Source organism: Dermochelys coriacea, chromosome 19 (genome assembly GCF_009764565.3).
Source record: "Dermochelys coriacea isolate rDerCor1 chromosome 19, rDerCor1.pri.v4, whole genome shotgun sequence".
NCBI lineage: Eukaryota > Metazoa > Chordata > Testudines > Dermochelyidae > Dermochelys > Dermochelys coriacea.
The window spans coordinates 17,030,751-17,102,839 of NC_050086.2; the positions used below are offsets into that span (position 1 = coordinate 17,030,751).

Consider the following 72,089-nt stretch of genomic DNA (forward strand, 5'->3'; position numbering starts at 1 on the left):
AGCTACACTGGGAGTATTGCTACTCGGCTTCTATTCCCCTGTTTGAGATTCACTGGACGGCCAGTCTCTGGGCCTGTTTCTCCATCTGTACAATGGGAGAGCAGCATATTTCCCTGCCAGACATGGTCTTTGGTTTAATTCAGAGGCATTGCACAATGCATTGAGGTACTCAGATGACAGGCATCGAAAAGCTCAAAGTAGCATTATTCTAACATGACTGTAAAGGATTTGGCCTCCCACCCCCTGCAAGCTGGCCAGAGGCACCACTCAAGGTCTCAAGAAATGGGGTTGAAGTGTAAAAAATGTTTCCTGAATTTTTACTGAATAGTATCAGCTTTTTGAGCTAACTAAAACATCAATTCTGAAATCTATGGAGAAGTGACAAATAAAGCAAGTAATAATTACTTTAAATGTATTGATTGATAAACTGTTAATCGAGGGGAAATTTCCGTGATTCGATTGCACTCCACGTTTCAGCGATTTTCTCAGTGTCCAGGGAGTCGACTATGTTCATTTCACAAGGAAGAAGGAGCAAACAGTCCAACTAGTCATTACCCAGGGTAGCACCATTTTGACCAGTTTCATCCTGTTAAAGATTCATTCTCCTTTTGTAGAAGTTACAGAGATTGTCTTTGTCAATTTAAATACAGTCCACAAGTTCAGGAGCCCCTTTTTGATCCCAGATGAATGTCTGATTAGTACATCCAAATCAATATGTAAAGTTGTTCCAAAATTCTTTTCAACAACAGCTTTGAACAAAGTCAGTTCTATCGTCAACTGGTCAGGTTGCAAAAAGGAAATGCCTCAGAGAAGCTTTTGCATTTTGTTGCATCAAGGTCAAGATAACTGGGAGGATCTTTTATTTCATCTCCAGATATATCTCCTGCACCATAACTGCAAGCATTTTCTGGACTTCAGATCTGTAGAACTCTTCAAATGATGGCTGTCTATAGAGTGCATTGCTAGGGTCTCGAAACCGATCAAGGGCCTGTCATACTCCATGCCTCACTTAGAACTCTTGCTCAGGGTCATATTCCTCAGAGCCATCGTCTTCCAAATAATCAATAACACTGCTGTCTTTACAGACTCAGTTATCTCGTTCCAAGTTATCTGGTTCAGATGAAATGTGATGTACATCAGTCAAGAAGCTGTAACAATGTCAAAATCCTCAGTGAAGATATTAAAGCATTTGATTTTTTGAGCCAAGATCTCATGAATCTCAGAACAAAAATGAAATTGAAACAATGAATGGAGGCAAAGAGGCTTCCAACTTTACATCTAAATTCTGAGTTATGCTGTAGAATCATGAGAAATATCATGGAGAAGCTTCACCACTTCTGGTTGAGTGCTCCAGGTAGTCTGCAGAAATTCTAGCCTAGCACACCAGCGAGTTTCCAAAAACCTTTTAACATGACTTTTGCCCTCTACAACTCCACTGCACCTTTGTAAAGTACATAACACTTTGTTCCACTGGTAAAGAAGTTGTAAATGCTTGTAAAGTCCCAAACACATTTCTTATGAGGGCATTAGCTTTGCAAGTGTGCTCTACTACATTATTTTCTCAATGGCCTAAGCATTGGAAATACAGAATCTTCCACCCTAGCTTTGAGCTCATAGAAGTTTGCACTCCTTCAAACCGCCCAGAATATGACCCTGAGCAAAATCATATCATAGAAAGACAATGTAGTTTACATCCAGTCTTAAGGCATAGATGTATTTCACAATTTCGGCTGCTAAGTTTTTACACGTCATTGACTCTGCTTCAACGACAGCTATTGTTCTTTCTTTAGCAATGCCTTTACTGTTGACATATCTCATGCAAACAACTAACTGTTCAGCATGGCTGATATCAGGTGTCGTGTTGGCAAAGATGCCAAGGAACTTGCATTTGTTCAAATCTTCCCGGATTGTGTTCTCGGCACCATCTGCAAGAATCTTGATGAATTCATTCTGACACTTCTGCTTTATGAGAGCATCTATGATGATTTTCCAGCCATGCCCTGAGATGGAGATTCTATTTGGAGATCAGCTTGGCTAGTTGATAAACATTCCCCTTTGTCTCACACTGGAACTCCAAAAAGCAAGCCGTTGATGAGCTAGAACTTTTGTTACATCAAGGAACATTGATAGATTACATTTTTTCTCAGAAAGAAAAGGAGGACTTGTGGCACCTTAGAGACTAACAAATTTATTTGAGCATAAGCTTTTGTGACTAGAGGCACCTTAGAATAAATAAATTTGTTAGTTTCTAAGGTGCCACAAGTCCTCCTTTTCTTTTTGCGAATACAGACTAACATGGCTGCTACTCTGAAACCTGTCATTTTTTCTCAGCTTCAACTTCTCTTGATATTGACAAGTTCCTGTCTTGGCATTTCAATAGCAGAAGCCCTGACATTCATGAATTTTACGTAGACCACGAGCACTGCCTTGTGTGTTTCACTGTTAAAATGTTTTACCAAAAACCTGGGAGCATCTTTTCCCCAGCTTTTCATCCGGTCTCAGACTCTGGATCCTGGTACAAAAGCATCACTGGCTTTCATTCTTCCTGGTCTGACAGGTAACTGAACACACAAAGCAAAATGTGGCATCTTTCTCTAAGCTATACTCATCAAACCAGCTCTTCACAAACATGCAAGTGTGTCTTATACCCCTCTTCAAAATCTGTGGGTCCTGAGGGTAGTTTTGAAGTCGGTGCTGGCACAGACCTAAGTTTCTCAGGTAAATTTCTAGGCCACCTGTCAGGATCATGTTCCTGAACTCACAAATCAATGAAACAGAAATATCACTAGTGGATGTGATTTGTGATGTGAATTTCTTCACACTGCCAAGCAACATAGACACTTTGTTACTAGTTTCTTTGGCTATATCTAAGATTTTGTGAGATACAGATCTAGGATATAAAACGTTTGCTTTCTTTGCAGCAATTAAGCTATGTTCACAAGGTTTCAAGCTGTTAAACCAGAAAAGAATGCAAACAGAGTGAAGATGGAAATTGGCTCCTCATTGGATTCCTCAAGCAATACTTTTTGGTCAATTTCACTTGGCAGAATATCATCAGCCAATAATTTGGTATTTTTGTCATCCTGAACTAAAAGCATCATGTCAGATTCAGATTGGGTTATCACTACAAAAGGTTCCCCCCCCCCACTCTCCTGCTGGTATTATCTCACCTTAAGTGATCACTCTCATTACAGTGTGTATTAAGACCCATTGTTTCATGTTCTCTATGTATATAAATCTCCCCGCTGTATATTCCACTGAATGCATCCGATGAAGTGAGCTGTAGCTCACGAAAGCTTATGCTCAAATAAATTTGTTAGTCTCTAAGGTGCCACAAGTACTCCTTTTCTTTTTGCAAATACAGACTAACACGGCTGCTACTCTGAAACCTAGTATTAGAAACTGCATTTTTTCAATATTGAATAAGTTATTGGCCTATCTTGTTTTTACAGACAGGAAGCATTTTTAACATTTTAGATTAATAATTTGGCTCTATGTAAGGACAGACAGATTTATTCAGAGGGTTGCGCAAATGTTGCATCTACTTCCTTTTTAAGATCAGAAGAAACTTCATGAGGAGTTGGTGTATCTACAGGCAAAGGGTATGCGTTGGGTCTAGGCTGAACATGACATTACTGGTATTGATAGGTTTGGAAACTTCACTTAACTTCTGTCTTTTCCCACTTGTTGTGGCTTTAGCTGCTGCAAACAGATTGGCAAACCGAGGCACATCTTTTAGAATTTGAAACTTCTGAGATTCTTCAAGATCAGCATGGCATCTTCTCACAAAATAGTCTTTCTGAAAAGTATGTCTGCACTCGGAACAGCGCACTAGCACTCCATTGCTTCTTGATGCAGATTTTTTATTTTTCACTCCAGAAATGCTCTGATAAAGTCAAATAAACATTTGGGAATCCAGAATTAACAAGATTGTCAGATTTTATTACAGTAGCAGCTATTAATCCATGAGAAAACCAGTGTGACCCTGTCAAAGACAATAGGCCTGATTCCATATAGACTCATAGACTTTAATGCCAGAAGGGACCATCCTGATCATCTAGTCTGACCTGCTGCACAATGAAGGCCCCAGAACCTCACCCATCCACTCTTGTAACAGACCCCTAACCTCTGGCTGAGTTACTGAAGTCCTCAAATATGTCACATGTCTATATTAACCAAAAATTCCTGTTAAGTATCACACAATGAACAGCAGATAAACTAATTTAATGGACAAATATGAAAATACCTATGAACATTGCTTAAAGTTTAAGCAAGATTATGAGAAAACTATTTTCCACTAAGAATTACTGGAGAATTTTCAAATGTGTTGACTTATCTTGTTCACTGAGTGATTGTTGAGGATTTTTAAAACCATCTATCTCCTTAAAAAAACAAGAAGATCTTAATTAAAATAGAATCTATGTTGTCATATGGCTTTGTTCATAATTACATTTACTACTTCACTTCTTGTTGATCATTCATCTGTTACCTACCTTGGGAAAAACAACATTGCTTGCTATTTTTATTGATTGCTATTGTTACTTGTCACTCACACCAATGTAATTCACAGAAATAAATGTGAGAAGGTACCAAGATCATTCCAATTAATGTGTGTCTTGATGAATGAAACACACAGAGCATTGTTATGTACCTCACCTAATATTAATTTCTCATCAGCATTGTTTTTCTATTTCAGAACTACACTTGCTAGTTACAGGGTATTTCACAAAAATGAAAGCAGGTATTTAATTTCTTAGAGAGATCAAAACTTTTAAAGAGTTTTACACAGTATAAGACTTAACAGGCAGAGCTATAGCCTATAGCTATAACAGCTATAGCCAGAGATGGGAGAGGAAGGATGGGAATAGAAACATTGCAGCTCCATATGTAGTAGGCAGTTGAGATAAATCATAAATATTTCTCATACAAACACGGAGTTGGGGATAGGTGGGGAAGTGGAATTAGTGATGGAAATGAGTACTGGGCTAGGGAAGGACCTGGGATGGGGGTCCTGAGGATGGGCATGGAGAAGCAAGGGGCAAGTGGTGGAATGTGCTTGAAGAGGCAGAAGGGGAGGAGTGGGTACCAGAGTTGTATCTGCAGGCTTGGGTCCATGATCTCTATCTATGTGGGACTGGGGTGAGCAATGGGGTGGGGGTTGTGTGTGTGAGCGGGGTTGTTATAAGATTGGGGTGTCGGGATAGGGATTTTCTGTTCTGTGGAATGGAGGTGTGACTAGAATCAGAGAGTGGTATGGAGGCCATGGGGGTTAGGAGGTGGAGTTCTGGGGCTGGGTATCTAAGGGTGCGGATGGGGTTTGTGCTTTTCTGCGCCATCCCCCCACTGTGCACTAGCACCTCCTGGCTGGGCTCTTTGATCCAGTCAGACAGCTGGGACTGAGCCAGCCCTGCTCTGCCCTGAGCTGCCTCAGGCATTACCAGGAGACGGGAGCAAAGTTCGGGCTCCTGGGTGGGGCCAGCACCAGCCGTACTGTAAAACGGGTCTGCCACGGGTAATGGGTAATGCTGTTCCCCAGGGCATCACGGTCCCCTTCCACAAGGTACCCCCACAGCTGGCTCCTCCTCATCACCCCTCTCCCATGGCACTCCACAGCCAGCTCCTCAGCAACCTCCCTCCCCCACAACACCCCAACACCTGGCTCGTTGGCATGCCCTCTCCCTCACTGCATCTCCACAGCTCACTCCTCGGCATGTCCCCTCCCCTATGGCACCCCCAGAATCCACTTCTCAGCACTCTCCTTCCCCCATGGCACCTCCAGAGCCAGGTCCTCAGCATGCCCCCCAGGGAGTATCCCCCCACCAGACAGTGGCAGCAGCACCCAAGCTCCCACACTGCTGCCCATTCTCTATGGGCAGGAGGTGACCCGCTGGCTGGGCACTGTGCTGTCTCTGAGGCACAGCTGCCCTACCAGCCACGGGACAACATTTTACTGAAAGTGTCGGGAGCAGGGCCAGACCTTCACCTCTCTCCCCCCGCCTTTTTGTGATGCCCCTGAAGGTGGCTAAGTGCCTCTTTACACTGGGGTCTCAGCCAGGGTTGCCTGGCAGGCCTTAGGCAGAGCCAGGAGTCTCCTGAACTCAACCTGCTGCCTCAGGTCTGAGCAGTAATAGAAATCATAGAATATGAGGGTTGGAAGGGACCTCAGTCCAACCCCCTGCTCAAAGCAGGACCAAGCCCCAGTCTTTGCCCCAGACCCCTAAATGCCCCCCCCCAAGGATTGAACTCACAACCCTGGATTTAGCAGGCCAATGGTCAAACCACTGAGCTGTCCCTCCCCCCATTTTCTAAGTGACAAAAAGGTAGATAATGTGGCCCCCTGTGTGCAGAATGGGCCACACACCCACACTGGGGGCAATAAAGAGTGGTGCTGGCACAGGGGGGCACTAGGAGCTATTGTGCCTCAGGAAACCTTGGGGTGAATCTGCCTTTGCTGCCCCTGAGGAGGGTGCAGGTTGTGATCTTGCCAGTGTGGATGAGGTGGGCTCCCTTCTCATCTCCACCCCTTTGGGGGATGCTTGCACCTGGAGCGGGGGGAGATTCTAGCATCCACCGCACACAGGGATGGCACTTTGGCTCTGTGTGCACTCACACACCCACATGCAGGTCTGGTGAGCAGCTGACTCTGGATGGGGCTGACGGGCTTGTGTCTCCACTTTACACAGCTAGCATGGGGTCTCCCTACTGGCTTGGAAGATATTTCTTCTTGAGAACAACACTGTGTGACAAAGCTAGTCCCAGGGCTGTGTCACAGAGAGGTTAGGAACAGTTAACAGCAGGGCAAGGGCAGGTGAATCACACTCTCCTGGACTGACAAGGGCCAAGCAGTCGAGGAGGAAAACAACAGGCGCTCCTCCCGCACTGTCCCCCGGCCTAAACCACTTCTTCCAAAACTCTTACATCAGAGCAGGTGCCCTTGGCCTTATGGTCACTGGGCCCAGCTGGCAACATGCACTTTCCTCAAGTGCATCCACCTATAAATGTTCTGCTTCGCTAGACTGTGCCCCCTCGTCACCAGCCACTCACTGTCCCTGCCCTATCAGTCTCAGCCTGCCCAGCCTTTCGCAGGCCTGGGGGGTTAGGGAAAGGGGGCTACATATTTGAACAGCACCGCTGGCCTCTGTTCAATCCAGGACACAATGAGAATTAATCACAGCCTGTCAGGAGGCCGCCGTATTTTTCCTTCATTCTTATTTGCGTGCTATCGCCTCGAAAACAGGATGGCGATGTTTTCCTGCTGCTTATTGACTGAGACTAAACAAGGAAGGTCATGTTTCCAGCCTCCCTCCCTCGGCTCTCTGATAACTCCAGGACTTTCAGGAATGGCTTTGGGGAAGGCGGTGGGGGGTGGATTTCAAAGCTCTGGCCTGCTGGCTGTCCTAGGAGGGGTGTCCAGCAATCTTAGCAGGCATTCACCAGCACCACCACCAAGGTCAAGCTTTCCTGACACTTCTTGACAGTATGACAAACTCCCCAAACAAAAGGGACACTCAAAGCCCAACACCCTCTTCTGCATGGTGGATTCCCAGCCTTGTTTTTCACATGCTGTGCTGGATTACTAGCATTAGTGCTTATTATTTGTGGTATTGCAGTGGCCAGAGGCTCCAGTGAGCTTCAGAGCTGCATTGCGCGAGGCACTGTACAAATATAAGAGACAGAAGACTCATTGTGGGAGGGGAGCAAGGAAGACAAGGGTGATAATAGCAACACAAGGATGCATGGGTCAAAATGTTCAGATGAGCCAGCTCCTGTATGGGTACCAAAATAAGCTCTTTTGAAAATGTGATCATCACTGTCACAGTGGGAGCTGTTTGGTGCTAGACTGTTTGGAGAATCTTGCTTATTTAGGTGCCAAAACTTGGAGCCAAGCCCTCTTGAAAATCCAGACCTGCTCATGGGTGTTTTGAAAATTTGGCCCTATATTCTACCTACCAAAATTCCCTCCTGCAGTTTCAGTTAAATGCTATGTTCTTCTTCCCCTTCTGCTCTACATTCTTGTACACTGTTGTTATATGGAGTTAAATAGCTGCCTTCTTCCACCCAAACCAGATCTGTGGTTTGTATAGGGCTTTGGGATTTGCCTGAAAATCTGGTCCCAATTGTGGATGCTGAGCTCTTGAAAATCTGGTTCTGAACTCAGTTGAAAATCAAGCCTCAAGTGCACAATGGGCAGCCATCAATGTTTTAAAAAAAATATTTAAAACGAGATACATGGGGAAGAGGTATTGCTGCATCACTAACACCCACTTGACCACCGACCCGAGGCTTCCTCTGTAGCATGGGGCATGGTTGACTTGAGGGAGGCTTCTCTGCTCCTTGAAGTCTTTGAACCATGATTTAAGGACTTCAATAGCTCAGACATGGGTGAGGTTTTTCATAGGAGTGGGTGGGTGAGATTCTGTGGCCTGCGCTGTGCAGGAGGTCGGACTAGATGATCAGAATGGTCCCTTCTGACCTTAGTATCTATGAATCTATGAATCTATGAATTTGCCGTGGGTGTGACAATCGGATGCTTGTGGGAGAAATGGAGACGTGGCTGAAAGAGTCTGGAAGCAAGGGAAGGGGATGAGTCACAGTGCGGGGAGATAAGAGACTGGATAAATAGGGGGAAGCTAAACTGTGAAGGGCCTTGAAGGTGAGAGCCAGACGATTGTGTTTGATGCGCTGGAGAAGGGGGAGCCAGAGGAGAGACTCAGGGAGTTACAGGGCTGGGCTGGTGAGTGGAAAAGGTTATTTGTAAACCCCCCCCCCCCCCCCCCGCTATTGCTTTTGACATACTTGCATGTGTGTGGTGGAGACTGAACTGTGTTTCTTTGTGTTTGCCTGATGCACAACAGGAGTGGAGCAAGGATGAAGAAGGGCAGTTTGACTCCAGCTGGACTGCGGGACGGGGGAGGCCAGATGAACAAAACACAAGGCGATTCAATCTGTTTTGCACTGTAGTTTAGTTTTCATCACCTCATTATATCTCTGGGTTTGGTCCTGAATGTTCTGTCCCTAGGATTCTTTAATGCTGAAGAAATCCCCAAACACAGTCACACCAGGTTAAAGCGTGCAACTGTATTTTAGCTTACAAGATAAGAGCTTATTAAGCAGCATGGAAGTAACCTTGAAGAAAGGGAATTTCAAAAACTACAGTGCAACCATGTGGGCTTTTAAACTCAAATAGAGCAACCCAGTTAGGGTGCTTCATAAATACACTAGGGAAATGCGGTCTAGATGAAATTACTATAAAGTTGGTGCAAGAACTGGTTGAAAAACTGTACTCAAAGAGTAGTTATCAATGATTTGCTATCAAACTGGTCCTGCTTTGAGCAAGGGGTTGGACTAGATGACCTCCTGAGGTCCCTTCCAAACCTGATATTCTATGATTCTATGACATATCTAGTGGGATCCTGAATAGGTCTGTCCTGGGTCTGGTGCTATTTAATATTTTCATTAATGACTGAGCTAATGAAGTAGAAGGTATGTTTATAAAATTTTGGCTGACACCAAACTGGGAGGAATTGCAAGAACTTTGGAGGACAAGATTAGAATTCAAAATGACCTTGATAAATTGAAGAATTGATCTGAAATCAAGAAGATGAAATTCAGTAAAGACAAGTGAAAAGAACTGAACTTAGGAAGGAAAAAATCAACTGCAAAATCAGGACGAACTGGCTAGGTGGGTAGTACTGCAGAAGAGGATCTGGGGGTTATAGTGGATCACAAATTGAATGTCAGGCAACTATGCAAGACAGTTGTGAAAAAGGCTAATATATTCTGGGGTGTATTAACATGCATGTTGTATGTAAGACATGGGAGGTAACTGTCCTGCTCTGCTTGGCACTCAGTTGGAACATTGTGTCCAGTTTTGGGTGACACACTTTAAGAAAGATGTGGACAAATTGGAGAGAGCAAAGAGGAGAGCAACAAAAAAAGATAAAAGGTTTAGAAAATGAAACCTATGAGGAAAGGTTCAAACATCTGGGCATGTGTGGTACTGAGAAAAGAAGAGTAAGGGTCACCACAGTTGTCAAATATGTTAAAGGCTGTTGTAAAGAGGATGGCGATTAGTTGTTCTCCAAATCCACTGAAAGCAGGACAAGAAGTAATCAGCTATAGCAAGGGAGATTTAGGTTAGATATTAGGAAAAACTTCCTAACTATAAGGATAGTTAAGTACTGCAATAGATTACCAAGAGAGGTTGTAGACTTCCCATCACTGTAGGTTTTTCAGAACAGGTTACGGAGATGCAGATACAGAACGGCTGTCAGAGATGCTCTAGGTGTACTTGGTCCTGCCCCACCATGGGGGGGGCTGGTCTAGATGACCTATCAAGGTCCTTTCCAGCCCCAAATTTCTATGATTCTGTGATTCTGTATTAAGATTCCCATGTGCCATGTATGGGTGGTGGATGAACCATCCCCTTCGGGGAGGCTAACCTGCCGGCCCCACCCCTTCCTCCCACAGCCCTCCCCTGAGGCTTGTGGCTCCCCCCACTGCCAGAGGAGCTCTGGCCAGCCCGCCTCAGCTGCCCTGAGCCACCGGCCATCCAGCTGACCCCAGCACCCAGTCAAGCCTCTGACCTGACCCCCAGGCCAGCCCGAGCCTCCCACGGTGGCCCTGTATGCTGGCGGGCCTGAGCTTCAGGCTGCTGGCTGGAGCTGAGTCTGCCTGAGCCGCTGATCCAACCACAGTGCATGGGGCCAAGTCGCTGGCCCGAGCCCAGCGCTACCCCGGGCCACTGGTTCAATACACGGGCTGGCCCGAGGCTCCCAGGGAGGCCTTGGCCATTGATGGGCCTGAGCTGCAGGCCACTGGCTGCAGCTGAGCCCCCACCAGGGGGAGGCAGGCGGGGTCACGGGGCAGAAGATGGGCAGGGCCATGGCCTGGGTTAGGTCTGTTCTCATCATTGGTTGGCACATGGGAATTTCTAAACATCAAAGATCTTCTAAAGAGTAAACGTCCCCAGCAAAAACTGGAAGGCTTAGGAGAAGTGGTTCACACACAATTTCTTTATAAAGGGATAACATCCCCACCTGTGAGACCTTCGGGGGAGCGATGTTATCGCAAGTGAACTGTTGGTGCTCAGTGAAAGAATATTTACTGCACATGTACTGAACCCCAGAGCCACACACAATGCAATTCTAGTCAGCAGCAAAGCCACAGAGAGACTGGTAGAGGAGAAACGAAGGCAGGCTCGGCTTTTGTCCCAGCTACCCCTGGAAAGTGGAAGGGGTTTATACTAGCAGATAACTGAATCCCCATTCCCCCTGCCAACCACCTCTCTCCCCACTCCAGTACTTATCTGCAAAATTTGTGACTTGTGAATTACAAATTTTGAATCTGAGGCAAATTAATGCAAACTCCCAATGCGACCTGAGGCGTGACAGGAGATTGCATCAAATGCAGCAGTGGATGGCAGCCATCCATCTTGGAAGATGATGGTGTAAGAGCCCAGGCAGTGCCATTACCGTGTGTCATGCTGCAGCACCACGAGTGGCTAAAAAATCCAATTCTTGAGCGACCATCTTTGCCACAGCTAATGCAGGTTTAAGGTGCAGAGCCAGAGGATGAAGCCAGTGCACCACTAGCACGTCAGTTCTGCTGCACTCAACTCAGTTCCTCTCTCTCAACCATCACTCTCCAGCCTCTTCGACTCGCTCGTGCAGCGCAGCCCTCCCATATGGCCTGTGGCTAGCTGTGTCTTCCCAGCTTGCCTTGTCAATATTGAAAATTTTCAAGTCCCTCTTGCAAATGTTCTTGAACCTGAGCCTAGGTCAACTCAGAGGACTTGGAGCACCTGCAGTTCTCCATACGGGAGCTACTACTGCCGTAACGCTGTAAATGCCTGATACACATAGAATCTGGAGGAAATTATATTAAAAAACACAGCAAAAATTCATTATATTTTTTCCCAAAACTGTTTTCGGGGTGGGGAGGGATAGCTTGGCTGAAAACTTTAAATTTCAGAAATCATTTCATCCATCTTTATAGTTGGTCAAAAAAATGAAACAAATTTCACTGAAATGTTCTCATCCCCTTACTCTCACTCCATTTTTAATCAAAATTCAAACAAAAATTTTCATCAACATTCAAAACATTTCAACCAGTTCTTCTGTCTGAAAACCATAATCTCACCATAATAAGTCAGCATCTCCCAAATGTTAACATTTATGCCATCCCTGTTAGGTAGGATAATATTGCTCCTATTTTAAAGATGGAGAACTGAGGTCTGACCAAGCCCCAGTGCATTCTGTGGTGTCATAAATCCATGTAAAGTCCTTTAGTTAAAGACCTTTATACTCATGCAGCTTTATATAGCCCAGGTGACTAGTCTGGACAATACTCTATCTCTCTCACACATGTAGCCCGGGTCTGGACAAGCAAAAATAATCTGCTCACAAATACTTTACATTCAGAAACTGATGTGATAGGCTGCAGAACTAGCAGTTTATGGCCTGCCCCTAATATGCAAATTGCCTACCTATTCATTGAATTCCTCCTTTTCTCCTATAGGTGTCACCCTCGCTGTTCAGAATTTTAGCAGATGGGGGTACCAGACCCTTTGTGCAGGCCAGAGTGAAGAACTCACTGCAGGGACCTGTGCTAGGAACTGGGTGTTAAAGGGAAGTCCCACTGTGAGGGAAGAAGGGGGGGCGGGAGGCAGTTTCAAGCATAACAGTTGGGTGAAAGAAGGTGCAAAGTGGAGTTTGGCAGGAAGAGATGGAGGCCTGGTTCTCCCCTATGCTGCACATTGTGACGTCATTTATACCTGGGCCAAATGAAGCAAATGTAGATATGCCATGTGACTAGATCAAACCCACACTGATGGGAATAGTAATACCTACTTCTTACATAGCACTTTTCATTACTAGATCTCAAAGCACCCTACATAGGAGGTCGGTATCGTTAACCTGGTTTTACTGATGGGGAAACTGAGGCACAGAGAGATGAGATGACAAGCCCAAGCCCAAGATCACACAGAATGCTAGTGGTTGATCAGGGAGAGTAGCACTCAGGTCTTCTGAATCCCAGCCAGGGTGCTATCTACTTGGGCACATGGGTAGTGCCCTCTTTTGTGTGGAAATAGGCAATAGGGCAGTTATGGCTCACATAGCTCAGTGCATCACATCTGAGACATGAACACTTGCACAGAAGAACTCAGTAGCTTTTGAGCAGTCTAACAAGCCCCAGTCCCACCCCTGACGGGTGCAATGCACACACCTCCCTTAAGTGGTATGTTAAAAATGTATGTAGTGCTTGTAAGAGGTGTTGCATTGACAGGCCTGGAGAAGGAAGGACACCCAATAGAAGGAGTACTGCACTGGCATGGCAATCTTCCTTCAGGGACCACGTCTTCTGGAGAGACAGAAGTTCCCACTCCATGACCCATTCTGGCCTTGATCTCTCTCAGGTACCAACAAAAGGGAGCACTTAGGCTGGTTCTGCAGCCATTTGGGGGATTTGCACACCTGTCCACTAAGATTTGGACCAAGATCTCAAAATCAGTTCATACAGGTAACTTCTGGACAACACCAGCACAAGAGCACAATCACTACGGCATTAAACAGGCACAGTTCTGTCCGCTTGCAAATCAGCTGCCCTTGCTTACATCAGCAGTGAAGAGGTGGGATCTGAACTGGGAAGAAGCTGTCCTGTGTGGCCCCTGGGAGCATTTAAAGACTTGACTCTCTCTCTTCTCTGATGCCACATTCCACAGGGCATTATAGTGAGATCCTGAGATTAGGTCTGATCTGGATCAGCTGTCCCCATCTGGGCAACTAAATCCAAATAGTCAGCATGTACAGGTCCATAAACCAGGGAACTTACTAACTCAAGTTTTCATTAAAAATTTCCTTCAATTTTCTGGGGAGGGAGTGGTTATTTAAAAAGAAAAAAATCCCAGTTGCAAAAAAAAAAAGGTTCTCGACACAAAACAGATGTGAAAATTTCCATTTTGTTTCATTTTTGTTTCATTTTCACTTTCCTCAAAAAAGTATCAATGGAAAAGTTTTGAGCAGCTCTGTCAGTCAATTTATAAGTGGTTTCATGTGGCTGTCACAAGCTGTAGCACTGTACCTGCAGTCCACAGGCACTCGAACATTGTTTATTATTATTATGGTAAGGTCCCAAAGAGGGATTAGGGTCCTATTAGGCTAGCAGTTGTATGTACATAGTGAAACAATGGCATGGGGTGAGTGAAAATCTCTATCCTAAAGGGTTTACAATCTGAATGGACAAGACAGAGAAAGTAAAGATCGCTATTCCCATTTATAGATGGGGGAACTGAGGCACAGACAGATAGGGTGACTTGTCCAGTATCGTGCAGGGAGCTGGTGACAGAGCAGGGAATCGAATCCAGACCCTCGGTTCTAGAATTTCTGGACAAATTCATTGATCATCTAGTCTGACCTCCTGTATGACACAGGCCAGAGACCTGCCCCAAAACAATTCCTAAAGCAGAGGTTTTATAAAAACATCCAATCTGGATTTAAAAATGGTCAGTGATGGAGACTCCACCACAACTCTTGTAAGTTGTTTCAATGGTTAATTACCCTCACTGTCAAAAATTTGCACCTTATATCCAGTCTGAATTTGCCCAGTTTTATCTTCCAGCCATTGGATTGTGATAGGTCTCTCTGCTCAGTTGAGAGCCCATCATTAAATATTTGTTCCCCATGTAGGTACTTATAGACTGTAACCAAGTCACCCCTTAACTTTCTCTTTCTTAAGATAAATAGATTGAGCTCCTGGAGTCTATCACTATAAGGCATATTTTCGAATCCTTTCATCGTTCTCATGGCTCTTCTCTGAACTCTCTCCAATTTAACAACATCCTTCTTCAATTTTGGGCACCAGAACTGGACACAGTATTAAAGCATCAGTCACACCAGTTCCAAATACAGAAGTAAAACAACCTCTCTACTCGCACTCGAGTTTCTGTGAGTATGGCCTACATTCTTTGTTCCTAGATGTACACATTTACATTACAATATGTATTAAAATGCATATTGTTTGTTTGCACCCAGTTTACCAAGCAATCCAGACTGCTCTGAATCAATGACCTGTTCTTTTCATTATTTACCACTGTCCCAATTTTTGTGTCATTCCAAAATTATCAATGATGATTGTATGTTTTTTTTCCAGGTTATTGATAAAAATGTTAAATAGTGTAAGGCCAAGAACCCAATCCTGTTGGACCCCATTGAAAACACACCGGCTTGATGATGATTCCCCATTTACAGTCACATTTTGAGATCTAACTGTTAGCCAATTCTTAATCCATTTAATGTGTGCCATGTTAATTTTATATTGTTCTAGTTTTTTAATCAAAATGTCCTGTGGTTCCAAGTCAAATGCCTTACAGACTATTACCTTTACCATCTAAACATGTAATCTCAACAAAAAAGACTTCAAGTTAGTTTGACAGGATCTATTTTCCATAAACCCATGTTGATTGGCATTAATTACATTACCCTCCGTTAATTCTTTATAAATTGAGCCCCATGTCAGCTGTTCTATAATCTTGCTAGGGCATCAATGTCAGGCTGACATTTTTTAAAATTGGCACATTAGCTTTCTTCCAGTCTTCTGGAACTTCCCCAGTTGTCCAAGACTTATTGAAAATCAACATTATCGGTCCAGTGAGATGCTCAGCCACCTCTTTTAAAACTTTTGGATGCAAGATATCTGGACCTGCTGATTTAAAAATGTCTAATTTTAGTAGCTTCTGTTTAACATCATCTTGAGATACTAGTGAAATGGAAAGAGTGTTATCATCACCATATGATAAGCCTATATCATCTGTTTTATCCCCAAATACAAAATAGAAATATTTATTGAACACTTCTGCCTTTTCTGCATTATTATTGATATTTCTACCATTTCCATCTAGTAATGGACCAATGCCATTGTCAGGATTCTTTTTGTTCCTTGTATATTTTAAAAACATTCTTTTTATTGTGTTTAACTCTGCTAGCTATAGATGTCTCCCTGTTTCCCTTGGCTTCCCTTATCAATTTTCTACAATTCCTAACTTCTGACTTATATTCATTACTATCAACTTCCCCTTTCTTCCATTTGTTTATATCTATATGTATATATATTACAGCTGCCTTCACTTTTCCTCTAAACCAGGCAGGCTTTTTAACGATACAACCTTCCTCTATTGTTGGATTGTGGCTTTTTGGGTATCTAGTAAGGTATTTTTAAATGATTTCCAATTATCACTCACACTTTTCTGATTAAATTCTTCCTCCCAGTGGATTTGGGTCATAATTGTTTTCAGCTTTGTGAAATTAACCCCATTAAAGCATATATATATAACTGATCTGGACTTCATTCTGCTCTCACATTTAAATGTGATCAAGTCACGCTCATTTGTGCCTAACCTACCATTAATTTTTAATTCTGTAATCAGTTCTTCTTTATCTGTTAGGATAAGGTCTAACATAGATTTTCCCCATGATGGCTGTGACACTTTTTGAGTTAGGAAATTGTCATTTATAATGTTCAGAAATTCCAAGGTTGTTTTAGTACTGTCACCATGAGACCTCCAGTGAGCTGTAGCTCACGAAAGTTTATGCTCAAATAAATTTGTTGTCTCTAAGGTGCCACAAGTATTCCTTTTCTTTTGAAGTCCCTCATGATCACTGTTTTTTCCCTACTCATTGTAGGCGTGCCATTCTGTTCCCTAGTTTGATTTAGTGTAGAGCACACATCAACTAGTACCCCATTTTATGCTGTATCTGTTAGGACATTGATCCATAAGCATTCAGGATCATTTTCTTCTGAGTTATCAGTGACTCAGAAACAGGTAATGCTGTTTTTTGTCATAGAGTGCTATTCCCACTCCCCTTTTGCTCACTCACTCCTTCTTAAATAGATTATAACCATTGATTTTAATATTCCAATTGTGCAAATCATCTGACCAGGTTTTAGTAATACCAACTAGATTAAATTTATGCTCATGAATGAGCAATTCAAATTCCTCTTGTTTGTTACCCAGGCTCCTACACTGGTGTATCGGTGATTCAGAAATTTCTTTTCTTCACGTCCTTTGGTTCCTTCATTAATTTTATTCTCACCATCTTGATTTTGTGCTGAGTGTTCAGATCTCCCCTCTTTTTACCCTTCCTTTTCGCTATTAGTCCTGAATACTCTGTCCCCGAGGAGGTTGACTCCCTTCCACTGAGGTGGAGGCCATCCAAACTATACAGCCCCTCTCCCCATAGAAGGCGGATCAATGTTCCACAAACCCCAAACCTTCCACCCTACACCACTTTCCTAACCAATGTAACTATAGTGCCTTTGTGGCCAAGATGGAGTCCACTCTGCAGGTGGCTCTGGCCAAGAAAACCAAATGCAGGAACGCAGCAGGGAAACTCCCTTCTACTCCAGAGTAAACACACACACACAGGGATAGTACAACAAATGTAGGAAAGGGAAATATTTATTTACAGAGGGATGGATGGAGAAAAACAATGGTGGCGGGGGGGGGGCGGGAACATAGGGGAAGTAGTACAATAGGGTTACATCCAACAAGAGGACCCACAGGCCCAGTGGTACCACAATGTAAAAGGGCAGATGCTGAGCACTGTGTCTACACTCAGAGGTCAGGAATCCTGGGCAGAGTTCCAGTCCAGCAGTGAGTCTTGGGTGCTCCTGGTCATCTTTGGCACCAGTGAACTTCCCCAGTATCCCCTCTGGTGCCTTTTCTGCTGCTTTCTGCAAACCCACACAGAGAGACAGCCTCCCCACTTAGCTAGCTACAGCCTCCCTCCTTATGCCCATTGCAAGGTCATAAGCCCTGCACTCCCAGCCCCAAACAGTACAGGGACACAGTGATACCGGGTCCGGCTTCAGTTTGTCCTTCTCGGGGGATTCCTCCCTGGCATGGTGCTCCTCCTGGCTCCTCTCCTGGGGTGTCCCTGGTCTGCTGCTCTGTCCCTTCCAGGCTTTGGGCTGGTTCTCGGCTGCTTCACTATGTGAGGGCCTGGGGGGTTGCAGGCTTCTTGTCCAGAGCTCCAGACACACACCCCGTCGCTCTCCCTCTCTCCACTCCCCTGGAACAACCAGCTCTTTCTCTGCCTCAAGACAAGGTTTTAAAGGGGCCAGGCTCTCTAAACCCCCAGCAGGCAGCAGGCCACTTCCAGAATCTGCTTTCTGCTTTCCTTTTCTTGTGTGACAGGAAGATCTCAGAGAAGACTGCGTGGAGATTCTTCATCTTCAGCATGCTTCCAAGTTCTCTGAAATCATCTGCTATCTGCAAGATACCCCCGATGCCTTGTCATTAGTGCCAATCTGAGCCATCACCAATGGATCTTTGCCCATTGTTTCAGAAGCCTAGCCAATCTTAGAGTGATGTCTCATGTCTTGGCTTGCGGAAAGCAGCGCACTATCCTGGTGTCTGCCTGACTCTTGCAGAATGTTCTTTGAGCCTTTTGAGTATTGAATCCCCTATAAGGATCCTCTGGCTTCCTTGGAAGGTTGGAGAACTCTATGTGGGCAGGGCTGATTTTCTTATAGGTTGGACCAATCTGCCATACAGAGGTGTGTCCCAAACCTCTTTCCATTCCCTAGGACCTGATGGATCTTGAGAGATACCTTTCATGGTTTCCACATTGAGGACGTGATATCGATTTGAAATGTCTAGCTGGTCCTCTTCTTTCTGGTGGCCACAGCTTGAGCATAGCAGAGGTGGGTGATAAATTACATTTCGGAAGAGGTGAGGAACTCACTGAAGTAAAGAGAGATTATCAGAGAGTTCCAGGTACCTGGTCCAGCAGCAGCTAAGGAACCACCTCCAGCAGGAAGCTAAGAGACAGAATTGTCTGCGCAGGGGGGCATTGGGAGAGTTAGGGTCAAAGAGGTAAGCCCAGGAACAGTCCTTGCCTCAAGGAGGGATGAGAGATGTCACCTAGAGCCAACGATGGTACCCAGAAGATGCTCTGAATCCCAGGTGGCTCAGGCCTAAATACCTTTGAGGGTCTGGGCCTCCTGATCTTTCCTGAGTAAAGTAAAGGAATCCAAAAGTGTCTCTGTGGTGGGTGAGCAGGCGGTGCTGACACAGGGGTTTGTTGTATGTGCTGAAGGGCTAAGGTTAATGCTTTTACTGGAGGATTTTAAAGCACTTCACACACATAGGCTAAGAGAATCTCACACCAGCACTGTAAAGAGGGAGAGCACCGTTGCACAGATGGGGAAACTACCTAGTGTTGGGAACACAGAAGCAAAGCTGGGCCTAGAACCCAGGAGTCCTGGCACAGTTCTCTATGCTCCTTCTCTGTGCAATCCTTTACCTTTAACCAGCTAAAAGAAAAGGAGTACTTGTGGCACCTTAGAGACTAACAAATTTATTTGAGCATAAGCTTTCGTGAGCTTTGTTAGTCTCTAAGGTGCCACAAGTACTCCTTTTCTTTTTGCGAATACAGACTAACACAGCTGCTACTCTGAAATCTTTAACCAGCTGTTCCTGAGGGAAGGCAGGGACTCACTGCAGGAGCACTGGAACCTTGGTAGACATGAGGCCTTGCCCCTGTTCCTCCTCTTCCCTCTCAGCCACCCCCCACAGGCATGCAGGAAGTCAGAGCCACGCACTGGTAAGAGCCATCCAGGGAGCCCAGGCTGCTGTGTGGAGCCCTGGACCCTCCACCTGCCCTGGGCAGGAGTGCTGGGGTGCCCAAGAGCAGCCCTCAGCCTGTGTCTACACCCCCAGGGTGCACCTGCCTGAGGCTTGCTCATGTTAAAAAGTGGGAGGGCATGGCTCTCTCACTTTTAAAAGTGGGGCGCCATGACCCCCCCCATCTCACTGGGATTGTGGCATTGGCTCTGTTCACTGGAGTAATGATTTCTACATATGGCATCCCTGATGCCTGACAGAGTGAAAAATCCCAAGAGATATTATCAAAATTCTTGCAAAGACTAACAGTGCCCATTTAAATAAATGGGCGAGGTTTAGATTGCTCTCCGGGCAAGATTATCTGGAGACAGTTATCACTGGAGATTTCCCGGTAAATTGCAGCATCTCAGAGGAGTCTGCAGCTACTTGCAGTTACTCATCATCAGGGCTAAAAATGTTCAGATTTCTGGCAGGTTTCCGAGCTGATAATTGCTCAGAAAAATTCAGGGTTGGGCATTTACTTCTGAAATTAATTAGCTCATCAGAAAACATCCCGCAGGGCTGTTGTCATCAGAAGGAAATAATGGACTTAGAGAGGTGATACAATTACATCCTTGTTTAGCAGAGGAACCAATGAAGCAGGGTGCAAAAGGCCAGGTTCTTCTTATTGTGGCTTTTACCAGCTGAGCTTTTCTCCTGGAGCAGTTTGAGACCTTATTCAGTCATTTATGAAGCTCATCTAAAAGCTCACAGGGGGATCACAAATGTTCCAGGGGATTCAGACCACTTGGGCGATTTGGCATGGAAGGCCAAGCACATAACCTCTGCAAAGGTTTTTGTTTAAATACTTTTTATTTAGCCACAGTCACTGGCTGAGAGTATTTATAAAGACAGGAAATTAGAATAGGATCCATGTATACTGACAAAGCAAATAACAGTCACTCTGGAAGTGCAGATAATGAGAGGAAGGGTGGGCTTGTATTTAAGGCTCTGCACTGGAACTTAGGTGATCTGGCTTCACTTACCAGTTCTGCCATAGACTCCTTGAGTGACCTTGGGCAAATTGCTTAATCCCTCAGTGTCTCTATTTCCCCATTTATAAAATGGGGCTAGTGAACCTTCGTATATACGCTCTGACGATGTAGATGGTAAATTCTTTGGGGGTAGGGGCTGACTCTCACTGTGTGTGGACTGCACAGGTGTGATGGAGCCCCAATCTCAGCCAAGGCTCTACCATAATATCAATAATAAAATGCCCTTGTTCAGTGCAGATAATCATATCTTATAACCCTTAAGTAATATACCTCAAGCTCGCTCAACTTCATAATGGATCCTGATAGGCCTCAGAAATTACTCCAGATCCTCCCTAATCGGGGATGGAGATCAAGCCCCGAAGGATGAGTTCTAGGCAGTTTCAAGCCAGCCTGCTCTACATGGTACTCTCTGAACATAAAGACTTTCTGAGGTGTCTCTCCTCAGTGTGATTCTCCCCGAATGCAAAGGAGGCTCAGCATATCTCCGCAATGTATTTGTGTTGGGAGAACCAAGACCCTAAGGCCTGGCTCCACCAAAAGACTTTGGCATCATGATGCTCAGTGTTGCAACGCCTCATTTTATGTACCTAGAAAATCCCAGGGACAGCACTGCCATCCTCAAAGCCTGAGTTAGGCCCCTCGGCTCCCTGTACAGTGGATGGGGAGAGCGAGGGGCCATAAAATGTGATCCACAAAGCCAGCAAGCTCAGCAGGGAGCTGCCTAAGCTAGCTAATGGGAGATGTCATGAGAAGAATATGCCCTAAACCCCACCCTTCTCATGGAGATAGGTGCCTAAGTTTGGGGTGCAAGGAGGCTAGTGATCTACAGCTGGAAACCTCTCTCCTGGGGGCACCTAAGTCATTTCTTGTGAGAATGAGTGAGGCAGGCACCTGGCTCCACATCGAATGGCCAGGGGAGGGCAAGGTGGTGGCAGTGCCCACCCGATAACTTTTAGCACAGTGGTTAGAGCACTCCCCAGCTGTTCCACTGGGGAGAAATAACTGGAGTCAGGGGAGCAGGGAGACTGGACCCTGGCTATCCCACCGCCAAGGTGGGCGTCCTAACCACCAGCCTGTAGAGCCAGTCTCACTTACAGGCTCTGCCTCAATTACTATTTAATTATTTAAATCCAAAGGGGCACAGCTTCAACAGGAGAGCTGGAGGGTGGCCCACAGTAAGCTGTCCTATAGCTCAATGGTTAGCGCACACACTCGAGTGTTCAACTCCCGTTCAAATCCTTTCTCCCCCGAAGCAGGGAGGAATTGAACATGGGACTCCCACATCCCAGCTGAGCACTCTAACCCCTGGGCTAAAAGCTAGTCACCAGCACCTCCTCTGGCAGCCAGATTTTGACTGGATCCAATCCAGTAGGCAGCCTAGGAGCATATCTACAGGATCAGGCCGCATGGGTGAGACAGGCATTTCTAGTCCTCTGCTCTTTCCCCCCAGTTCATAGGTCACTCTGGATAGTTCCCGGATGCCTAGAGGGAGACAGCAGCATGCGTGCCCAGAGGCAGACGCTGGGGTGCCACAGTAACTTTACAGCAAAAATAGAGCCTGGGTCCCTCCACCTGCCAGGGTGGGGGGGCCTGAGAGCAGCCCCGGTCCATGTCTTCCCTCCAGACAGCCTGCCCAGAGAAGGTGCAACGTTCATGGCTCCCCACAACTGCCAGCACGGCTCTTACATCGTCCTGGCTCCAGCTTCTGACCTGTCCAGGCGGTGGGGCCTTGTGCAGAAGAGGAGGGAAGGGGGCTGGGCCTGTGGCGAAAAGTGGATGGGCCAGGCCTGCCCACTTTCAGAAGTGGGGAGGGCCATGGCCCTTGGCCCCTCCTGTTCTGGCGCCCCTGGTTTACAGTCTAAATGTATCTATCTGGGTACCTCCCTTGCTGAGTATTTCAGCAACACTCAGGAGGACACATTCTTTGGGAGTTCGCTGTTTGAGCTGCTCACACATCTTTTGTGTCGCAGGGGAATTAGGGAAATTCTTCAATATGAGAAAGAAATTCTCTCAACCCACCTCCAGGCTCATCAAGACCAGAAACTGGCCCCAGTCACTGCAACTCATTTCATTGCAGGCAGATTTCTTGGCAAGTGTCAGTCCCCTCTGCTCCTGACCCAGAGAGGAGGAAATTTACCAAAATAAAATAAGCCAGGTGGGAGGCACACAAGCCAGCTCTTTAAATGCACTGCCCTTGTTTTTCGTACTTCTAGACTTGGCCGAACCCAAAAGTTAATAGTTAATGATTCTGAATTCCTCCCTTGAAGAAGGGAAAGGGAAATGAGCCAGGCAGCCTGCGATCCAGTGCCATGGGGGCTGCATGCTTACTGCCTTGGACCCCTTGCTGCTTCAGTTAGATACAGGGGACCCTTTTTTATGTTGAGAGGAGGTGGATGCATGAAAATGAATAGTGCTCCCAAGGCCAAGAGCCAATGGCTTGTATTCTTAACATAAAAATATACTTTGCATTGTTCTTATTTCCCCTCATATGAATAATAAAGGTATCTTGACAAACCAATGACTAAATATTTGCTGCCATAGTCCTGAACTAGTCTACAGCTAAAGTGCTAGTCAGGTGACTGGGACGTAAAGCTATTTAACCCCTCTTTGCCCATCTTAGTGTTAAGGAGAACTGATGCCACAATGATGAGCAGCAGTATAAAATCCTAAGATTCTTCTTCTTATGTATTTGTATCATTGTAGTGCCCCAGTTGTTGACCAGGACCCCACTGTATTCAGAACTGTTAAAAAAAGCACAAAAAGGCAGTAGCATGTGGACCTCTTAGGGTGTCTACACAGCAAAGAAAAACCTCTGGCTGGCCTGTGCCAGCTGACTCAGGCTCACGGGGCTTTTGCCCTTTCATTGCTGTGCAGACTTCTGGGCTCAGGCTGGGGCCCGGGCTTTAGGACCCTGTGTGTTGGGAGGGTCCCAAAGTTTAAGAGAGAGGGTCCTGGAAGTTTACACAGCAATGAAACAGCCCTGCAGCAAAAGCCCCATGAGTCAGCCACAGGTTTTTTTTTGCTGTGTAGACACACCCATAGAAGATGGCAAGTACATTAAGGGTCACATTTTCTAAGTGTATTCTTGATCTCCCTAAGCACATCCATTTGCATCGACCCACCGAGGGATAGTGGAATGCACTAGCTGGAAAATTGCAAAAGCAAACGGGTGTCTTGTTTGGTGACTGGGCTAGACAGCAAGACATTGAAGTGAGATCTTCATTATTCCATTTTCTTCATTTTTACACCTCCTGAGGTTGTTTGTGGCATGTCATGGAAATGGTAATTCAGCAGGAAAGTCTAAACCGTGACATTACACAGTAGACAGTTTTGTTTGAAAATTGACCCATTTTAGTAGGAATCTTTTGCCAAAAAACCCCAAGGTTCTTTCAAAATGTAGAACATTTTCAATAGTAACTAAAGGTGCGTCTGCACCGCAACTCTCCCTCCCCTCCCCGCAGCAGCAAGTCTCAGAGCCCAGGTCAAATGACTTGGGCTTGTGCTACAGGCTATACCGGGTTTACCATGGCACCGGGCCCAGAGTCAGAAGGGCCCTGGCCAGCCCGATCCCCTGGCTGGCTGAGCCTGCCAGGAAAGCTGCCCCTGCTCCTGCTCCACCCCTGCCCCACCTCTTCCCCAAAGCCCCTGCCCCTGCTCTGCCCCGCCCCCTCTTCCCACCTCTGCTCTGCCCCGTCCCCTCTTCCCACCCCTGCTCCGCTCCAGCCCTGCCCCCACCCCACCCCTTCTCCTGACCAATGTCCCGGGGGACTGCAGCAGAGGTCGGGCGCACCCTGCACTCACGGAGCAGAGGGAAGTGGAGTGACCTGGCCCCAGCCCACTCTGCTGGCTTGTGCTGTGGGATGGTTTCTCCCCTGCCTCCCAAGCCTGGGGAGGAGATGGAGCGGTGGGGAAGGGGCATGGGATGGGGAAGAGAAGGGGATGGGAGAAGCAGGAGCCCAGCATGCAGATCCCCTTGGCAGCAGCTGAGGCTCCCCTGTTAAGCAGGCCCATCAAACCCTCACCCTGACAAGCCCCACCTCCCTGCATCTATACCACTCTGATGAGCCCCTCCCCAGACACCCTACCCACCCTACCCAACCATCTACACCTGGATCCCCACCCAAATGAACCCCACCTCTCCTGCACCCAGACACCCCCCATCCCCGCTGAGCTCCAACCACTTTCACTTGGTCCCCCCTGCAGACTCCCATTGTCCCTGCACCTGGAACTTCCCTGTGCATCCAGATCCCCACTGAGCTGCCTGCACCTAGACTGCCCCACACAGAACCCTCTTACCCCCATCTGGATCCCCCCACACTAATTCCCTCTGCATGTGGATCCTGCTGCCAGGCTGAGCCTCTCTGCCCACATCTGGTGTGCCTGGCGCAAAAGGGGCAGGGCCCAGGGCGCCTCACTGCCAAGTCCCTGTCCCAGGGGGGCGGGGGAGGCTGCAGGGTATTCTCCCACCTCCATGCAGCCAGTGACCTATGCTCCCCACTTGCCATGGTGGGGCTTCCACATTTATTTATTGTAAAAAAAAATTGTAGAATTTTAAAATATTACGCACAGACTTTGATGTAGAATTTGCTCAGGAATATGGGGCACTGTACAGCTGTGATGGTGGGATTGTGAAGGGGGTGGTGGATAGTAGGGGATCTGTGGGTGGGGGAGCTGGGCAGGGGGTATCGTGTGCAGGGTGCTGTGTAGTTGTGGTGGGAGGTCAGTGGGAGGGGTCTCTGGGCAGGGGGTGCTGGGCATAGCGGTTCAGGGGCATTGGGCATAGGGATCTGTGGGGGAGGTCTCTGGGCAAGGGGTGCTGGGCATAGGGATCTGTGGGGGAAGTCTCTGGGTGAGGGGGTGCTGGGCATAAGGGCAAGGCACTGGATGGGGGGCAGTGTGGAAGGGGCACACTGGCAGCGCAGGGCTGGGCAGGCCAGTGTGCATCTAGCCGTTGTGGGTTTGTGTAAACAGTGCCCTTGTTCTGGACTGAGTGGGGCCACTCCCGCTGCGCCTCATTGCCCCCAACTGGCCCCTTGCTCTTGAGCCAGCTAGTAAGCTTAGGGAGGTCTAATGACCCACCAGAGTTTGGCAAAAAGCAGCACGTTTATTATACTGATAGCTAAGCTCAAAAGAATGGCGGGAGGTGGGGGTCACACTCACACTCGCATACTCACGCTCCCAGGACAGGCCACGGTGAAGCACTGGCCAGGTGGTCTGGGTGAAGGGCCTTCCTGGGAGGTACAAGCTTGTGAGTGCATTGCCAAGCACATGGCCTCTTCCCCTTTTAAAGTCCTGCTCAGCATGGCCTGGGATAGAGATGACTTGGCTGTGTCTGCTTGGTCACACTCCACCCGGGCAGTGTCCATGCAGTGTCCATGCATTGGGTGTGTGATCGCTGCCTAATCAGAGTCCCAGACACCTTGTCAACCTTGGAGCTCTTCTGATCTTCCAGCTGTTCAGCCAGCCCATTCATCCCACAAGCATTCAGGAGGGAGGGGGAGGTGGAAAGCCACTTCTCAGGTATTCAAAGAGGGAGAGGAGACAAAAGCGGGGGAAAGTGTAACAGACCTTTTGAGCAAACAGGTTATACATAGCACAGTCATACAGAGAATACAGATCACTGCTGCTCCTACAACAAAACCAACCTGATAGCTTTCTTTGACAGGATAACAAGCCTTGTGGATGGGGGGAATCAGAGGCGTGGTATATCTTGAATTTAGTAAAGGTTTTGATACTGTCTCGCATGACCTTCTCATAAACAAACTAGAGAAATGCAACCTAGATGGAGCTACTATAAGGTGGGTGCATAACTGGTTGGAAAACCATTCCCAGAAAAACAAGGAGTCTGGTGGCACCTTAACAGGTTTATTTGGGCATAAGCTTTTGTGGGTAAAACACCACTTCTTCAGATGCATGGCTGATAACACGGCTACCCCTGATATTCGTTCCCAGAGAGTAGTTATCAGTGGTTCACAGTTGTGCTGGAAGGGCATAACGAGTGGGGATCCCAGAGGGATCAGTTCTGGGACTGGTTCTGTTCAATATGTTCATCAATAATTTAGATAATGGCATAGAGAGCACACTTATAAAGTTTGTGAATGATACCGAGCAGTGAGGGGTTGCAAGTGCTTTGGAGGATAGGATTAAAATTCAAAATGATCTGGACAAACTGGAGAAATGGTCTGAAGTAAATAGGATTAAATTCAAAATGGACAAATACAAAGTACTCCACTTAGGAAGGAACAGTCAGTCGCACACATACAAAATGGGAAACGACTGCCTAGGAAGGAGTACTCAGGAAAGGGACCGGGGGTCATAGTGGATCACTCACTAAATATGAGCCAACAGTGTAACACTGTTGCAAAAAAGCAAACATAATTGTGGGATGTATTAGTAGGAGTTTTGTAAACAAGACGCAAGAAGTAATTCTGCTGTACTCTGCACTGATTAGGCCTCACCTGGAGTATTGTGTCCAATTCTGGGCTCCACATTTCAGGAAAGATGTGGAGAAATTGGAGAAAGTCCAGAGAAGAGCAACAAAAATGATCAAAGGTCTAGAAAACATGACCTATGAGGGAAGATTGAAAAAACTGGGTTTGTTTAGTTTGGAAAAGAGAAGACTAAGAGGGGACATGATAACAGTTTTCAAGTACATAAAAGGTTGTTACAAGGAGAAGGGAGAAAAATTGTTCTTCTTAACTCTGACGATAGACAAGATGCAATGGACTTAAATTGCAGCAAGAGAGGTTTCAGTTGGACATTTGGAAAAAATTCCTGTCAGGGTGGTTAAGCGAATTTATCTAGTTCTTTTTTGAACCCTATTATAGACTTGGACTTCCTAACATCCTCTGGCAAGGAATTCCAGAGGTTGACTGTGCACTGTATGAGAAAATACTTCCTTTTGATTGTTTTAAACCTGCTGCCTGTTAATTTAATTTGGTGACCCCTAGTTCTTATGTTATGAGAAAAGGAGTAAATAACACTTCATCTTTACTTTCTCCACACCAGTCATGATTTTATAGACCCCTATCATATCCCCCTTTAGTCGTCTCTTTTCCAAGCTGAAAAGTCCCAGTCTTATTAATCTCTCCTCATATGTCAGCCGTTCATACCCCTAATCATTATTTTTGCCCTTTTCTGAACCTTTTCCAATTCCAATATATATCTTTTTTGAGATGGGGCGACCACATCTGCAAGCAGTGTTCAAGGTGAGGGAGTACCATGGATTTATATAGAGGCAGTATGATATTTTCTGTCTTATTGCCAATCCCTTTCTTGATGATTCCCAACATTCTGTTTGCTTTTTTGACTGCCACTGCACATTGCGTGGATGTTTTCAGAGAACTATCCACAATGACTCCAAGATCTCTTTCTTGAGTGGTAACAGCCATTGTTTTGTGTGTATAGTTGGGATGATGTTTTCCAATGTGCATGACTTTGCATTTATCAACTTTGAATTTCATCTGCCATTTTGTTGCCTAATCACCCAGTTTTGAGAGACCCTTTTGTAGCTCTTCGCAGTCTGCTTGGGACTTAACTGTCTTGAGCAATTTTATATCATCTGCAAATTTTGCCACCTCCCTGTTTACCCCTATTTGCAGATCATTTATGAATATGTTGAATTTTATGATTCTATTAACTGATCTAACTTATTAACCAATCAGGAGGCTGTTATTATAATCGATAAAATAATAATACTGGGTCAGCATAACCAAGAATCTCTCTCTCTCTCTCTCCCCCCATACACCCCATCTATCTATCTATTTATCTATCTATAGATAGATAGATTCTTGGCTATTCTGAGCCAGTATTATTATTTTATCAACTACAATTGGCTAATAATATAGTAAAAGCATCCTGATATATCCTGCAAATGAAACATTGAATCACACTGCTGTGGCTCTTTTGGGTAATGTTGATCACTATTTTGGCTCCTGAACCATTGAGGTATGTTTATCTCTACTCTAGGGGAACTACTTTATGGACTACAAGAACAATGGCTCCAGAGCCTCTGGACACCATTCATAGAATCATAGAATTTAAGGTCAGAAGGGACCATTATGATTGTCTAGTCTGACCTCCTGCACAACGAAGGCCACAGAATCTCACTCACCCACTCCTGCGAAAACCTCTCACCTATGTCTGAGCTATTGAAGTCCTCAAATCGTGGTTTAAAGACTTCAAGGAGCAGAGAATCCTCCAGCAAGTGACCCAAGCCCCATGCTACAGAAGAAGGCAAAAAACCTCCAGGGCCTCTTCAATCTGCCCTGGAGGAAAATTCCTTCCTGACCCCAAATATGGCGATCAGCTAAACCCTGAGCATGTGGGCAAGACTCACCAGCCAGAAACCCAGGAAAGAATTCTTTGTAGTAACTTAGATCCCACCCCATTTAATATCCCATCACAGGCCATTGGGCATATCTACTGCTAATAGTCGAAGATCAATTAATTGCCAAAATTAGGCTATCCCATCATATCATCCCTTCCATAAATTTATCAAACTTAGTCTTGAAGCTAGATATGTCTTTTGCCCCCACTGCTCCCCTTGGAAGGCTGTTCCAGAACTTCACTCCTCTGATGGTTAGAAACCTTCATCTAATTTCAAGTCTAAACTTCCCAATGGCCAGTTTATATTCATTTGTTCTTATGTCCACATGATACTTAGCTTAAATAATTCTTCTCCCTCTGTGGTATTTATCCCTCTGATATATTTATAGAGAGCAATCATATCTCCTCTCAGCCTTCTTTTGGTTAGGCTAAACAAGCCAAGCTCTTTGAATCTCCTTTCATAAGATAGGTTTTCCATTCCTCGGATCATCCTAGTGCTTCTGTAGCTGTTCCAGTTTGAATTCATCTTTCTTAAACATGGGAGACCAGAACTTCACACAATATTCCAGATGAGGTCTCACCAGTGCCTTGACTAATGGTACTAACACCTTATCTTTACCGGAAGTACCTAGCCTGATGCATCCCAAGACTGCATTAGCTTTTTTCACGGCCATATCAAATTGGCGGCTCATAGTCATCCTGTGATCAACCAATACTCCAAGGTTCTTCTCCTCCTCTGTTACTTCCAAGTGATGCATCCCCAGTTTATAACAAAAATTCTTGTTATTAATCCCTAAATGCATGACCTTGCACTTTTCACTATTAAATTTCATCCTATTACTATTACTCCAGTTTACAAGGTCATCCAGATCTTCCTGTATGATATCCCAGTCCTCTGCATTGGCAATACATCCCAGCTCTGTGTCATCCACAAATTTTATTAGCACATTCCCGCTTTTTGTGCTGAGGTCAATAATAAAAAGATTAAATAAGATTGGGCCCAAAACCAATCCCTGAAGAACTCCACTAGTAACCTCCTTCCAGCCTGACAGTTCACCTTTCAGTGTGACCTATTGTAATCTCCCCTTTAACCAGTTCCTTATTCACCTTTCAATTTTCATATTGATCCCAATCTTTTCCAATTTAGCTAATAACTCCCCATGTGGAACCGTATCAAACGCCTTACTGAAATCGAGGTAAATTAGATCCACTTCATTTCCTTTGTCTAAAAAATCTGTTATCTTCTCAAAAAAGGAGATCAGGTTGGTTTGACACAATCTACCTTTTGTAAAAACATGTTGTATGTTGTCCCAATTACCATTGACCTCAATGTCCTTAACTACTTTCTCCTTCAAAATTTTTTCCAAGACCTCGCATACTAAGATGTCAAACTAACAGGCCTGTAGTTACCCCGGATCGCTTTTTTCCCCTTTCTTAAAAATAGGGACTATGTTAGCAATTCTCCAGTCATATGGTACAACCCTTGAGTTTACAGATTCATTACAAATTTTTGCTAATGGGCTTGCAATTTTATGTGCCAGTTCCTTTAATATTCTTGGATGAAAATTATCTGTCCCCCCTCCTCCCTGATTTAGTCCAATTAAACTGTTCAAGTTTGGCTTCTACCTCAGATGGGTAATATCTACCTCCATATCCCCCTTCCCATTTGTCATCCTACCATTATCTCTAAGCTCCACATTAGCCTCATTAAAGACTGAGGCAAAGTATTTGTTTAGATATTGGATCATGCCTAGATTATCCTTGAGCGCCACTCCATCCTCAGTGCCCAGGCTGCATAGAATCTGGAGCGGGGACAGAATAGACTGAAAACTCTTGCAAAAGTCTATAGAAAGGCTTCTGATGGGGTATTTATACAGGCAGTTTGCTGGGCCAATTCTGAGCCAGGACTGCTGAGTCCCTCAGTGGGAGAAGACAGCCTGACTCAGAGACAGAGACTAGCTTTAGTGATTGTTCTTGGCAGTCTGACTTTGGAGCTGGGAGATGAAGCAGAGCAGCCTAGCCCTGGAGTCCCTGCTTAGCTCTCCCTCCCCACAAAGGGAGACATTGAACTGCTGTGGGATCTAGTGTGTGGTCAGACAGTTCCAGCCCTGCAGGGGGCAGAGAACTGACCTGGCATTGGTTCCCTAGAGCCAGCCAAACTGAGACCCTCAGCAGAACTTTGGACCAGAGAGCCAAGTGCGGAACCTACCTCACTGAGGGGTGAAAACACTGCAAGAGGGTCCCTTTATTTTCTTTAAGCCAGCCAATGTTTGCAACACTGCTACACCCATCTCCAGGCTCCTCCTCGGCATTCCATCCTCCCCTATAAGCCTTAGTCCAGTGGGCAGGGTACTCGGCAGACACGTGGGCGACCCCCAGTTCAAATCCTGTCTTTGCCAGAGGTGAAGAGGAATCTGTTACCTCACAAGGGCATGCTGCAACCACTGGACTACTGAGTCATTCTTGATCTTTCCCTGGCTCAATTAATATTTAATTATTCAATTAAAGTGGAATAATTTCAACAGGAGAGATTGAGGGAGTCTCCCACAGCAGAATATCTCATAGCCCAGTGGCACCTGAGCCATACGAAAGCCCAGTTCAAATCCTGTTCCTAAGGGGGAACCAGGGACCTCCCACATCCCAGGAGAGTGCCCTTACCACTGGGCTGAAGGTTATAAGGGAGATCCTCTGCCTTCTCCCTGTTATATTGTGTGCAGCTGGGTAGCATCTGAGCATGAAAAACAGATTGGATCCCACAGGCTCTTTAGGCAGCCAAATGCCTGCCTTACCCATAAGCGTTTGTGGGCTATAGCCCACTTCATCGGATGCACAGAATGGAACATATAGTAAGAAGAGATATATATACATACAGAGAAGGTGGATGTTGCCATACAATCTGTAAGAGGCTAATTAATTAAGATGAGCTATTATCAGCAGGAGAAAAAAACTTTTGTAGTGATAATCAAGGATGGCCCATTTAGACAGTTGACAAGAAGGTGTGAGGACCTAACATGGGGAAATAGATTCAATATGTGCAATGACCCAGCCACTCCCAGTCTCTATTCAAACCCAGGTTAATGGTATCTAGTTTGCATATTAATTCAAACTCTGCAGTTTCTCGTTGGAGTCTGTTTTTGAAGCTTTTCGGTTGCAAAATTGCCACCCTTAAGTCTGTTACTGAGTGGCCAGAGAGGTTGAAGTGTTATTCTACCGGTTTTTGAATGTTAGGATTCCTGATGTCAGATTTATGTCCATTTATTCTTTTGCGTAGAGACTGTCTGGTTTGGCCAATGTACATGGCAGAGGGGCATTGCTGGCACAATAAATGAAGAGGGACCTCAAGATTCTAGCTTAGAAAAAGTTACTGGAAAAAATCCCTCAGTCATGATAAGCGGCCTGAAAGAATCTCTGTGTCCAATCAAGTCTCTTCAAGTATTTTCATTGTTCAGATCTCCAGGAGTACGACTGGTTTTACTGGGTGTCCTTTTTCATATGGTGGTTTGGAAAAGCTGTAAATTAACTATAATCATTTATTTCATGCCACTGGGGATAGAGGGAAACACTGCAAAGAAACAGCTTAATTAGAGTGCTGTTGGCAGAAGCAGAACTCAGAGTGCTGTGTGTATGCTGAGAAGCAATAGAAGGTTTATTTGTAAGGGCTGAGGAATTGGAGGGTCAGTCAATGACTTGAATTCATGTGCACACACAGGGCTAAAGAGATGAAGAGGTAGGATGAGACAAGGCAGGAGCTCTCATGCCCGGGACACAGTCTGCACTCCAGCCCCACTGCATGTGGGGAATCAAAGAGCTGCTTCCTCTTCAGCTCCCAGGGTACAAAACAAAGCAGGCGAACCTGAGCACTTTCCAGAGAAACTGCTTTGCTTCTTACCAACAAGGCAGCTTGGAGGAGCCCCAAAGAGAGAAAGCACCTGCAGAATGCCAGCTAGCAGAGATCACGCGGTACCTGGCTTGTAGATGAAAGCATAACACAGATTTCTGAGCCAGGGGAGTGTGTGTAGCATACAGAGGAACTCAAGAAGCCCTCTGTGAAACTGCTTTTTTAGAATTTTATTTAACATTTGGCTACAGCACCAAAGGTGTGTGAGTTAATACATTTTACCATGCCAACCCCCGCCTCCAAGCACAGCCTTCTGCTGCTCAAACCATGTGATATATGCCTGAGAAGATGGTTTTTGGAGGAGGGATATCAGCTGGAAATAATCCTGAAAGAACAGAATTCAGCCAGCTCGGAGAGCTAAGGATGTGCAAAAAATTATGTTAAAAGAACTTTATGCCAGGAGGGTCCTGTGGAAAAAAATGTGTATGAGATTATGTAATTAAAGACTATCTCATAATTACAGCTGATCAAGAAATGGATCTTTCCATCATATAAAAAGTGTCAAGATTTTTACAAAAAATTAATCCCACATTGGAATGAAAAACCAAAATGTTCAGAAAAAAAATTCTAAAGAAATTTAATGTTGGGTCACTCAAATGTTTCATTTTGATTTCAATCCCTTTTAATCTTTAATTTTATATCTATCTATATAAAATAAAGTAAGTTTCAAAACAAAAAATGGAAATAATTTCCAATTTTTTTCTAAATGAAATTCTGTCAAAATTGATACAATGTTGTGAAAAATTTCAATTGCATGGGAACCTCATTTTCCAATGGAAAACTATTCCAACCTGCTCCAATCATAATGCTTTTGCACCAGGAAGCTAAACTGAAGTTGTACAGACAGCCTTAATTCTGGGATTTCCTAAATTTAGAGTGTTTGAATTTGTAATCAGAATGTACTTTTAGTGTAAATTTCTGGTATGTAATTTCTTAAGCTTTTTAAAAAACAAACAGGGAAAAACAAAAAGACATTCTGTCATCTGGTAACTAGATTGACCCTTGCTTGGGTCATCAGAAGGGTTGGAAACCTTAGGGTTTATGAACAGACATCTGCCACTTTATAGATTCATAGATTCATAGATATTACGGTCAGAAGGGACCATTATGATCATCTAGTTTGACCTCCTGCACAACGCAGGCCACAGAATCTCACCCACCCACTCCTGCGAAAAACCTCTCACCTATGTCTGAGCTATTGAAGTCCTCAAATCGTGGTTTAAAGACTTCAAGGAGCAGAGAATCCTCCAGCAAGTGACCCGTACCCCATGCTACAGAGGAAGGCAAAAAACCTCCAGGGCCTCTTCAATCTGCCCTGGAGGAAAATTCCTTCCCGACCCCAAATATGGCGATCAGCTAAACCCTGAGCATATGGGCAAGATTTACCAGCCAGATACGCAGGAAAGAATTTTTTGTAGTAACTCATATCCCACCCCATCTAACATCCCATCACAGGCTATTGGGCCTATTTACCATGAATATTTAAAGATCAATTAATTGCCAAAATCATGTTATCATGCTGCAGATGAAATAGTCCTAAATCCCCTTCTCTCTGCAGTACAAATTCTGTACTGAGCATGCTTTACTTCAAGAGATCAAGACCCCATGGGATTCTTGGACTTTCTCTGCTGCTGGCACAACTCTGAGAAGACAGGAGTCGAGCTGGGCTTTGGTGACTAGTAAATTTGCCATTATTGGGAGGCAGCAAAACTCTTTGTAAATTTGGACCAAATTCAGTAAATAGTTTGGATAACCGGAAAATAAAATTTTTGGAAATGTCAAAGCATTCATTTAAACAAGCTGTTTTGAAAATGTATAGAAATAACACTTTCCTTTTTTTCTGGCTGACACTATTTGCTGGAATTGACCCAAATTTATAAATTGTTTTGATGCCCCAGAATATGGATTTTTTCAGCAAATTTATTATTCAAATCAACATTTGAAAAGTTTAGTTTAGACCTAAATAAATTATTTTTTATTTTTCATTTTGACAAGAAAAACAGAGAAAAACCCGGAGTTTCCATCAAAAGTGAACTGATTATTTGTTTTGATTCAGTCATTGTACTGAAAATTCAATTATTTGCTCAGCTCAAGACAAGAAATTTAATTTATTTACAGGATTCAGGTAGGCTGAAAAATTGTTACATCACATTGTCTCTTAACAGCCCTGATCGTGAGATCAGGTAAGATGGGCTCTTTTTGGCGTAAAACCTTTACATCCAGATAATGTTTGAGTTGTATTCAGATGCATCCACGATGTATTATTGACTTCTGCAGTTACATTGGCAGCTAAATGGCAAGCAGTCCTTTCCTAACTGTCCATATCTAAATTTCTGGTACCACAAAAATACGGCATATACAGGCAATGGGGGAAGCTAAGAAGAACATCATTAAAGGATGGAACAATACTATGATGAACATATGGACGCAGCAGCGTTTGGAAGAGTGTGTTCATATTTTGTCACTTCATTTAAGAAAAATACAATGGAGATTGGAAAGGTCCAGAGAAGGATAGCAGAGATGGTTAGGGCTGGGCTGGGATAAGATTTGCACTCCTGATGGTGAGAGACTGCAAAAATTAAGGTTATTTTAAAGGGAAAGGGCTAAGAGTTCTAGAGGAAATCTGATGGGGCAACATTATGAAGGATGTAGTCAGACTGGATCAGGCCAGTCCCATAACATTTTTATTTACAGAATCATAAAAATGTAGGGCTGGAGGGGAATTTGCGAGGAGGACATCTAGTCCTTCCCTCTGTGCTGTGGCAGGAGCAAATATACCTAGACGATCCTTGACAGGTGTATGTCTAACCTGTTCTTCAAAACCTCCAGTGATGGTGATTCCACAACCCCCCTAGGTAATCTGTTTCAGTGCTTAACTATCCTTGTCGTTAGAAAACTTTCCTTCCTATCTAATCTAAATCTCCCTTGCTACAAACTAAGCTGATTACTTGTTGTTCTGCTCTTGGGGGACATAGAGAACAATTTGATCACTGACCCCTTAATAACAGCCCTTGAGAGATGTTGAGCCTGTTGCATTATCCCCCTTCAGTCTTCTCTTCTCACTACTGGACATGTCCAGTTCTTTCAAACTTTCCTCATAGGTCATGTTTTCCAAACCTCTTATCATTTTTGTACCTCTCCCCTGAACTCTCTCCCTTTGTATGTTTATATATGTACACATTCATACAGCTCCCATGGTATGCTAGATGCTTTGCAGACAAATGCTTTGCAGAACAGGTTTCTGCCCTGAAGAGTTTACAATCTCAGATCAGACAAAATGTCAGAATAATAACACCACAGATTGTGCCAGAGATTATCAAATCACCTAGGCGCTTTGCTATCACTATTGATTTGGTGTGGAAGGAGCTCAGATGGTACCATGATGAGCAACAATAAAAAACGCTACCATTAAGATAAAATAGTACAACAGGCTTAGCAGGTAGAAGGGGTGGGTGTACTGGCAGGAAGGACAAGTCACCCAGTGAGAACTTGAGAAAACAAAGATATGCATTTAAATTACAGGGCTGCAGCTTTAGGTCAAATAGAAAGAAACACAGCCCCATGCAGTGGGGAGTCAAGCTGCAGCATTTATGTGCACAGCAGATCACTGAGTTGACTATTGTGGCTTAATTAAAAGAGCTGGAGAACACTATGGGCATTTTCTATTAATAATATTTGCAGACAGGGAAGCTAAGATAAATGGTAACTGAATGGGGGGTTATAATTTCCCATTCTGGGAATAAGATGGTAATGGTGAGGGCCAGGAAAGAATCACTGCCTTCCTTGGCATGGCTGGACATGTATCTTAAAGAGCTATACCTTCTGCTGAAGCCCAAAGTACTGGTCAGTGCCAGAGGTGGGGTAGTGGACTACGGAGACTCATGATCAGTCTGTGGCACAAGGGCCCAGCTGCAGGTATAGCACTCAGAGCAAAGCAAGCAGATTGATTTATGGAGCCTCAGCAGCATGCAGACCCCTGTCTAATGAGCAGCTGTTTAAAATCCATCCTGATGCTCCTCATTACGATGCACTGTCAGTGAGCAAGGCTGAGGAGGATTAAGTGGAGCAATAAAATGAGGTCAGGCTTCATGGGCACCACTGCCACACAAGCACACAGGGAAAAGGAGAGCCGGAGGAGACCTCCTGCCTTCTTGTTCCAACCTGCTTGGCGCTAAATATAGACAGCTCTGACAAGCCTGCAGCCTCTTCCCTTAATGGCAACTGTGCCTCGGTGATCCCCACCACACCCTGCACACAAACAAGGAGTGTGGCCTGCTGGGGGCAGCTGTGAAGTGCCAGCTCCAGCCAGTTCATGGCCAAGGGCCAAATCCTGCCAGGAGGATGCCCTGGCAGCAGAACAGGTGTGGTGCTGCTGGACCAGGTGTGGGGGGCACCCTATAATGGGGTATACTGGTCCTTTATGTGGGAAGACTCCAGGGCCATAAGGCCCTATTCCAAGGACTGTATGTTAAAGACAGACCAGGGCAATACAGGAACCTGCTGCTCTGGGGAGGAGTGGGGCCAGACACACATGGGTGTGCACTCTCTGTCTCCTTCTCTCAACCAGAAGGACTCCTGGGAAATATGGACCCCAGGGGTTGATGAGATTTGTAGGCCTCCACAGCAAGGCATGCTGGGAAGGCCGGCTGCACATAGCCTCTTAAATAGTGGAGGTGCTGGTAGTCTCTCCTGGAGACAGGGAGAACTCTCTGGGGGCAGCCTGGGCCCCTGGGGAGGGACTGTTTGTTTTGAACCTTGCCATGTGTTTGGTCCTGGGCAGAGAATGGGTTCTGTGGGGGGGAAGCCACCAGGGAGGGGTGTATTATTTGTTCTGCAGAAGAATTTGACAGGTGTGGCCTTTGGCAAACACTGCCTGTTGTGTCCCCCTGTTCAGCAGGAAGCTCAGCGCCTGGTCCCTGAAGGCGGCAACTGGAGGCTCTGACGTTATGTGTGACCTCCATCAGCACATATGGGGCATGTTAGGTCTGTGGGGGGTACTAGGCTCAGAAGCGCTGCAGCTGCTTCACAGCTGCCGGGGGAAGATTTCTTCCCGTCAGGTGTTGCGGCTGAGCTGAGGCTTTGCCTCTAAATCCATTAGAATAAAAAGCTTCAGTTAATGGTTAATTAAAAAAAAATCCAGCCGAAAGTAAACAAGTGTGATTTAATGTTCCAAAAGTCTGGTTTCCCCAGAGGGTGTGGTAGGTGGCAGGGCGAGGGCAAACATCCAAAGCTTCTTTTCAGATGATTAGTCCCAGTTAGCTCCAGGGCCTCAGAAGCAGCCCAGTGACTCTGAAATTCCACCAGCTCCATCTTATATTTTTTTAAACTTTCTCAATTCCAACCTTTTTCCAGGCTTTTACAAGTGTTATTGGTGAGTGGCTTTGCTCAGTCATGCTCAGGACCGAGCTCTGCAGGAGTTCCTGGTTTCAGAAGGACTGGGAGTAGCTGCTGGAAGAGCTGATCTCAGTCGGGACAATCTGGCTTCATGCTGGGGACTGTCTTCCACCCCAAATATTTGTAACGAAGGAATACTGCCTGTCTCTAGCAAGTCCCTCCTGAGAGTCCCCAAACACTTCAGAAATGTTAATAAATAAGGCTTGGAGGCAGGGAAGTATTTTACCCATTTTACAGATAGGGACAAAGTGATTTATGCAAGGTCATGGAAGAAGTCTATGGCAGAGCAGAGAATTGATCCTGAACTAGCACCCATAGGGCTGGAAGGGACCTCAGGAGGCCACCTAGTCCAGTCCCTCGCACTGAGCCAAGTAAACCTAAACTATCCCTGACAGGTGTTTGCCTAACTGTTCTTAAAAACCACCAGTGACAAGGATTCCACAACCTGTCTTGAAAGTTGTGATCGGGAGCTGTTGCTAGTCCCAAGCATTAAAAAATAATGAGATTCTTAAAAAAATACATGTTGGGTTCTTTGTATTTGCCTGGTGTTTTCTGAGCCTTTAAGTCACGCTCGGGTTATATTTTCTGTATGACCAGGAGGGCCAGCAACTAACTTTTTTTTTCCAGAAAGCTGAGCATCTTCCCATATGATACGACTCCAGTTGCCAGTGCTTTAAGAAACGAACAAATATGGTGAGTCACGAGATAGGATCATGAAAGCTGTTGACACTGCAAACTGAGATTGTCAATGGGATGGTAAATTGGGACAGAAGTGTCGGAAGGAGCTGCAGAGGGGAAACCTCTGGCAGTGAAGGATTTACAAATGGGCTGGATGGGCTACTTCCAGGGCCCATGCAGGGCAACAGCACATATCTTGTGGGATCTCAGATGGACCCAAGAAGTGCTTGATGTGGCTCTGGATCTGGATCCAAATCAAAACTGTCCTAAAGCTCAGTGTGTTTGAGTTCCAGGTTTTGGTTCTGTTTTGTCTGTAAAAAATAATAAATAGCAATTAACCCAACTTTTTTTCCTTTGAGTTCTGTTAGTTCTTAGTTTGTCTAAGACAAAAGGCCTATTGCTAGCTGGTAGCTAATTACTGATCCACTACAAACAACCACTTCAAAACTGAACTATGTAGCAAGATTTAGCAAGTCGCTCGAATGCAGCCACAAATGGGAGCTTTGGTATAACTCATAGCAAGAATGATAATACAACCTTGAAACCTCCATCTACCCAACTGCACATCCATCCACCCAAAAATCTTCCAAAAATTGTAACAAACAAATCAACTCCCCTGAGCAGAGTTCTGACCCCTGTGATGCTTCCTCTGGTACCCAGTGGCGTGGGGCACCTTGCTACCACCTGCCCTTAGCATGAGGATGCCTTGTCTGTGCCTGCCAGGGGTTAGCTTCCTGATTCCCCCAGCCACAGGCCACACACACCTCTTCACCTACGCAGGCTCCACTATCCCTCTGCAGGTTAGCAATAGCATGGTTCAACCTCCGAACCCTCCAAGCATCCCCCTGCAGCGTCCAGCCCCTTACCCACTGAACACTGATGGAATTACCAGACCCTCTGCTCCCAAGAAACAGTCGACTGCAGCTTCCCAGTCACACCTTACTCCACAGCTCAACTTAACACACAGCACTAAGATTTGTTTATAGTGAAAACAAGTGTAAGTTCATTTAACAAAGAGCAGAGATTCAAGTCACAGCCAGCCAAAATATTGCCAAGAAAGGGTTACATATCAAATCGAATCACAACACACATTCTAGAGCCTAAACTTAGCTAATGGGACAATATTATATCATAAGAACATAAACCGTTCCAGCATCTTACAGCCAGGCTTGGCTGTTATCTTCCATTCATGAAGTGAGCCCACTGTCAGCTCACTTCCTAGATGAAAAATATAATGTGTTTCCTGATTTATTGCATTTTCCTGATATACCAGCCTAATTCTTTGATCATAGTCATAAACTGGACACCGTCCTGCTGTGTGTTCCTTTCTGTAGATTTTGTGATTTCTTCTTGACTTTGCTATCTTAATTAGTTGGTGATTCTATATGCAAACAGACTTCAATTGTAAGACACACAATACACAGTGGTCACCCAGGGAGACCTTGTCCAAACAGAATCTGTTGATCATCTTCTGGTGTCCTGACTTACAAACTTTAAGAACACTATGTGACGTTGCACTCTGTATGATTTTATGAAAGTATGCTGATGAGTGTGAATACAATGTAACTAAAATATGCCTCATGCAAAAGGTCTCTTGTAAGGTATCATTATAAAGCTTATAATCTACTGAGTGTGGTCATCCTATTTGTATAAATGTATCATTCTTGTATCTGAAACTAGAAATATGAAATGTAACTCCAAGGGCCTATTGTAATTATACAAAGTGTGGGCCATTAATGGTGGTTTGGAATCTTGATGGCTCCCATCAACCAGGACAATTGACTGTGGATGGCTCTGTTTGCAGGCAGGCCTTCCTGTGAGTCAGGCTGGGAGGAATGAAGGCTTGGGGATCTTACAGTGACATGTGATCATGTCACCTGAACTTGAATCTATCTTTAACCTGGTGCCTTCCATTGAGAAGGAGGGGTGGAGATCAGAGAGACAAAGGATTCCCGCCTTGTACCAAAGCCATATAAGGGGGTGGAACAGAACAAAGGAGGCAGCCGTCATGAGAAATCCCCTAGCTACCACCTGAGCTGGAACCAGGGCTGTACCAGGGGAAAGGATTGTGCCCAGACTAGAAAGGTGTCCGGTCTGTGAAAGAAACTTATTGAAACATCTCTAAGGGTGAGATTTTACCTGTGTTCAGTTTTTATTACTGTACTAGACTTAGACTTGAGTGTTTTATTTTATTTTGCTTGGTAATTCACTTTGTTCTGTCTGTTACTACTTGGAACCATTTAAATTCTACCTTCTGCATTTAATAAAATCACTTTTTACTTATTAATTAACCCAGAGTATGTATTAATACTTGTGGGGGGGGGGGCAACAGCTGTGCATACCTCTCTATCAGTGGGCGAACAATTTATGAGTTTACCCTATATATGTTTTATACAGGGTAAAACAGATTTATTTAGGATTTGGACCCCATTGGGAGTTGGGCATCTAAGTGTTAAAGACAGGAACACTTCTGTGATCTGCTTTCAGTTAAGCCTACAGCTGCTAGGGGACGTGGTTCAGACCTGGGTCTGGGTTTGCAGTCGGCTAGTGGGTCTGGCTCAAACCAGGCAGGGCACTGAAGTCCTAAGCTTTCAGGGCAGGAAAGCAGGGGCAGAAGTAGTCTTGGCACATCAGGTGCAGCTCCCAAGGGGTTCCTGTGATCCAATCTATCACACACAAGTCTCAGTATATACACATAACTCCTTACATATTATCTGTACATACATGTTCAGTGATGTCTAATGTACATACATGTTCAATGATTGTGCTGATCAGTGTGAAATGAGCATTCGCTGGAGACCTTACATGACATTCTATAGTGAAGTAGGATGTAGCTAGCAGAGTTAGTGGACCCCTGTAACCGATATGCACCCATATGCCCTCTGCCTTTTGGAACCAAGAGGTCCCTGGGTCACAACCCCAGAGAGGTAGAAGTGTCAGTGACTTCATGGAATCCTTGAGGGACTTTGCTTTGCTATTGATTCCACTTGGAAGGTGCTCAGACACTACAATGAGTGCAGGATAAGCCCCTCAGACAGAGTCACAGGCTGCTCGAGTTGTCTCACTGAAATCCTTCCCCACCTGTAGCATGTTTCTTCTCTCTAAGTCCATTTGTTTATATCCTCTCCATAATGAAATTTTAAAATAGCTCTTTATGGAGGCAGGCAACAGGGAGGAATAGCTCAGAGCCTACCAACAGGATCAGATATATTTGCAATTCTATGATATCAGGGGTGTTGGCTACATTGCCTTTGTCTCCATTTCAGGAAATGATCATCTCACAGATAAATGCGTAGAACTTCTAGAAGACTCACCCACTGCTGTTAATGTACCTGTTCTCAAAGTGTTGTCCACTAAGTCCTTGTGGAGAGTCTGTGGAGAACTGGTTGGTCACATGATGCTCAGTCCACCTCCTTGTTTTGAGTCCCTAAATTGCATCACGGGAAACTAAGGGTATATTCGATGATTTCCTAATGCCACTATGACGTGTCAGCCATAGCTGCATTTTCAATAGGGAGGCAATGGACAATGGGATTATGAATTGACCCTCTTCTTTGTTTGCCAATTTCTTCCTGACTATTACTTCCCACATGCAGCAGAGGGTCACTAGGGAAAGCAACTTTTGGGGCATCAGCCTAATGAAAAGCAACACCAACATAAGGTACAAATGCCAGCCTGTGTTTAGGTGAGGCCCAGAACTGGACTGGCAGTAGGAGAGCTGAAGATCAGGTGTGAGGAGCACTAGCAGAGCTGTGTGGAGGGTCTAGGTCTGGAACGCTGGAGGTAGAAGGTGATTGTCTGGTTTGAGGAGCATTGCAGAGCTGTATGGAGGGATCAGAACTCTAAGATCAGAGAGGAGCTGCAGGTCAGGAGTCAGGTACATCACCAGAGCCAGCGGGAGGGCCCAGGTCTGGAATAATGGTGAGATGGCTCTGAAACAGGATGGAAGTGCATTGGCAGAGCTGTGCAAGGGAAGCATGGCACCTGCTTGCCTGACTCCAGTTTATCTGTTTCTTGCTTTAATAATCATTAAAATGTCCTCATAATCTTAATAAAAACCTAGCTTGGTATCAGTGAACTGTTCTAGTTGGCTGCATCTGCCCCTACATCAGCCTGTCCCATCTTGCCAGGGCTGCAGTTAAGTGTGTTTAAATTTGGGCACATCAAAGCCTATTGGAATGGAAAAGTATTTTCCTCCGTCCTTATCTGCCTGTCAGTTCATTGTCATTTTGCATCAACATTAATGAGGGTGCTGTTGGGCTGGCTCACCTTGAGATAATGACCTATTGCAAGGGTGAAGAGCAAATAATGTGCTCAGTGAACATTTCCAAAGTACGGGAGCTGTAAGCGAAAGTGCTTCTAGGGCAGCCTTTGCCCTAATAAATCTAAACTCACCGAACTGAGCATTGGACCAATAACACCCTGCATGTGTCACTAATCACAATGTCTGGACTCTGGTGCTGTGAGACTCTGGGCAGCCAACACTGTGATGAGTTTAAGGTGCTTGGCTCTTGGTTTTCCTTCTAGACATTCTCAGCTGAACAATCACCGCTCCACTGAATTCAGCCCCAGGTCTGTGTGGGACAGTGACACAGCTAAAGTGCAGAGCCAGAGCTACTCATCTGGGAGATAGCGAAGCACCAAGGGCCAGAATTTCAAGTGTGCATTACCCAGAACTTGCCGCTGGGAACAAAGAGCTCCACGCCCCCAATGTCTGTCAGTCTGCTGAGGGTCTGTCCACACAGTGTTTAGGAGCCTGCGGCAGCAAGTCTCCCAGCCTGGGGGTGATAGATGTGGGGTATCAGAGCTCGCGCTAGCGCTCGAAAAGGAGTTGTGCAGACAGCGCTTTGAAGCTGTGGCTCAGGCTGGACCTTGGGCTCTGAAGCCCATCCCCCTTCCTAGACCTCAAAGCCGAGCTCCAGCCCATAACCACAAAGCACTGTCTGCACAACTATTTTCAGAGGGCCAGCATGAGCCCTGCTAGCCCACATCTGTGGCCCCAGGCTGTGAGGCTCGCTGCCACAGGCTCCCAAACACTGCATGGAGAGACCCTCAGGTTCTCACGTGGCTCCCACTGCTGTGTGCCTCACAGTTGTTGATGCATCCCGTGTGCTGAGCTCTCTTCAGAAGCTGGCACCAGCTGCCAGTGCTGAGCCCCTCTGAAAATTCTGGCCAACCAAGCTAGGCGCGAGATGGCTTGGTATTAAAATCTAACGTCCGATTCACTCCTACCACCGAAGCGATTGTGTCCCTGGCCTCCCCTGACCCCAAGGAGACCAGCTCCCTTGCAGCCCCTCCCATGGAGGAGAACTCCTCAAGAGATGTGTGTGTCTCTCAGGCCTTGCCTCCTTGGGGAGTTCCTCCAGCCTAAGGCAAGCTGTGAATTTTTTCTGCCATAGTTATGCTGGGATAACACTCTCCTGCAGCATAAAAGTGTCTATTTCCCATTTTATTAACTTCATAAAGTCATTTACATTCCATACTTGAAATGAATGAATTCAACTGAAAAAGGCCATGTTAGTTCCCTGAGGACAAGCCCTGGGAGTTGCTAGGGCTGAGCTTGCTTTTTGTGGGTGATAAGGGATTAGAATGAGGAGGCCTGATCCAAGCTCATGCAACTCATAGGTCATTCCCTTGATTTCAGTGGGTTGTTCATGAACAGGGTCTGGAAGAGTGTCCAGGGAGGCAGTCTGCAGGGAAAATATACTGTTTGAATTTTCTGTAGAATGGTGGGTGAATATTCAGGCCTTATCAGATCTGATTTTATTCCAAATGGTTTGCCCATTCTCCATTTCAGCCACAGCAGTGCTCACTTGGGACGGGGCCTTCTGTTAGCAGCAGACAACCCCTCCCAGCCTCTGGGAAACTTGACAGCGCCTCTGTAGAAGTGCTAGCGTTAGCTCCTTGTTCTAGTGTTACCCTTTCAAGATACTGTGGGGTAAGGTCTCATGCAAATAGATTTTCAGGTGAAACACTAAAAATGCCTGGTGAATGATACATGCAGAATGTATTTCCTGACATGGATTGTTGTGTAATCCAAAGTCCATGTCATAGGTAAGAGCTCTCCCAGCCCCAAGACTCACTGCACTGCAGGCAGCTACTGACAAATGGAGAAGTGGTAGGAAGTGATATTGCAGATTCTGTGTTTGATTAGTTTGTTGGGTCTTTACTCATTTAACGGCAGGGATGTGATAGAAGTTGCACTGGCGGCAGCTCAACAGAAAGTATAGATACCCTGGGTGAGAGGGTGGGTTACAGACCCACTGAAAGCTAAGGATTGAGTGTGTTCATGTGAGATACAGGAGATTAATTCCCCAGGATTTCTGGGGATTTCCCAGGTAATTACAATCTCTCATATATTCAGAGGTCACCATGCCCTCTAATCTCAATGAAGAGTGAAGGGTCAATAGCGCCTTTAACTGATGCTTGGCCATTTAAGGAAAATTCCAGACATTGTGCTCAGCCTAGGATGTCCATCTGTCTGTAGACAGGCCTTGTTGCAGACACTGATTTCCCTGGCATTATGACGGGGTGAATTTAGTCCACAGTTCCTAAGGTCAGAATGAGTGATATTTGAAAGTAAAGACCAGATCCTCAGCTGATAAAAATCAGCATAGTTCCCTCTGACCCAGGGTTTCCAATGAAAGCTGTCACTTTCAGAGTGCACTGCAAATAGCCACTGTCTTGCTAATGTATCATCAATATACCACAGTAGTGCATGAGAGCAATGAACTTCGCAGAGTGGAAGGATGGCCCCGTGTTTAAAGCACTAGCCTGGGACTTGGGAAACCCAGCTTTGAGTCCCTGCTTTGCAAAAAACTTCTTCTGTGATGATGGGCAGGTCACTTAGTGTCTCTGTGTCTCCATTTGCCATCTGAGTTATGAGGAGAAGAGTACTGCCTGGCCTCACGTGGATGTGACAATAAATACATCAAAAATTGTGAGGTGCACCAATATGATAGTAATTGGGTCTGTATAATGTGATAGAAAATGTAAAACCAGTTTCCATTCTGCTGTAACATTACTTAGACCATCATAAGGACATCTGGGCCTGATTCTCCTCCGTTGTGTTAATTTTGATAGAATAAATGGGTCCAGAGAGCCACAGGCATTAACACAACCCTGTCATTGTACAACATTAATCAGCCTTGGGCTTTTGACTACAGAGACCTTGGCCTGCTTAGTCCTATGAAAAACATACTAGACAATTTCTGCCAACATTGGAAATGTATTGATCGGGATACACAAGAGAAAAGGAATCAGAACAGGACACTTTAGAATTCAAATTGAGTGGTTATACAGAACAAACTTAAACAAAACCTATCAAAGTCCTTGTCAGCGATAGGGTATCAGTTAGAGTCTCTTATTTTGTCAGACAACCTTTCTTGTTGGGGAGGAAAGGGTTAGCTCTGCACCAGTGTAAATAAGGAGAATCTCCAAGAGCGTTACACTGCTGTTAATGTGGTACAGATGAAAAGAGCATCAAGCCATTGCATTTTGCATGGATAGTAAACAGAAAGGTCGTTAATACACAGTCTCCCACAGAAGGGTGAAACTGGAGCCGTCACGGCTAAGGACATCTCAGGTGCTGGGCAGGGTGGTGGCAGGAAGGAGCTATGCTTCTGAGCCCCCGCACTGGCCTCTGAGATCCAGTGTCCTGCTGCAAATTATCTGACCAACGATGCGATGCCTTCTCTGCCTTTGACAAGCCAAAGTTCAGCTGAAGCTACTGGCAGTGGCTCTGCTGCCAGAAAGGAGAGAGCAGCGTGTGCCCAAAGGCGGAGTAAAGATCCTCACTTTCGACACCCTCATTTGAAACTATGCCTCAGTTTACCCACTACCCAGGGTGTCTTAGAAGCACTGGAGACCTTTGCATGAAACATGCTATAGAAGTACAATTAGAATGATTTGTATGATGGTAGTGCCTAGAAGCCCCAGCCATAGACCAGGGTACCGTTGTGATAGGTGCTGTGCAAACAATGTGGTCTGATGATTCTTATATGCCAGGGTTAAAACAGCTCTTCTGTTCGGAGACCCCAATACACATGTCTGATATTTCTGAAAAAGGTGGCTGTGGTCCCAGAACAAACCTCCATCCAGCAAATAGACCAACAGGCAAATGAGAAGCTGTGGCTTCTGCTTCTCTGCTCACTTCCGGACATCCTCTCACATGGCTCCATTTCCCGAGTTTGTCCTCTGGTTGTGTCCTGTCTGCTATGTGAGCACGCTGGGGCAGGGCCTGTCTCCTTTCGACCAGGTCTTTACAGTGCCCAGTGAGGTGCTACTGTAATATACATGCTGTGAATTCTTTTGCGTCCCTTGGTGTTATAAGGCTCTCAATCTATTGTTCCAAATATTTCAGGCTGTTGACACAAACAGCAGGGAGCATTACTGCTGCTTTTATGGAAGTGAAAGAATGTTGGGGGTGGTGGGGTGTGGGAGGGACGGGGAAATTGGCCTTCTCCTATTCCTGTAAGCAGTGCACAGGGAATGCGGTGTACTGAAAAGAATGGCAGAATGCTTGTACACCCTGTTTCCCAGGAAGGACTCCCTTGCTCTTCTGCTGTGCTGCTCTGGCAAATCTCTGTTCAGTGAAGTGCAGCAGAACTCCAGGCACCATGGGGGACTCGCCTCCAGCCATGCACAGTGCATTCCAAAGTGCAGCCAGCTCCCAGGGGCTCGACTCTTCACTCATTTACGCCAGCCTGGCTCTCTTCGTACCAGAGGAGCTATTCTGGATTTACACCAGTAGAGATGAAAGGAGAGTCAGACCCAGGTTGTAGCTATGCTGGGGACATTCATTGCAGCTCCTGAAAGAGAAGACAGGTGGCTCTTCTAGGGAGCCAGCCTCTTGGTGGTGTAAAGTCCACCTGTCCAAGTGTTAGGTGGTGCATTGCATATGGGTCCCCTGCCACACTGGAAGCCCACAGTGGGCTGGTGCAGCCTCCATAAATGTGTATCCCGGCCAGGTCAGGGAAATGGCCTGGGAAGCCTAGGGACAAGTTCATATGGTACATTCCCAGGGTCTTCCCATCAGGGGCCAAGAGCAGCCCTAGACATTTTGCTGGCTATGGTGGAAAATGTTTTTGATGCCCCCCCAATTCCAGCAGCTGAGAAAATAAAAAGTCAAGTGGGACATCAGTTCAGTGCCCCTATGAAGCTGGCACCCATGGTGACTGCCTGTCCTTGCTCACCTGTCCCAAGAACCGGCCCAGAGTGGGGCTGCGACAGAGTCCTGTCTGCAGCATAACGCTGGCTATCCTGGGTAGAAACACTGAGACAAGACAGTTCTGCCAACAGCACCTGCCCTCTTCTGGGTGCGACTCCCCAGTGGGTGCAGCAGCTGCCGCTGGCATGGGGGGGGTGTGGCAGAAAGCGGAGCATTTGCTAGCAATCCACAGGGAGGGCCCAGGCTGGACACAGCCTGGCATCCAGCCCTAGTGGTTTGGGCTGGGGATACAGAGCCACAACCTCTAACTAGGCCTCAAACTCCTGTTTGATGTGCAGAACGGATCTCATGGAGGGGGCATTTACATGGTGGGTGGTGGCTGCAGGTGACTGTCATTGGCTCACCATGGTGGGGAGGTAGGGAACTCGCAGGAGGGAATGATATGGTGTAAAATGGGGCAAGTCCCTTCTTCACTGGCTGCTTACCTATGGAGCTTCACAGAGTCTAGGAGTGGGGATGGGGGTGATAGTATGGGGCAGGGGGAGCAGCCAAGGGGGCACCCCTGCACCTCAGCAGGCCCCCTAAGGTCCGAAGAACAGGAGCCTGCCCCTGGAGAAGCTGGAGTGGGGAACCTGAAGCCCTGGGCCCTGGACTCCCTCGTGCAGCCAGAGGCCTGGGGTTAGCAGGGCTTTTGGTACAGAAATGACAGGATTGGCTGGTGTTGCATGGAGTATCATAGGGCTGGGATGAGCGTCCTGGCTACCTGCTCGTGTGTCTCTATCTAAGCACCAGCATGGCTGTAGCTGGGGGTGGGCTGGGGTGTTTAACCACCTGGGATGGATTCCATAGTCAACAATAGAACCGCACCTGTATCTGGATCAGTGATGCCATCAGCAACACCAGGAGTCAGCCCAGGGAGAGACGCCCAATAGGGGTTTCCTGCTTCTCCACCCCGAATCCTGTCATGCCTGGATGAATCTGTAACACTCAGGTGAAGGGGGAATGGCATCTGTGGGTAGCTGGGGTCTCCTGAAGGGGGAGCTGGGCGGCAGCTGCAGGGGCCAGGGGGCCTGGTGGGGGCAGGGACTGGGCAAGGAGATGTGTGGCGGGGTGGGGGGTAAAGAGGGCCACAGAAGCTGGGGGGCCTGCTGCCTTTGGTCCCAGTAGCAGCAGCTTGCCAGCCAACCAGAGGGCGGGGAAGCGAGCTGGGGCAGGGAGCTTCACAGAGAGCCCAGGGAACCAGCCGTGCACTAAGGAAATGTCTGAGGTCTCCAAAGACCAAGGGCAACATTGTCAGTGGGCTTTGGGGCCAGGCATTCAAGAGCTCAGCACCCACCGCGCACCTGATGTGCCGAGCCCTTTTGGACACGTGTCTCTAATGAGTGCAGCCCGTGGGTAGGAGATGCTCACCAATGCAGGGCCTGTGGGTGCACAAATCCAGCCTGCTGGTTCCCACTGGGAGGCTTACAGGAAAGCCTGAACAGTTGGCAAGCTGGGGCTGGAGGACGGGCACTAATGAGGCCATGCAAATTGCCAGTCCTGCTTCTCTGCCTCGCTCCACAAGGTTTGATGTTCCAGGGCTCATTTGCTTAATGAAATCCTGCGGAGGCCTTTGTGTTCCACTTCATTAGGTCCCTGCGTTAGTGCTGAGGTGGTGAGCCTCACCCGCTGGGCCTAATGGCCTGTCGTGCTGCATGGTCACCTGGAAGGGGCCTGGGAACAGGAGGATCACAGGCAGTGATTGCATGGCAGCACCTGACTTTATTCATCCCTCTCCCATTCTTCGGCAATGTGTCATTTCCAGGTTTGACACAGCGCAATGTTTTGCTGCTTATTACTACACGGTTTTGTTTTTTGTTTTTTAAATTCCAGCCACCAGAGACCTGTCCCTTTTCAAGAAGCTTCACTCTGCTAGGACAGCTGGGAAGAAGAAAACCAAAAAGGGGGCATCCTTTGGGAGAAGATGGCCTCATGGCTAAATGAAGGAACCTGGGCTCTGAGGTCTGAGGCAAGCTTCAGTGTTGATAAATGGAAAGGAATACACACTGGAAAACATGATCCCAACTATACCTACAAAACAATGGGGTCTGAAGTAGCTGTTACCACTTAAGAAAAAGACTTTGGAGTTATTGTGGATCGTTCTCTGTAAACATCCGCTCAAAGTGCAGCGTCAGTCAAAAACACTAACAGAATGTTAGAAACCATTAGGAAAGGGATAGAGATAATAGACAGAAAATATCATATTACCTCTATATAAAATTCACAGTACGCCCACACCTTGAAGACTGCATGCAGATCTGATCACCCCATGTCAAAAAAGATTTATTGGAATTGGAAAGGTACAGAGCAGGGCAACAAAAATGCTTCGAGGTCTGGAACGGCTTCTGTATGAGGACAGATTAAAAAGACTGTGATTTTTCAGCTTGGAAAAGATTTTGGATTTTTGAAGGCCAAAACTAAAATAGGGTTCAAAAAAGAGCCAGATAAGTTCCTGGAGGATCGGTCCCTCAGTGGCTATTAGTCAAGATGGTCAGGGATGTAACTGCATACTCTGAGTGTTGCTAGCATCTGTTTGCCAGAAGCTGGGAGTGAATAACAGGGGTTGGATCACTTGATGATTGCCTGTTTTGTTCATTCCCTCTGAAGCATCTGGCATTGGCCACTGTCGGAAGACAGGATACTGGGCTAGATGGACCATTGGTCTGGCCCAGTATGGCCGATCTTATGTTCTTACGTTCATATGGGAGGTCGCTATGGGTTTGCCCCTTTGTCCTGGTCCTGCCGCTCCTTGGGGTGGCAGCACATTACAGAGTTAAGATCAATAGGGCAGTTCACCTACCTTTTGGAGTTATTGTTTCAGGATGACTGCAGCCTCAGGAAGACTACAAGTCACATTCAGGGCATGTTACTTAGATTGTAAGATCTTTGGGGCAGGGGCCATCATTTTGCTCTGTGTTTACACAGTGCCTAGCACAGTGGGGCCCTGGTCTGCGACCAGGCTCCAAGGTGCTACTGCAATACAATACTAATAAGAATGTTTACTGGTTTTCCTTTGTATCCAGGAGGCTGGAGAGATCCCTTTTTGTAATGCAAGCTAAGATTCTGACCCCATCACGTGACTCCAGGAGCTTGAGCTTTGTGGATGGGCCTAGGGCCTATACAGCCTGGGAACCCTGATCCTGGCTTTTGCCCATTGTCAGGGCTGCCTTGGGGCCTGCATCCCAGGTTTTCATAACCATTTCTCCCCATAATGAGGGGCACGGGTGGGGATATTGGGGAACTGGAATGTCAAAGGGAATTGCTTGTGTGACTTGTGGTTAGCCAGTGGGGTAAAACCAGAGTCCTCTCTGTTTGGCTGCTTTGGTTTGCCTTGGTGTGCAATGGAACCCCAGAAGTAGCACTCCCTTTTGAGTCTTAGCCTGAGCTTTTCCCAGCTCTGCTCAACGGCCTGTGTTGGTGCAGTGGGTCAAACTGTATGTTATGAGGAATGGGTTGTAACGCACAGGGTGGCATGAGGCAGGTTCCCTTCTGCTCACTCCCTCCCAGGGTGGGTTATTAGGTGCTGCCAGGAGCAGGCCTAGCTGAATTCCCTTTGCATTGAATCATAGAATCACAGAATATCAGGGTTGGAAGGGACCTCAGGAGGTCATCTAGTCCAAACCCCTGCTCAAAGCAGGACCAATCCCCAAATTTTACCCCAGATCCCTAAATGGCCCCCTCAAGGTTTGAACTCACAAACCTGGGTTTAGCAAGCCAATGCTCAAACCACTGAGTTATCCCTCCCCCATCCATTCCCCTGCATACTCAGGAGCACGGGAGGAGTTATGCAGGGCACCTGTCACTCGAGGGTGGGGGTAGGGATGCCCACTCTGGTTGAGTGTATTCCAGGACAGAGGTTTTGTCACATGACATAATGATTAAATAAAGATTAATCTTTGATTCCTGGAGACTCCAGGACAACCCGGAAGGGTTGGCAACCCGACAATGTGTGCATGGGAGGGTGAGAACAAAGGATGCCCGCTTTTCCCTCACCTCAGAGAAGCACCCCCTCCCGCTCCTTCCTACCACCGGTGGGTTTGACTGCATGGGGGGTGGGGGGGAAGAGACAGACCTGACCGTCTGTATGTGACAGACCTGGTGTGTGGAAGAGGCCATTGAGGCCCATACGCACTAATCCTGTAGCTAGTTTAACCAGCTGACCAGGACAGTGGCTCCTGCAGAGCCCATGAGGTCTTATGGAATCTGGGACAAAAGATTGTTGTATCCTTTGCCTGGGTTTAGAAGTACGCTACATTAATCAAAGGAGACTGAACTGGAGGGAAGAATCCTGCACTGGCCAGCGATGCAGAGATTTAAATGATCAAGTTGTTCTCTCCATCTCTAACATTCCTGAGTCTAGGTAACAGATCAGATCTGTATCTAAGAAATTATCTAATCAGAGTGATTAAACTGAGCAGATCTGGGGTGAGTCCACTTGGAATGAGAGAACGCCTGAGGAAAACTAGAATACAGCAGGAAGTGATGCTGCTGTGTCGGTAGGGAGCGTTCTTTCCTCTGAATCAATATAAAATGTCCTGATAGGGTCCAGAGTGACCTAGACAAATTGGAGGATTGGGCCAAAAGAAATCTGATGAAGTTCAACAAGGACAAGGGCAGAGTCCTGCACTTAGGACGGAAGAATCCCATGCACCGCTACAGGCTGGGGACTGACTAGCTAAGCAGCAGTTCTGCAGAAAAGGACCTGGGGATTACAATGGATGAGAAGCTGGATATGAATCAGCAGTGTGCCCTTGTTGGCAAGAAGGCTAATGGCATATTGGGCTGCATTAGTAGGAGCATTGCCAGCAGATTGAGGGAAGTGATTATTCCCCTCTATTCGGCACTGGTGAGGCCACATCTGGAGTACTGCGTCCAGTTTTGAACCCTCCCTCCCCCCACTACAGAAAGAATATGGACAAATTGGAGAGAGTCCAGTGGAGGGCAACGAAAATGGTCAGGGGGCTGGGGCACATGACTTATGAGGAGAGGCTGAGGGAACTGGGATTGTTTAGTCTACAGAAGAGAAGAGTGAGAGCGGATTTGATAGCAGCCTTCAACTACCTGAAGGGGGATTCCAATGAGGATGGAGTTTGGCTGTTCTCAGTGGTAGCAGATGACAGAACAAGGAGTAATGGTCTCAAGTTGCAGTGGGGAGGTCTAGGTTGGATATTAGGGAACACAATTTCACTAGAAAGGTGGTAAAGCACTGGAATGGGTTACCTAGGGAGGTGGTGGAATCTCCATCCTGAGAGGTTTTTAACTTGACAAAGTCCTGTCTGGGATGAGTTAGTTGGTGTTGGTCCTGCTTTGAGCAGGGGGTTGGACTAGATGATCTCCTGAGGTCTCTTCCAACCCTAATCTTCTGTGATTCTATGTTTCTATGACATTGTGTTAGGAGACACTGTGCTGCTGTAGGTTGCCTCAGACACGACATAAAACCAAGGTTCTTACCCTTGTGGCCAATACTGCCAAAACCTGTGAGTATTTAGAGAAGTACAGTCACTGAAGGCTCCGGTGGGTGTGCAGCCAGGCACAGTGTAGTACAGGAAATAGAATTTGTTCAGGACATTGGGGGCCACAACCAGACATTTGCAAAATTGGCCACAATTTTCAAACTTGTGTGCCTGAAGTTAAGTATCTAAATCCATATTTGGACACCTAAATCAAAACGGCCTAATTTATTAGTGGGACTGAGCCCTGGCAGGCACTATTAATTTCTGTGGGCATTGTGGGTGTTCAGATACCAAAGAAGATACCAAAGAAAGTGATTGTAGTAACTGGCATGATATCACACATTTATCTGTGCCAAGCAAGTTATTCGCAAAAAAGAAAAGGAGTACTTGTGGTACCTTAGAGACTAACAAATTTATTTGGGCATAAGCTTTCGTGAGCTACAGGTCACTTCATCGGATGCATACTGATGAAGTGAGCTGTAGCTCATGAAAGCTTATGCCCAAATAAATTTGTTAGTCTCTAAGGTGCCACAAGTACTCCTTTTCTTTTTTGCGAATACAGACTAACACGGCAGCTTGAAGCAAGTTATTGAGTATGATCATAGTCCAGCATATATTAGAGGCAGTTGATAGGGTTCTCAGAAAAGAGCAAGCCGGTTTTTGGAAAGGACGTGGATGCACAAACGAGATCTTCTCTCTACGAAACGTAATAGAACAATGATTAGAATGGCAACGGCAACTCTACATAAACTTAATAGACTTTGAGAAGGCTTTTGATAGCATTCACAGGACCAGCATATGGTGCATTCTGCAGGCATATGGAATCTCTCTCTGTATAATCAACATCACCAAAAGCTTCTATTCCAACTTTACATGCAGTGTTGACCACAGTGTGCTCAGTTTTGAAGTCAGAACAGGAGTATGTCAGGGATGTATCATGTCTGCAATCTTGGGTAATGTGGTGTACAACAGAAGACATGTCAAGAGGCATTAAATCAGTGTAACACTATTGCATTCTGGCCTTTACACTAGTTATGGTTATGTTTCATTTTTCAAAGAGATATCTTTGTGTTGCAAATATTAACCATACAGCACGTGACAGATTTGTCACATATGGTTTAGAGAATTTCTGTCCTAGACACAATTTTGGCATGATCTAGCCTTTAATGAAAGCACAAAATGTATTGAATATAAAAGACTAAACCTAAGTGAGAACATGATTACAATGATGTGTTTCATGTTGCGAGCAAAGAGACCTGTCATGGGGATAAATGTAACCAGTCAACTTGGGTTCCAGACTAATGAGAGTTCCAGAAACATATACTCTGTGTACTATGGGGTCCCCATTGGTAGCATTGCCCTGCTCAGCCATCTAAGCACTGGCCCATTGTCAGGGCTGTGCTGGGGCTTCATTTTCTTCTTATGGAAGTGATGTAAGCATCTGAGGACTCCGTCTCCAACTCAGCTTCACATTGGGGAGAAGAATGGAAAGGTCCCTTCAGGACAGTAGTGGATCCAACAAAGAAGAAGGCCATTTGTATGGGATTTCATCCTGTGCCTAAATACAAAAACAAAGAGGGGGTGAGGAGAACTCAAGGATTGGTCCTGCAGAAGACAGGTGTGCAATGTTGCCTATAAGTAAGCCCCTTTGTTTTCAGTTTAAATTGATTTTTACCAAAAAATTCCTGGGTTTTACAAAAAGTATTAAGTTTTTCCAATTTTCACCCCACTTTTGTATCATTCAAAAATATAAATAATAACCTGTACTGTTTTATTAAGAAAATACAGTTCATCGCATGAGATAGATGTATTACAATAATACATTCGACTCTGTGTATATGCTAAGCTGCCTGTTGAAGTAAGGCTCTATATTAATCTAGAAGATACACACAATAAACAAACAGGCACACGTGCAAGCTCTGAAGTGTGTGTGCATCTGAACATATTGATGACTCTCATGCCCACAATGTACACATTTCAAGCTGTTAGCAGATGATGGTGTAAAGATCTGACACTCTAAAATGGGAAGAAAACGAAAATCTGTATCAGCATATGTTTCAGAATGCAAGGAAATATTTGAAAGTTTAAAAAAACAAAACCAGGAGAAAAGGATGAAGTTGAGTGTATGCGCTGCAAATGGTGTGACCCAGTTATCAAATGTAAACATTTATAGGTTAATAGTTCTAAATCTACAACAATAAACTGTTTATTCAAATGAAAAGTTTTATTTGGGGATTAGAGATCTATTGTTTTCTTAAACTCAGAGGTGGCATTGTGTTTCGAGTTCTGGTATAATTCTGCAACAAACCATATTGATGAACGGAATTTGAAGCATTAATCTACTGACTACTTTCCCCCCCTTTCTTCCCGTCCACCATAATAAACCTCGATATGTATCCTGAAAAATTATTAATAGTTTTTTTCACTGATTTCCCCCAGTTTTTGTTGTGTTGGTAATAAACACTGATCAATTCCTGGGAAAAATTAAATAAAATAAACACTGAAAATGAAGGGCCCTGCCTACAAGAGAGTGAAGTAGACCGTCCTGAGCGGGATGGGGAGAGGAGGGGATCCTGATTCTACTGAGATGAGTCTTCAGAGAGGGGTATGGAGCTAAGTGCCCGATTAGCATGGTGAAGCACTACAGGTTAAGACTCTGGCTAGAAAATAACAATTTTGTCTCACAAAAAATGTCAAGTGAACGGAGGAGGAATGGAACCGGGACCCTTTGACATTTTCTGACAGAAAGCAAGACCCTAGGATAACCAATAGCTGAGTGGCTAGGACACTCACCTGGACTATAATTGCCCCAGATTCAAGTCCCTACTCTGCATGATTCAGAGCAGATACTTGAGCCTAGGTCTCCTATAACTGGGTTGACTTGGTAGCTCTGTCCACCAGGATATTGGCTAGTCCAGTGTGGGTCTCTTTTCCCATTGCCTTCTTGCCCCCTTCCTAAAATTCTAGGGTAGGTATTTCTCCCTCTTTCATGTGCACCCATCCCCCACAAATTCCACCGTGGCCCTAAGAAACTGTTCTGATGGGAAAAAAGTTTCATCAAGAAGTTTTCAATCAGCTCTAGTTAAGACCAAACATCCTCAGACCATTTATTCTCTGCCTACTCTCATCCCTCTTAATTTATGCTGCCAAGAGCAAGGAAACAGGTCATAAAGGGCTGAGATTTACTGCCTTGCAGTGCAAGGGCTAGAAGGTCTGATGCTCTCATCTTGTATGGCAATTCCGGAACCTTTGTTCACTTTCAGCATCCGAACCATGGGCTGCCTTTCTTTGAAATTATTTGCTAGAAGTCCTTGCCAATTCCCAGTGAGCCCAGTGTTTGTCTGTCTGTGCACCAATCCTGTTTCCTTTGCATGTATCTGTTGTATGTAGGTGTTTGCTGGATAGATTATGCCAAGCAAATTCAACATCTGGGGTGTTCACAAACTGTTCACTTTGATTATTTTTCTATTCAATAGTGTGTGATTGGTCACCTCAGTAACACAGTATTGTTTCTGCTCCCTGACTGGGTGACAGAAATTTAGCAGAAGACAAACTGAAAATAACAAATGACAAACAAAAAATAAGGAGTAATGACTAGCCACGTGTCCCCAGAGTCCTGGATCCAGAGTGGGTGAGGGCAGGAGCGGGCTCAGCTGGCCCCCTCTCCCACCCTCATTGCTCCTGGAAGTCCAGGTTGCTGAGCCCCTCCTTCCACAAGGAATCAGGGCCCAGTAAAAACCCTAATCTAGGAGGTGCTGTGGGCTCCAGCTCACATGGCTAGGGTGATCCTATGTCCCAGAAAACCAGGACTGTCTGTCTCCAAGACCTGTCCCTCAGAACCAGTTGGCTTTACAAGGAACTGTGGACAATTCCCAATGAATGGACCTGAGCTGTTACCCAGACTCAAGGATGTTAGGGATGAAGAAAACTAGCTGATCATCTAAATAACTAGCCAATCCAGAGTTCTTCCCCACATTTCAGTCTTCATTCATTTATCCAGCCTAGCTCTCTAAAGCCAAACAATGGCTTGTGTCCCACCTTTCTCAGGACATAACTCCACTAACAGAACTCACTTCCCAAAAGATTTGTTTTTAGTGTCCTTTCTACATTCAATCCTAACTCCTTGTTCTCCCTGGGGATTAACACCCTTCAGCTAATGGTTGTTAAATCCCACCCCGGAGCTGTCACTTAGCCAAACTAAACATATTTAGCAACTGGAATTTTTCCTCATGAATTAATCATTCCAGCTCTCCTCATCATTTCTGTTGCTCTTGTCTTAGCTGAGTCAAATATCTTGATGGTAACACTGTGCCCTGAACTGAATACAATATTTCAGCTGTGGGGTCATTATAGCTGGTACAAAAACAGCAATTATTGTTTATGGGAAATTTTAAAAAAGTATTATTTGTTTTTGTCAAAATTTCAGTTGTTCATTTTTCTGATTAAAAACTGAAAACAAAAACTGAAAACAAAATCAGTTTTTGAAAACTGTTTTGAGTAAAAAAAAATGTTTTCAGTAAAATTTCAGGATTTTAGTAAAAGATTTACTTATTTTATTTTTGTTTTCAGGATTGGAAAATTTAGTCAAAAAGTAAATTTTTCCACAAATTTTTGTTGTCAAATTAAAGCCATTTGTCATCAAAATTATGTTCTGGCAGAAAAATTTCAACCAGCTTTAGGTCTCTGTGACAATCTGTACCTCGGGGGAACAGCTTGCACCCCCATGTTCATCCTTGTAATATGATTGTGTGGTATCCAATGCAAAGTTTGTCATGTCGGGTGTCTTTGGATGGCTCATGATACACTGAGCATTGTTGTTATATAATGTTATAGGTTGTAATTTAATGTATATAGTTATGAGGCTGAAAATGTGTCCTCATGGCTTAAAACAAGCCCAGGTAAAACTCTCCAGGAGCAGAGGGGAAGTTCACACCTCATCAGGGCATGTATGGGACAAACCCAGCTCAGCCTCACAGGAACAAAGGACACTGGCCAAGGCACTAAGAAAGGATCTGTTGGACTCTCAAGTAAGTCACCCCCCTTCCCTTGTTCAGTTTGAGACTACGATGAGGTAATGCTCACCTGACTCTGATGTGTGGTAGTAGGGGGGCAAAGCCAAGAGGGAAGAAAGAACATGATAAAAGGGAGAAATGTTTGCTATGCACTCTCTCTTCCATCGCCATCTGCAGACACCACCAAGCGACTGAAGAGCTGATCAAAGGGGAGAGCCTGGCTGCAGGGCAACCACCAGCCTGTGTTGAGAAGCATCTAAGTTTGTAAGGGCACTGAAAGTGTTAAGATCAGCTTAGAATGTGTTTTGCTTTTAATTCATTTGACCAAATCTGACTTGTTGTGCTTTGACTTATAATCACTTAAAATCTATCTTCTGTAGTCAATACATTTGTTTGTTTATTCTACCTGAAGCAGTGATTTGAAGCATGTCAGAGACTCCCCTTGGCATAACAAGCCTGGTGCATATCAATTTCTTTGTTAAATTGATGAACTCATATAAGCTTGCACCGTCCAGGGGGCATAACTGGACACTGCAAGATGGAGGTTCCTAGGGTTGTGTCTGGGACTGGAGATATTGGCTAGTCTCCTTTGGTTGCACAATCCAAGCAGTGGCTGGCCAAAAGTGCTCAATCACGTAGCTCAGAGCAGTTTATATGCTAGAGACTGTGCATGAGCAGCCCGGGAGTGGTTCTCACAGTAGAGCAGTGTAAGGCTGGCTCCGAGAGTCAAGAGTTGGAGTGACCTAGAGGATCACCGGTCCGGATTACACCAGGGGAATGTTACAATCTCCCCTTACTTGCATGGAGAGGGTCTGTTCCTTACTGATGACCTTGTGTGTTACACCTCTGAACCCATTTGTGGACATCAGTTGGATTTCTAGTTGACACTGATGTGTGTTCCTTCAATATGCAGTTCAGTTCCTTCCTCTTTCTCCACTTGTCGCTCCCCACTCCACTAGACTCCACATTTATTTTTTATAATTTATTTTCCCCCCTGCTTTTGATGATCAGACATCTGGGCATATACTCATACTGGGCAGGTACTCCACAAAGGGTTGAACTCCTCCTTTGTGGTGCTGAGCACCTTGACCTCCCACTGGAGTCAATGCAGCACCAAACAGTATTGGTTTGTGTAGGACTGAGTGATTGTCCCTCCCTGTCAATCTCCGAGGAAGGCCACGCCTCCTAACTACAGGCTCTAATCTGATTTCCACTAATCTGAAGTTCTTCATAATTTTTCAGAAATAATCTTCAGTGGTCTGGGAAGTTCATTCCTTAATAGCACAGGGTGCTATCCAGACTAGCTGATTGGTATATGTTGCATGGAACCCTCATGGGCATTTCTGCAGTGGGGTGGGGCTTTTATTTTCCATCCTGCAAAGCCAATTTTACCTATTAAAGCTCCAGCGGACTGACATTCCTGGGATCTTTTCCAGGGCTTCTGTTTTGGACCACAATGGGCAAGGCAGGACATGGCACCGCCAGCACAGAATAGGCACGTGTAACATACAAGTGCTCAAACTATTCCTTTAAAAAGGCTCAAGTTCAAGCCACTCAGTACTGTACTTTCAGTTCCCCGCCGGTGTTTTTGCTTTAGGGTAGAATTTTGCTGGCATGGGGTTAGGCATGGTGCATGTACCAAACAGCAGCTGGGCATGTTCTAGAAGTAATACAATACCAAAGAACAAACAGCTCAGGCAACAAAACCGATTTGCTCCTGTCGCTCAAACCCTTCTCCGCTTTCAGCCCAAGATAAATGTCTTGCCATCAAAAAGCCAGAATGAACAAGTACATGCCTCTTTTTCAGAGCCTTAATCCCTGAGCAGTTTTTCTGTCTGACAGCAATTTGAGCTCCCTTGTCTTTGACAGCACCCTCAATAGACTGATAAGGGAGAGATTTTAAAGATTTTAAAACTGTGGAGATGCTCCTACCCCCTAGGGCGTTTCCTGCTCTGTAGGGTGAGTCCTGCTGAGCTACACTGAGTTTTGGTCACAAAGGCAGGTGTGGTATTGTGGTTCCAGGACTACAATGAATAAATGCGCTTTCCTGATTTTGCTAGTTGAGCTGGGGAAATATGCTTCCTCCCATGGCCCCTAAATCCAACTCAGGGCTCAGAGTGACCACATTCCTGCCTCTTTTTGATCAGCTTTTTATGGTCACTTAGGCACCTGCTTCTCTTTGCGTGAAAGAGGGGGAGTTTCTATCTGTACAAATAGCATGTTTGTGGGTAAGGGGGAACTTTTCATGGCCCCACACAGCGGAATACGCTTCACTCTGTCACCCTCTTAAATACACAGATACACTCTGAGTGACGTAAGAGTAAATCACCAGGTCTCAGTTACCCAGGGGGAATCCAGAACAACTTCAGGGAAGTCAGTGCAGCCTGTTTATACCATCTGAGGGTCTGGCCTGAACTGGTGAGCCAGTAGTGACTCTGGTCTGGAATCCTAATCTTCAGACAGTGATGATGACTTAAAGGCAAACAGCAGAGATCTGAAGTGAATTAATTCACACACTCCTTGGGCTCTGAAAGAACACCTGGGGTCAGATCCTCAACTGGTGTAAATCAGCATTGCTCCACTGAAGTTTTACCCCAGTTGAGAAGGTGGCTGCAATGCTCACTTCACTATGGCAAAGCCAGTAAGTACATCAGGAAGAAAGAATATTTGGCCTTTATTTGCCTGCCAGGACCCTAGTGCAGGATTCCTGCTGCCTGACAGTGCTGCAGTTAGGTGGCTGTGAAATAACTGGCTCTTGCAAGGGAGAGGTGCATGGAGCTCGGGACTCAGCTGGTAAGTGAATGAGGAGGTGATTTCTGTAAGAGCAAAAGGGATTTGCAGCCCCTGGTTCTCCACTGCTCTACGCCGTGCCAGGCTGGCCTAAGTGTGCTTGACATCCACTTTGCATGGGTGGAAAAGGTGACGGAAAGTACAGAGCGGGCAGAGGCATGCCTGTCAGTCTGATCTCCCTCTCACCCCTTGTGTGTGAACAGAGTGACTTCTGATTGCCCTGTAGGAAAGCAAGAGGAGCATCAGTCCCAGCTCCAGAGTCTTACTGCAGCTAGGAGTCAAGGCATTCCCCCTCTGAGAGCTTTGGGGATGTACTGGAGAAAACATAAAACCCCATGGATCTAGAACCCAAAACTCAGACCTGCAGAGCTACCAGGCAGCTGCCAGCACCGGGCTAGCACCCAGCAACAGCTGCAAGCAGTTTCTGCTTCACTTCCCATGACTAGCTGTGGAAACACCATGGGAAGTTCTGCCTCAGGGGTTTGACAGATTGGCTTCCCTATATAAACCCAAGGGGTGTTCCATGAAGTGTCCAGGTACAGTGTGGATGTCCTATAGCTGTCATGACTGATTCTGCCCCTTGCGCTTGAATTCCTGGCTTTGACCTTGGCTTGATTTGGACTTTGTCTCTGACTTGGATTCGGAAACCTGACATGGGTGCTGACTCTTGGTGCCAGCCGGGGCCTGGAACCTGGCTACGAACTCCTCTGCTGCAGCCAGCCTCAGGTTTGTCAGTGACTGGCAGCACGAGACAGGTGACTGAGTTGGGGTAATTGTGGTGAAAGGGGTTGGAGCCCCTTGCTGAAGGAAGCAGGCAAAGGTGACTTCTTCCTCTGATTGTGGTGGTAGCTGGGGCCTAAACTGGCCAGAAGCTCAGTCTGTGTGGGACCTTGTGTACCATTCCAACAGCTTGGGATTGCTGCAGTGCGTCAAGTGCTGCCTCTGACCCCTCCTTACCCCTGGTGGTGACTTTCTGCCTGTGCCGGGGGGATGCTCAGCTCCTTTCCACTGCTGGAGTGGAGCAGAGGACACTGTAGCAGGGCTGAGGATCTGGTCCTTGATTTCTGCAGTCTTTTCCCCATGCACTGATTTCACCAGAACAACATGAAATCCCCCTGGCAGCCTCTCTTGAGTTATCGACATACAGGTGGACATCAGAGGGAAAGCCCCATCCATCGTGTCAGGCTGGCTCTAATGAGGGGATACCTCCAAGCTTTGGTTCACCAGTTCCTTTTTCCTGCTAGGCTGGCTGGGGGAGGGTGCAAGCTGGCCAGGAATGCTGCGGCTACCTTTTGCAGGATGCGGTGGCATGGATCTCAGAGGATTAATGACATGTGCAAATACACATTGTGTGACCCATACGCTACACCTTGTTAGCAACTGCTGGCCCCCAGACAAAGGGGACACTGTTTAGGCAATTTGCTGATTCCATATGGATTCATTCTCCATCTCTCAGTATCAGATAAGAGGAGCCAGTTGGCAGCCCTGGGGGGATGTGCTTTCTGGCAGTGTCTGGCAGACTCCCAGGAAGAGACAGCCCTGGGGGACACTGTCCAGCTAGAAGAGGAGACACACTGAGACAAAGGCCAAGATTATGCTGGGGACCATTTTATTCTAACACCACAGTAACTGACTGATCCTTTTTTTCCCCTTGTTGATTGACAGCGGGAGTCCTGACAGCTGATGTGTACTGCACCTTGGGGTTGGGGGTCCCATTCCATAATAAGGAAGAGATCTACACTCCCCATCTCCCCTCCCTGCTCATGGACTGAGAGCCCAGGAGAAGCACTATGGAGGAAGAGAGGGTATGATAGAACAGCACATGTTCCAGATCTGGATCTTATCAGCCCTAAGGCTCATAGATACGTATGGACAGCAGCTCTCAGTCATGGGCAGACTAGCTGGGTTACAGACCTGGCTGTTCTGTGAGCACAGGACCCAGCACACACAAGGATTTTAGGGCTGATAATTTATGGACCCCCCCTTCCTAAGCCAGAAACCCTGGTGTGCATCATTGGAAAGGAGGGATTGCAAGCCTGCTTGTAGTGCATAGCATGAGTCCCTAGTCATCGGGGCTTACCAGCTGACACAGGGGAAGGGTGGTCCTGTGGCTAAACTGCTGTCCTGGTATGCAGAAGAACTGGATTTAGTACCCAGCCCTGCCCCAGCTGCCTCATGTGACATTGGGCATGTCACTCTGTGCCTCAGTTCACTGTCCGTAAAGGGGGATAATCCTAGTTCCTTTCTCCCACCCATTTCTTGTCTATTTAGCCATTAGGTGCAGGGACTAGAGCTGGTGGGGATTTTTTTTCAACAAAACTTTTTGTCGGAAAATGGTCACTTGTCAAAAAATGAGAGGTTTCAGAGTAGCAGCCGTGTTAGTCTGTATTTGCAAAAAGAAAAGGAGTAATTGTGGCACCTTAGAGACTAACAAATTTATTTGAGCATAAGCTTTCGTGAGCTACAGCTTATGCTCAAATAAATTTGTTAGTCTCTAAGGTGCCACAAGTACTCCTTTTCTTTTTGTCAAAAAATGTTTCTCAGGCCCTGGATGAAATGTCTGTTGAGAGAGTGAGCCAGTAGCTCAGTGGTCAGGGTACATTGCTGAGCCATATAAGACCTGGCTTCAAGTCCCTGCTTCACAGCAGGCAGTTGAACTGGTCTCCTGCATGCCAGCTTAGTGTCTAGTTCCCAGATGGCAGAGTTAGTTCTTGAATCTTGCCTCTTGGAGCTGTTCCAGTGTGTAATTGGGAGACTGATTCTATAGTCCCATGTCCAACCACTGGGCTATTGGGTCCGTCTCACTGGCACTCAGCTGAGATATCAGAGATCCAGATTCCCATTCCTACTCTGAGTTAAGGGTCTTCTATATTCCATGTGAGGGCCTAAACCACCATACTCTTGGCTACTCTTGACTTTCAGTCCTGTTTTTTTCACACACGCTTCTTCACGTTATTCAATGGAGAAGGCGGGATGGGGACAATAACAGAAAATGTGGAAATGGCAGAAGTGCCAATTGCCTTTTTTGTTTTAGTTTACACCAAAAAGTTTAGTAGCAATTGGATGTCTAACCTAGTGAATGCCAGTGAAAATGTGGTAGGATCAGAGGCTAAAATAGGGAAAGAACAAGTTAAAAATTACTTAAGTTAGATGTCTTCTAGTCACCAGAGCCTGATGAAATACATCCTAGAATATTCAAGGAGCTGACTGAGGAGATATTTGAACCATTAATGATTATCTTTGAAAAGTCATGGAAGATGGGAGAAGGGCAAATATAGTGCCCATTTATAAAAAGGGAAATAAGAACAACCCAGGGAATTACAGACCAGTCAGCTTAACTTCAGTACCCGGAAAGATAATGGAGCAAATAATGAAGCAATCAATTTGCAAACACCTAGACGATAATAAGGTGATAAGTAACAGTCAGCATGGATTTATCAAGAATAAATTGTGTCAAACCAACCCAATAGCTTTCTTTGACAGGGTAACAAGTCTTGTGGATAGTGGGGAAGTGGTAGATGTGGAAGTGAGCTGTAGCTCACGAAAGCTTATGCTCTAATAAATTTGTTAGTCTCTAAGGTGCCACAAGTACTCCTTTTCTTATTGTGACTTTAGTAAGGCTTTTGGTACTGTCTTGCATGACTTTCTCATAGACAAATTAGGGAAATACAACCTAGATGGAACTAGTACAAGGTGAGTGCATAAACAGTTGGAAAACTGTTCCTGGAGAAAGAAAAGGAGTACTTGTGGCACCTTAGAGACTAACAAATTTATTAGAGCATAAGCTTTCATGAGCTACAGCTCACTTCATCGGATGCATCATACATACATACATAAAGTGGAGTATTGGATGTTGACATGATTTCCGGAGATGAGTGCCAATGCTTAGCCTGCTAAGTCCATTTTAGGCAGCAGTAGGTGCTGGGCTTTCAGGACTTTGCAAAATGTGGCCACTGATATGGGTGCCTAACATGCTGTGTTACCTTGCTGGGTTGAGGGGCAAGCTTCCCATATGCTGTCCAGCCACTATTCCCTGATAATGCACATACCTAGGGGCCAGATTCCCAGCTGGGGTGGGGTCATGTCCCTATTAGGAAATGGACTGAGACTCCCAGCTTGTTCTGTTTAGGCCACTGAACTGCTAACCACTTTCTTGCATTCACTACTGAGCTGGGGGCAGACTTGAACTAGTGACCAAGAAGCATGCTTCCCATCTTGGCTAGGAGACACAAGCTAGCTCTGCCTGAGCTTTGCACTAAATATAGCATCACACTGGAGATAGCATGGGAATTGTACTTGGGCAACTAGCCAAGCCAATAACCGCCTGGACCCCTGGGTACATACTTGGGCAGTTAGCCCAACCTGCAACATATGCTACCATGTCTACACAGCTATTTGTAGCACATTAGCTCGAAAAGCGCTGGCATGTCTCTGTCTACCCAAGCTGGGAAGCATGCTGCCAGCTGCAGTGCAGACACACCTAAGACAACAAAATTGCAGTGGGAAAAGTCTCCAAACCTTTGTATGTTACATACCAATCAGCAAACAGACGGTAGCTGAGATGCTGGGTGTTAACTAGCAATGAAGTTTCTTAAGTGCGAACAGTGTTCTCTGGGATGTTTCAGAGTAGCAGCTTTGTTAGTAGGTATCCGCAAAAAGAAAAGGACTACTTGTGGCACCTTAGAGACTAACAAATTTATTTCAGTATAAGCTTTCATGAGCTACAGCCCACTTCATCGGATGCATGCAGTGAAAAATATAGTGGGGAGATTTTATATACACAGATTTCAGAGTAGCAGCCGTGTTCGTGCATTTTCCACTGAATGCATCCGATGAAATGAGCTGTAGCTCACGAAAGCTTATGGTCAAATAAATGTGTTAGTCCCTAAGGTACCACAAGTACTCCTTTTCTTTTTGTATATACACAGAGAACATGAAACAATGGGTGTTACCTACACAATGTAATGAGAGTGATCAGGTAAGGTGAGCTATTACCAGCAGGAGAGAAAAAAACCCAACCTTTTGTAGTGATAATCAAGGTGGGCCATTTCCAGCAGATGACAAGAACGTGTGAGGAATGGGCGGGGGGGGGGGAATAAACATGGGGAAATAGTTTTACTTTGTATAATGACACATCCACTCCCAGTCTTTATTCAAGCCTAAGTTAATGGTGTCCAGTTTGCAAATTAATTCTAATTCAGCAGTCTCTCGTTATAAGCTCTACGATATAACCGCATTTGCTACAACCCCTCAGACAGAGACAAACACCTACAAGATCTCTATCATGCATTCCTACAACTACAATACCCACCTGCTGAAGTGAAGAAACAGATTGACAGAGCCAGAAGAGTACCCAGAAGTCACCTACTACAGGACAGGCCCAACAAAGAAAATAACAGAACGCCACTAGCCATCACCTTCAGTCCCCAACTAAAACCTCTCCAACGCATCATCAAGGATCTACAACCCATCCTGAAGGATGACCCATCACTCTCACAGATCTTGGGAGACAGGCCAGTCCTTGCTTACAGACAGCCCCCCAACCTGAAGCAAATACTCACCAGCAACCACACAACAGAACCACTAACCCAGGAACCTATCCTTGCAACAAAGCCCATTGCCCACTGTGTCCACATATCTATTCAGGGGACACCATCATAGGGCCTAATCACATCAGCCACACTATCAGAGGTTTGTTCAACTGCACATCTACCAATGTGATATATGCTATCATGTGCCAGCAATGCCCTTCTGCCATGTACATTGGCCAAACCAGACAGTCTCTAAGTAAAAGAATAAATGGACACAAATCAGACGTCAAGAATTGTAACATTCAAAAACCAGTCAGAGAACACTTCAATCTCTTTGGTCACTCGATTACAGACCTAAAAGTGGCAATTCTTCAACAAAAAAATTCAAAAACAGACTCCAGCGAGAGACTGCTGAATTAGAATAAATTTTCAAACTGGACACCATTAATTTAGGCTTGAATAAAGACTGGGAGTGGGTGTGTCATTACACAAAGTAAAACTATTTCCCCGTGTTTATTCTCCTCCCCCCCCCCCGCACTGTTCCTCACATGTTCTTGTCAACTGCTGAAAATGGACCACCTTGATTATCACTACAAAGGTTTTTTTTCTCTCCTGCTGGTAATAGCTCACCTTACCTGATCACTCTCATTACAGTGTGTATGGTAACACGCATTGTTTCATGTTCTCTGTGTATATAAAATCTCCCCACTGTATTTTCCACTGCATGCATCCGATGAAGTGAGCTGTAGCTCACGAAAGCTTATGCTCAAATAAATTTGTTAGTCTCTAAGGTGCCACAAGTACTCCTTTTCTTTTTTCTCTGGGGTTGTACAACTCACTCAACTGATGTCAGAAATTGGAGGGAATGAGAGGCAGAAGCACCGCTGTGCAGAGTATTCAGAGAGCTGGAATTGCTGCTCTGTACCTTGTGTCATCTTGTCGTTTACCTCAAATGGAGAATCTAATTTATTCTGGGGCCCATCATGATAAATAAGACCCGAGAGGGGGTGAAAAACTTTGAAAGAGATTGGACAATTCAATGAGGGGATGCTTTAGTATTGACTAATGAATGTGACAAATACAAAAGCCAGCTTGGGGCGGGAAATTACTTTCCCCTACTGAGTGACTACATTTGACCTTTGTACTGAGAAGCCCATAATTCCAAGATGTTTTCAATGAATTGATACTTGGATGTTAAAAGGGAATCACTATGAATTCCTTTATATGGTGGGTGGCTTTCACATCCCATATCAATGTGCTCTCTGACTGTACTCAGCAAGCACGTGGGCAAAGGTGGGAGTCAAAGGTAAAATGTTTCCTTGGCGGAAACAGAGATTAGGCATTCCTTTGCTGAAATTTACTAGAAATAAATACCTTTTAATCCTCATTTCTTGCTTCCATCAAAGAGATGGAGAAGAGTGCAGGACCTCTGGCTTTAAATCCCTCCGTCCCACTTCTCCCAGGAAATCAGCTGCTAATTGCTATATGATCTCTGGGTGAGGAGGATTCATGATCCTGGTTTTATGTAGTTTATGAGGAATGGGAGAGTAGTCAAACGACCACATCAAAAGTTGCAACTGCTCATGAAAATCAGTTCTGACAGAGCAGGCTAACACATGTCACCAGCCTCCTGGGTGCTTGTGGTCACTTATCGCCCCCTTCTTTAGTGTTTTCCAGTCATACTGATCAGTGGAGCGCTTGCACCCCACACCCACAAAGCTAGCAGATGTCTCTATTCCTTCTGTTCTGCACATGCGTAAAATTCCTCTGATCTATGGGCACAAAGCCACCTGGGAGGGATTCTACATTAGTTACACAGAGCAGGAAATGTCTAATTCCTTACAGGCAGACTCAGCAACGTATTCACAAGCAATAAACCCAAACCAAACTCCAGTAGTGCCACTCACTGCAGAGAAGGGGGAATACAGGGCTGTAATGAATAACAATGGGCAGGTTAAGGGGTGACTTGATCAGTGTATAAGTATTACATAGGGATCAGAAATTTGATAATCGGCTCCTCAATTCTAGCAGACAAAGGTATAACACGGTCCAGTTGGCTGGAAGCTGGAGCCAGATAAATTCAAACTAAAAATAAAATGCCAATTTCAGTAGGGAGGGTAATTAACCACTGGGACAATGGACCAAGGGCAGCAGCAGATTCCACATCAAGATTGGATGTTTTGTCTAAAAGATCTGCTCTAGTTCGAACAGGAATTAATTCAGGGCAGTCCTAAGGGCAGGGCAGTCCTGAGTTATACAAGAGGTAGGACAAGATGATCCCTGTGGTCCTTTCTGGCCTTATAATCTAGGAATAAAGGGGAGTCTTCACTGAAACTGCAGGTCATAGCCAGACTCTGTGGTTTTCTCTGGAGCACTGACTCCCAGACTGATTAGTGCAACCTCTGCTGCCTAGTGTCATCACACAAAATCTATCTAAATCCCGCAGAAAGGAATTGTTGACTGCACAATGAGTCCAAAAATGGTTGAACTTTGGGGACATTTAGAAATAGGTCCAGATGCAGTTTTGGGTCCAGATCTAGATTTGGCTACGTTCTTTGGGCCCGGCCCCTATAGATCAGATTATTAAAAGTATCCAGCCCTCATTTAGATAACCAAATGAGTGATCAGATTTACAGAGATTGCCAGGTGCTGAAAATCCTGGCCCTTTTCTGTAATGGGCTGAGCTGAAACTCAAAGTCAAGAAACTTTCAAACATTGGAGGGTTTTGGATCTGGATCCTGATCCAAAATGGTGCAGTTTGGGTGCATTGCTAATACTCATTGCTGAAAGTAGTGAGGTGCTAAATCCTGGAATCTCTGGCTTCCTTTAACGTTAGAGCACCTGAGAAAAGCCTTCTGGAAGGCAGTATGGTTCTCATCTCATTTTTTCAACCTTCAAAGTATTATTTCTAGAAATTAAAGTATTCCTGACATTTCTCAAATGTCTTCTAGTTATTATTGGGCCAAACCTCAAACAATGGCAGAAAATTAGGTTTGGGTGCTGAAGATGACTTGAATGACTTGAACCTGGATGTCACAAAATTGGGCTGGATGCCTCAGGCAAACAGGCTTTTAAAATAAGATTTCTGGATCTTCTGTTTCCTTTTGTAGCTGGTTCTTGTGGTATTTCCAAGCAGCTTCTTGCATTGGGCCCTTCTGACCTCACCCAGAATCTGGCACTGCTGTAGTGACAAACTTGTGTGTGTGGAAAGGCGGTAGGGTTGAGTTTAGTTGTTAAAAGGAGCAAAGGCTCAGGAATGGAGGTGAGTTACTGACTTACACTTACACTGTCCCCAGTTTTAGTATATTTCAGGAATACTGAAAAGATCAGATGTGACTACAGGGTGCAGGTGGTGTTCTCTTCGATCCTTCAGGTCAAGGGTAGGGGCCCAGGCAGAGATAGATACATCCTGTAGGTGAATTCCTGGCTGCCAAGATGGTGTCACCAGGAGGGCTTCCTTAACCATGGGATGCGGTTCCAGGAAGAAGGATGCTAAGCAGAGATGGGGTTCACCTATCGAGAAAGGGAAAGAGCATATTTGGATACAGACTGGCTAACCTAGTGAGGAGGGCTTTAAACTAGGTTCAAAGAGGGCAGGTGACCAAAGTCTACAGGTAAGTCAAGAACATGGAGACCTGGGAGAAAGTTTGAAATTTGGGGGGACCATGGGCTGTTACAGCAGGGATAAGGGAGAGACAAGACAGAACTGGGGGGGGGGGGTTGTGGAATCAAATCAGTATCTTAGATGTCTGTATACTAATGCAAGAAGTATGGGGAATGATCAGGAAGAACTCAACATGCTAGTAAATAAACACAACTATGACATAGTTGGCATCACAGAGAGCTGGCAGGATAATGCCAGGGTAAAAGCCTTTAGTGGAAAGATTTTTATCAACTAACCCCATAAACATCTGGCATGAATCAGTAAACATGGTTTAACATCTGAGGAGGTTGGTGGAATAATAATGAGGAATAGAATCACCTTTAACAAAGGTCCACTGGTAGGATTTTCAAACCACCTAAGTGATTTAGGAATCCAACACTTCTAAATCACTTTGGTGTTTTGGAAAACTATAAAATCAAGATCTATAATTGCACTCTGGGACAGACAATGCACTTTTCAAGTGAGTTGTCATAGACTGTAGATGTATAGAAGGGAAAGACAATAATTTATGATTATAACAATTCCTTTTGTTTGTTAAACCGAGGGTTTTTTCCCAGGAATATTTATAGCTTCTGAATATTATATGTGTCAAGTGTTTGTTTTCCATTTGTGCTGTTATTCTTTAGTACCTCAAAAATATAAATAGACTTTGGGATAAAATAAGTAATGTATAATGTGATGGGGCAAGGCCAGATGGCTATAGAAAAGTAGTCTTATTGGGATCCGGGAAGTGGACGGGCAAAGCCCGTCCACCGCTAAAGGATCCCCCCCCCAACCTAAAAGGGGGATCCACAGGACCTAGATACCCAAAAAATTCCAGGGGACAACTAATGAAATAACAGGGACAGTAGTGTGGTCAAAGGGTCAAACGAAGGGAACCGGATGGGGACACCGAGCAGAGAACCCCGGACAGCGCCCACTGCTCCTCAAAGACGTCAAGGGAGTCAGAGGATGCCGCCCAGAGGAACTCTACCCAGATACCTGAACGGACTGAGGATTGGAAATAGGCCCCACAGTCACAGGAGACTCCATCGGCCAACCTCCTCACTCTGGTTTTATAGATGGCCATTTTAGCTAGGGCCAGGAGGAGGTTGACCAGGAGATCCCGTGACTTGGTGGGACCATGGATAGAGAGTGCATAAATAAGAAGGTGAGGGGAGAAGTGCAACCAAAAATGTAATAAAATATTGGTGAGGAGCCGGAATAGGGGCTGCAGCCTGGCACATTCCAGGTATATATGTGCCAGGGTTTCCCTCACGCTGCAAAAGGGGCAGGTGTCTGGGATTGAGGTGAACCATGCCAAGTACACGCCCGTGCTCACGGCTCCGTGAAGGAGCCGCCAACTGACATCCCCGGCGGGCCTTGGGACTAAGGTGGAATATAGGCTGGCCCACTGGGGCTCCTCACCCACCAAAGGTGGCAGGAGGTCCTGCCATTTTGTATCGGGGCAGGACATGAGGGTGCGGGCGTGAAGG

The 72,089-nt window shown here is 45.6% G+C and overlaps 1 long non-coding RNA gene across 1 annotated transcript; it reads right to left on the bottom strand.

Moving 5' to 3' along the window:
• Positions 1-3,227: 3,227 nt before the first annotated feature.
• Positions 3,228-29,740, bottom strand: LOC122458247. The gene is made up of 3 exons (XR_006278171.1): positions 29,595-29,740; positions 5,345-5,360; positions 3,228-3,238 (listed from the first exon to the last, which is right to left on the bottom strand). It is a non-coding gene; the product is annotated as an uncharacterized LOC122458247 (long non-coding RNA).
• Between the last annotated feature and the right edge of the window lie 42,349 nt (positions 29,741-72,089).